At 39.9% G+C, this 72089-nt stretch overlaps 2 protein-coding genes across 2 annotated transcripts; both read right to left on the bottom strand.

Moving 5' to 3' along the window:
* Positions 1–13644: 13644 nt before the first annotated feature.
* Positions 13645–25404, bottom strand: LOC101608227 (alcohol dehydrogenase 1-like). Its single transcript, XM_012949449.2, is given in 10 exon segments — positions 13645–13766; positions 14572–14648; positions 14650–14696; positions 16079–16336; positions 16555–16768; positions 16904–16977; positions 19095–19244; positions 19458–19467; positions 25124–25175; positions 25347–25404. Coding segments are annotated over 10 exon segments (1062 nt in total).
* Positions 25405–57516: 32112 nt separating this feature from the next.
* On the bottom strand, positions 57517–70237 carry LOC101616641 (alcohol dehydrogenase 1). The gene is made up of 9 exons (XM_004661638.2): positions 70192–70237; positions 67613–67714; positions 66571–66709; positions 64050–64137; positions 63741–63960; positions 61109–61369; positions 59238–59373; positions 58556–58694; positions 57517–58037 (listed from the first exon to the last, which is right to left on the bottom strand). Exons 1-9 carry the CDS (start codon positions 70207–70209, stop codon positions 58013–58015), a joined length of 1128 nt encoding a protein of 375 aa, XP_004661695.2. The 5' UTR covers positions 70210–70237; the 3' UTR covers positions 57517–58012.
* Positions 70238–72089: the final 1852 nt, after the last annotated feature.

Below are 72089 nucleotides of genomic sequence, written 5' to 3'. Positions count from 1 at the left end.
CAGCTAGTCCAGTCCAGGCAAAGATCTTTCTCACCCTCATAAGCCAAACCTCACAGTCCATAGTTGTTTTTTTTTTTTTTTTTTTTTACTGCATTCAGGTTTTTAAGCTCTGACCAGAATACTCCATTAAGCTGTACTTACAGTACTTCAAGGCATCTCTTAGGCCAAGGTTTCAAATCCTCCCACAATCCTCTTGAAAATCAGCTCCAAAAGGCCAAAGCCACACAGTCAGGTGTCTAGCAGAAACCCCACTTCTGGTACCACTTTACTGTTGCAGTCTGGTTTGCATTGCTGGTAGAAATCACCTAACCAATAGCAGATTCTGGGAAAAAGAGGTTTATTTTGGCTTATAAGCTCGAGGGGAAGCTCCATGATGGCAGGGGAAATGATGTCATGAGCAGAGGGTGGACATCACCCCCTGGCAAACATAAGATGCACAATAGTAACAGGAGAGTGTGCCAAATACTGGCATGGGGAAACTGGCTATAACACCCATAAGCCTTCCTCTAACAATACAGTTCCTCCAAGAGGCATTAATCCCTAATCTCCATCATCTAGGAATCTATCATTCAGATGACCTAAGTTTATGGGGGACACCTGAATCAAACTACCATATTTAGTAAATTGTCATTGTGTTTTTTTTTTGTTTTTTTTTTTTTTGAGAAGCTGGTCCATTGTGCCTGTGTTGTCAATTTTATATGTGTAGAGCTAATATCCTTTTGATGTCTGTAGCAATGTATCTGTTTTGGTCTTGATATTGGCAATTTATACTTTCTGTTTCTCTTTGTCAGCCATGCAAGAGGTTTGCTACTTTTATGGTTTCAAAAACTTGCTCATTGTTTCATTGATTTTTTTTCCTGTTGCTTGCCTTTTTTCAGTTTCACTGATTTCTGCTATTATCTGCTGTGTTTCCTTCCTTCTGCTTATTGCTCTTATTTTTCTCTTCTATGTCTGGTTTGTGAAGTATATGTAGGATTAGATGGTTGATTCACAAGTTCCCCTCTTTTCTGATGTGAGCATTTAGTTCCATGGAAACCTGGCTCAGTGTAGCTTCATTTGTGACATGTGAATATTGATATATAGCTTCCCATTTTCACTCAATCCTGTGTATTTACCATTTTCCTTTGAGTCTTTGATGTGTAGATCATTTTAGAGCATGTATTTTAGCTTTCTCATGTTGGCACTTTTCCTGTTTGTCTTTTACTTCTCATTTACAGTTCAATTCCACTATGGATAGATAGCACACTCAGTGATAATACATTCTTTGAATGTAGAATTTTAACAGTTAATAATTTTAGGGAAGGTCCAGGAAAATGTCTTAAACTGGTTTCAATGCACCAATAATTAATGAAAACATTTATTGGTAGAAGGCCAAAGAATCTGGGCTCCAACAGCAGCACCAGGGTAGATGCATTCACCAGCAGGGAGTGCAGACAGGCAGCCGTAGCAGTACTTTCTCCAGGTCTCTCTCTATATATACTGGAGGTGTTCCATCTGGGTCATCTTTTCTATAGAATTTAATAAGCTAGGTGTTGTAGACAGCTCATTGTTGCTGGGACAAACAGGGTGTCAGTTGCCTTCCACCTTGTTTTGAGTCAAGGTCTCTCATTATTCACTACTATGGTCAAAAGGTCTGTGAGCTTCTAGGAAATTCTCTATCTCTTCCTTTATAAACATGCTGGGATTACAGTGGGATTACCCACTATAGTGTCCTGCTTCTTAAAATTAAAAAAAATTTTTTATGAAAGAGAAGGGAGAATTGGTGTCCCAGGGCCTCCAGCCTCTGCAATGGAACTCCAGTTGTGTGCACTACTTATGTGCCACCGTGTGCCCATGTACAACCTTGTGCACACATCATTTTGTGCATCTGGCATATGTGGGATCTGGGGAATTGAACATGGGTCCTTAGACTTTACAGGTAAATGCCTTAACCACTATACCATCTCTTCAGCCTGTGTCCTGCTTTTATTTGAGTGCTGGGGATTTGAAATCTGGTACTCACACTTACACAGCAAGGGCTTTATCCAATGAGCTGTCTCCCCAGCAGCATGATTTTTTAAAAACTTTTTTTATTGACAGCTTCCATAATTATAGACAATAAACTATGATAATTCCCTCCCCTTCCTCACTTTCCTTATCACAAGTCCAGTCTTGATTATATACCCTCCTCCTCTCAATTACTCTCTCTTTAATTTTTTTTTATTTTTAAATATTTTTTATTATTTACTTGGGAGAAAGGTAGAGAGAGAGAGACAGAGAATGAGTTTGCTAGGGCCTCCAGCCACTGCAAATGAACTCCAGACACATGTGCTACCTTGTGCATATGGCTTACATGGTTCCTGGGTGTCCCAAGCTGCAGCTGCTCTTTGACCTTGGGAACTAAGGGTGTTCTCTTATCTCTTTTTATTTATTTATTTATTTAATTAATTAACATTTTCCATGATTATAAAATATATCCCATGGTAATTCCCTCCCTCCCCACCCCAACACTTTCCCATTTGAAATTCCATTCTTCATCATATTACCTCCCCATTACAATCATTGTACTTACATATATACAATATCAACCTATTAAGTATCCTCCACCCTTCCTTTCTCTTCCCTTTATGTCTCCTTTTAAACTTACTGGCCTCTGCTACTAACTATTTTCATTCTTACACAGGAGCCCAATCATCTGTAGCTAGGATCCACATATGAGAGAGAACATGTGGTGCTTGGCTTTCTGGGCCTGGGTTACCTCACTTAGTATAATCCTTTCCAGGTCCATCCATTCTTCTGCAAATTTCATAACTTCATTTTTCTTTACCACTGAGTAGAACTCCATTGTATAAATGTGCCACATCTTCATTATCCACTCATCAGTTGAGGGACATCTAGGCTGGTTCCATTTCCCAGCTATTATAAATTGAGCAGCAATAAACATGGTTGAGCACGTACTTCTAAGGAAATGAGATGAGTCCTTTGGATATATGCCTAGGAGTGCTATAGCTGGGTCATATGATAGATCAATCTTTAGCTGTTTTAGGAACCTCCACACTGTTTTCCACAATGGCTGGACCAGATTGCATTCCCACCAGCAGTATAGAAGGGTTCCTTTTTTTCCACATTCCCGCCAACATTTATGATCATTTGTTTTCATGATGGTGGCCAATCTGACAGGAGTGAGATGGAATCTCAATGTAGTTTTAATCTGCATTTCCCTGATGACTAGTGACGTAGAACATTTTTTTAGATGCTTATATGCCATTCGTATTTCTTCCTTTGAGAATGCCCTATTTAGCTCCATAGCCCATTTTTTGATTGGCTTGTTTGATTCCTTATTATTTAACTTTTTGAGTTCTTTGTATATCCTAGATATTAATCCTCTATCAGATATATAGCTGGCGAAGATTTTTTCCCATTCTGTAGGTTGCCTCTTTGCTTTTTTCACTGTGTCCTTTGCAGAAACCTTCTATTTTTAATCCCCGTAATGAAGTATGTTTTCATTTTTGATGTTTGTGGCAGTTTCTAAGTCAGCACCATCTGTGTTCCCTTTACGCCTTCTGTCTGATCAAGATTATGAGAAGACCTGTTACTTTCCCTTACTGTTGTTGGGCAATTCTGACTCCACACCTGGCCCTCTTGTATCTTGAATCACCTGAAACCAAAACAAACACCAAGCCTCACCTTATCTTTGAGACTGTTTTTGTGCTTGCTTGAGAGCAGGCCATCTTCCTTTCATTCTGCCATAGTGCATCTTCTCCTGCCTTCCTGGTACGTGTGTTGCATCACCCATCTGCATTTGAACCAATCTGGGGGGAGAAATCCATCCCATTCCTAAGGAGTGGATGATGAAAACATGCTTCCAAGCAGCAGGTGTCAGCTATGATGACCACATAGAGGTCCTCTGTTTTGGCTTGCTAATTGGCCCTGCTTCCTGGTGGTGAATTTGAGCTGCTGCCTTTAGACTAACTCAATCTTTGAGCTAGATCTCTGCCTTCAAGTTAGCTTGTATATACTCTGGGCTGCTCACTGCTGCATTTACGGAGTCCTGTGCAGCCTCCGTTATAGATTCCAGCAGCAAGACATGGTTAAATATGAGATTCATACATGAGTATGGGAAAGAACACAACTCAGAACAACTCTAATGAGGAGATGGTCTTCATTCTGTGACTCTTAGTTGAATGAATGACCTGGTATTGGTTCCATTCTCTAGCAAACTCAGAAGAAAGATACTTTGTTCTATATTGTATAGTTACTTTCTCTGGGTGTTTTGGACTGCCACTATTTATTTATTTATTTTATTTGAGACAGAAAGAAAGAGAGAGAATTAGAGAGAAAGAGAAAGACTATTCCAGGGCCTTTAGCCACTGTGTATGAACTCTAGACACATGTGCCACCTTGTGCATTTGGTTTATGTGGGACCTGGAGAATTGAACCTGGGTCATTAGGCTTCACAGTGAAGGGCCTAACTGCTAAGCCATCAGTCCAGCCTGGACTGCCACTGTTTTTATCTGTTGTTGAAAAACTGAAAGTGCCTATTTAAAAAATTAACTTGGTTATCCAGAAAGAATGTAAGAGCCATAGGGGTGGGAAGAACTATCCAGAGACATAGCCCTCCCCACAATGACAGACTTCTGCTCTTACAACTCATTACCTACAACTACATGGTGAATACCAACATGTATCCCACTAAAATTGGTCCTCAGTGGAGAGGGGGCAGGGAGAAAGGAAATGATGGCACCAACATATAATGTATCCATGTAAAGTTTCTACTTAATAAAAAAATTAACTTGGGGTGTCTGGAGTCCTGTTGTCACCTTTCCTTTGGGTTACCTGCTTATCTCTGTACATATACACGTGGGCACAGAGATGTCATTGTATTTTGTAAACCTACACAGGCTGGGTAAAAAGCAATAACTTGGTTTTAGAATGATTCTTTTTGTTGTTGTTGTTAGAGCCAAACTGGCCAAAATAAGAATCTTGAAGACCTTGGGTTTTTTGAAAGAGGAGAGCATAGACAGACAGGCTATAGCTCTTATAACTTAATGTCATAATTCAAGTTATATTGGTGCTATCCTCTTCTTCTCACTCCAATTCTTTAAAAAAATTATTTTATTTATAATTTGAGACAGCAAGAAAGAGAGAGAGAGATAATGAGAGAGAGAGAGAGAGAGAGAGAGAGAGAGAGAGAGAGAGAGAGAGAGGCAGATATATGTAGGAAGAATGGACATACCATGGCCTTTAGCCTCTGCAAGGGAACTTCAGATGCATGCACCACCTTGTGTATCTGGATTACATGGATACTGGGGAACTGAACCTGGCTCCTTAAACTTTGCAGGTGAGTGCCTTAACTGCTAAGCCCTCCCTTCAGCCCACTCTTACTCCAATTATTGAGGATGTGTCATAGCAAGGAGTCTAATAAAACTGAATTTCCTAAGGGGAGAGACAAGAAATGAGGGACCCTCTGGTGTGGGAGGGAAACCCTTTCACTCATGTGCAGAGTCCTCAAGAAAATCTGGTGGGTGGGGATATCCCCCAATTCCATCATGTTATCAGGCATCCCTAGCAAATTGAGCATAGTGTCCAGGAAGATTAGAAACACTGGTTTGATCCCCAAACCCTTCTGGATTCACTAATGCCATGCTGGGGATTGAACCAGTCACTGATATTATCTCACTAGGAATCAAGTCTCATGATAACTTTCCTGGTACTTGGATACATGAGTCTTGCTACAGGCATACCTTCCTCCTTTCTTTCCCTCCATTACTTCCTTCTTTCCTTCCTATCTTAAAAGAAAATATTTATGAGAGGGTATCCTGTGTTCTAGCCTGATGTTGAACCTAATGATACAGAATTTTTGGGTTCAGGAGGGCTCCCCAAGCCTATGAACACCAATTTTGGGTCCTGTTCTATTTTTAACAAAGAATTGATAAAAATGAACTCAAGAAGGATAAATTATGAATTGTTAAGTTTCTTTAGGGAGAAATCACAAGTCGTGGGGTTGATTTAAGGGAAAGTGGGATTTAGGAAGAAAGCTAGAGCAGAGCCATTAGCCCGTGAGAAGTGGGAAACATGCACTCAGGTGGAAAACACTGCATAGTTCATAAGGATCATTTAAGAGAAATTGAGATTTCTAAGGAAAGAATGGAGTAGAACTACAAGCATGTGACGAATACTTCATAAGCTCATTTAAGAGAAATTGAGGCTTTCAAGTAAAAGCCTGGAGTAGAGCTACAAGCACATGGAAAATAGAACTTTGGTGTAATATGTAGGGAGATTTAGAAGAGACACATATAGCATCTGCCTTCTGCTTCACTGTGGAAAGATAGTAAGAGCGCAAATGGTGGGAGCTTAAGGTAGAATAGCAGAGGGAAAACACCAAGAAATGCAGATGAGAAGTGAGTAGTAAAGAGTGTTGTTCCCATGGCTACCCCAAGTTTAGAGAAGTTATACAGGTAACAGGCCTAGAGTTAGTGAGAGCATCAATGTGGTAGATATGGAGTGTAAGAGAAATACATAATCGGTAGATGCAGATACCAGAAGGAAACCACACATATAGTTAAAGTGAGACGTTACCCCAAACCATAAAACAGAGGCAGGTGGAAAAGTTTTTCCAGGACAGTGTGGTGCCAGATGCCTTTAATCACAGCAATTGGGAGGAAGAGGTAGGAGGATTGCCATGAGTTTGAGGCCACCTTGAGACGACATAGTGAATTCCAGGTCAGCCTGGGCTACAGCGAGACCCTACCTCAACAAAACAAAACAAAACAAAAAAAACACAAACAAACAAAACCAAAATACAAAAAGAAAAAGTTTTCTCAGGCCAAGAAACAGTCACGTATTCCTGTGGCCAGAGCAAGGAGAGGCAGAGAGAGTGACAGGAAGATGGCCACCCTTTATAGCATAGAAAATGTATTCTTTCATCAGGTTCGGGAATGTAAGGGGAAGATCTGATTGGCTTGTAGATTTGGAGGGCAGACCACAGAGCCAGCCCACCTAGGTAGTATGCTAGACTGTGGGTAGCATGGGGTGCTGTAGCCAGTTGTACGTAAGTTTGTAGAGGAGTCTTGATCCAAGCTCCATTCTTGCCAAGAGTTCCATTTGTGCCCAGGAGGGTTGGCATGTGGGGTGGCATCTCTTGGTTTTCTCTGGGCCTCAATTTCTAACTGAAACTACCTAAAAGAAGCTAGCTTTCTCCTATTGCTCCCTTACTACTATGTAGCTAAAGATGACCTTGAACTTCTAATCCTGCTGCTGCCACCACTAAGTGCAAGGACAGGTGTGTACTACCACATCCTGTTTATGAGGTGCTGGGGATCCAACTTAGGGCTTAGTGCATACTAGGCAAGCATTCTAGCAAACAAGTTATAGTCCTAGGCCCTCAGAGGCTATTTCTTTTTACCTCTGGGGAACAGTCTCTCTCTAAGACGTTCTAAAAAGGCTTGGTTAGGTCCAGAGAATACTCTTGCCAGCAAAAGTGGCTGGTGTTTCCAAACTCCCATTCACATTGAAAATGTAAGTAGGCAGTTTCTTTTTCTTTTTCTTTTTTCTTTCCCTGCCGTACCAAAGACCTCAAGGGAGTGTCTTCCTATCTGTGAGACTAAATCCATGCCCTCTGCTCTCAGAGATAGGACTGTCTACAGGAAGGACTGACCAATTGAAAAAATGAGTGTAAGGACACAAAATGGCAGTAGGGAAGCCTGGAGCAAAGTTAAGGCAGAGAATGGGCATGCCAGGGCCTCATACAACTACACCCAAACTGATGCATGCACCACCTTGTGCATCTGCTTTACACAGGCACTGGGGAATTGGACCTGAGTCTGAGAGGGGGGTACAGTTAGGGTGACTCGACTCCTGAAGGTGAAAAAGGCAGGAAAGCCTGCACTTGCTAGAAATCAATGATCTGACTGCTTATTTCTTGTCTAGTTCCCTAGACCTGTCTTTCCACAAACAACCAGGACCCCTCCTGGAAGGGAGGTCTTTCACAGGATTTAAACATTGTAGACTATCAGGTTCAGTCCCGGGAACTTGGTGTCATGGCTAACCTCTTCCTGAGACAGCTCCTAGCCCTAACCAAACAGCTGTCCCCCTGGTTCACCTGAACTGAAAGACAGCCCACCACTATAAGGTTATCAACTAAATACCTTTGCAAGGGGAGGGCAGGCTCTCTGACCACTTGGGAACTTCTAGCTGTGGGTGAGTTTGTCCCTCAGCTGAGGCTAGGCCCAGGCCCAGGCCCAGCAGGGAGGGCCCCCCAGCCCTTAATCTCCATATGGGCTCCTTTTTCTCCTCCAGCTGCCCACATGGCAGGAGCTCCTTGAACTTCCCTTTTCATTTTTCTTTCCGCAGTTTTTTCAGGCCCTCCACGTGGGATCTCTAGCCACACGGGTGCCTTTCCTTGGCTCTGTACTTCCCTCGATAGATATAATAATTTAATAATTATCCTTCTCTGTCTTTTTATTCAATTCTTTGATTAAAACTAGAAACAAACCTAAGGCTTGAGGTTCAAGGACTTCTCTGGACCCCGAGCAACCCACTATAGGCCCTTAGGCTTTGCAGGTAAGTGCTTTAACCTCGAAACCATCTCTCAAGCCTAAGCTAATCCCTTTTAATACCAATTCATTCTATTGGTTCTATTCCTCTAGAGAATCCCGATGAATACATATGGTTTTAAAGTGTGCCTCAATGCATGAACATTCTCTTGTGTCTGGCAAGACCAAACTTCCAATGTTGGCTTTGCTCAGGTTATTTTGTCATGGGAGTCTTTAGGCAGAGGGTACCATGAGCACTCTTAACTGCAAGATGTGTGCCTGCAATTTGGAGTGGGTCCTCTCAGGCAACCCTAGAGTGAGTAGAAAGTTTAAGAGATTAGAAACATAATTTTTCCCATCTGGATGGTTTATGTGTGAAATTGCACTTCTGGATGGGCTCCAGGTTCTTGTGTCCAGGAGCAAGGAATTGGACAGAGACATGTGGTTAGTCGCAGAAGCAGGGATCTGGAAAAGATACACCTCAATAGATGGAAAAGGCCTGCAGCACAGAAACAGTTCCATAATTCTAACAGCACCTGCTGTACAAAGGATGGGGCTTTCATGTCACTGAGCACTGGCTTTCTGGCTCCTTTGTATAGAGTGGGCTTTCTCAAAATGCTTGCTCTGTTCCATGCAGTTCTACATACAACTTCAGCATCTTAAATCCTCCCCCGCCCCCACCGGGGTGTGCAACCTTAGGTTGCCTTCCTACACATGGGGTGCTTCTGCACCTGAGGCTAAATTTAGCCAGGACTGGTTGGCCTCCTCAGGGAGCTTTCCAGCCTTCATTTCTCATCTGATTTGGCTCAGTATGCTAAGTTTGGAGGTTTTGAGGAAGGCCTTCCAGACTTCACTTTGCCCTATTCTCCCCACTCAGTTACTTCTTCCATTCCTGAAAAATAAAAGATCTGTACCTTTCTTGTTACTGTGACAAAACAACTGACCAGAAGCAGCTTATGGGAAGATAGGGTTCATTTTGGGGGAGAGGAGGGGAGGAAGCTTTATCATGGAGGAGGAAGCTGGCTCACTTCACACATCTGTAGCAGAGAGAGAACAGCAAGCAAGAGCAGGCTGGGCACACACAGCAGGCTAGACTCCTCCCAGTGACACACCTCCCAGGCAGGTTCCCAGCTCCTGGGGACTAAGTAGGAAGCTTCAACCCAAACACTTGAGGCTATTGGAGACATTTACATTTAAACCACCACAACTTTTATAGATTCACTAATTCATTATACGATTTTTTAAACACCTACTGGCATCTGAATTCTAATTACTGATATTTCAAAGGCAACAGAGCCACATGTTGGGTCATGATATACAGAGACATTTATCATACCAATAACTGTGGGCTAACCCCTCAATGTACAACCCATGTACCTCAACAAGGAGGGGCCAATGGGGAGGGGGTAATTCATGGATGAGCCTAATAATGGTACCAAACTGCCTGTACTTGCAGAATAGAAAACTAATAAAATAAATAAATAAATAAATAAGCCGAGTTTGCTATTTATTAAAGTTAGTTCTATAGATTTTTGGTTGGGGGCTTGTCAAATAGAAACAGACTGATAAAAGAAGGCAGTGGTTTTATTAGAAATATTTGGAAGAGAAAAAAAATAAATGAAAGATGGTAGGACTTGCATGCTGAAGTAAGGTAAAGACTTTGGGCTTACCCTACAAAGCAGGGCTAGGAAATTTGCATAAAAACATTATGATATAGCAGCTCTGTTACATTATGCAAAATATGCTTTAGTGAGTTATACTTTTTACTTTCACAGTGCTGTTCCACAGTCATTATTTGATAGTCTTGAACTGTCATTGAGATGCTTGGGAGTGTGCACTCCACATGTTGAAAACTAAGGAGTGGCATGATACAGAGCTGGCTTGGCAGGATGGTGTTGGGGAAGGAAATTGGCAGAGGTTATAGAGGAAACCTGGTGCATGTGCCTCATGGCTAAACCCGTAGTTTTTCTAGAGAATCAACCAGTGAGGCTGCTTTATCTGCAGTCTGAGTAAGCTTATTCAAAGGCAGAATGCTCAGGCTTACTTGCTTGCCAAGTATCTGCTAAGTAGTTTACCAGCTCCCCTATCAATGTACTTTTTATTGTTCCAAAATTTTATTTTCTGCAGAGTTTTTTCTTTTATCTTTCATCTGTCTCATTTTTAAATTTTTATTTATTTATTTGAGAGTGACAGAGAGAAGGGGCAGAGAGCGAGAGAAAGAGAGAGAGAGATAGATAGAAATAGAGAGAGAGAGAGAGAGAGAGAGAGAGAGAGAGAGAGAGAGAGAGAGAGAATGGGTGTGCCAGGGCTTCCAGACACTGCAAACAAACTCCAGACGTGTGTGCCCCCTTGTGCATCTGGCTGAGTCCTGGGTAATCGAGCCTTGAACCGGGGTCCTTAGGCTTCACAGGCAAGTGTTTAACTGCTGAGCCATCTCTCCATCCCTCATCTGTCTCATTTCATTTTGCTTCTGTTCATATCTCTGATCATCTGAGTCTCACAAGCAGTTAAATACTGTTTGCAAAGCTAATGTCTCTGAGTTATTCCTTCCTCATTTCTATCCAGAGGTCTATAGATGTGTTGTCTGCATAGAATTATTATAGCAGATGCATGACTGGCAAGGGGTTCTGTAATATTTCCAACCAAGATACTTTCAAACATCTCAATATCTTCTCACAATGAACAGAACCCCAGTAGTCAGAGATATTCCACACAGATTCCCAGATTTGTTTGTTTACATATGCCCAAGCAAGATATAAACCACATATGTGGTTCACAAATGACCTTATATGTTCTTTGTTTTCAAGCAATAACATATTTCATTATTTAAAAAGTAGGATATATCATTATTTAGAAAAAAAACATGTTGACAATAAGAACTGTTAGAAGTTTAGTTTGTTTCCATTTTTAACTGTTGTAATCTATTTTAATAGAACAAAAAAGAAACCTGCCCAGAAAGTTCTTCACATTCTGCTTTATTATTTCTCTAGCCTCATCCACGACCACTTCAGATATGGGCTCCATGAACCCTACCTTGAGCTTCAGCTCCGTATTCATATAGCATGCATTGTCCTGTCCTTAGGAATTTGCATGTTATTCATTCCATGTCTATAAATTACTCTTCCTAACCACTCACTGCAAGCCTCATTCTTACACCACAGACATTCTCTGGACTCTTTAGACTACTCACTGGTGTAATGATCAGGAACACCTTGACCTATTCAGGCTCCACAGTAACTGAATGTTAAGCTCAAAGTCTCTCTTACATGTACTCCATGAGAGTTGACAGTGGAGAGCTCTGCTTTCTGTTACTGTCTCCCTAGTGTGGGATTACAGGTGAGGGCCACCATGCCTATCTCCTTTCAACATGGATCCCAGAGCTCAAACTGAGGTTTTCTTCTTCTATTCAAGGAAGAAATAGAAAATGTGAGTATCAAAAACAAAGTAGGGAGCTAATGTTTGCTGCTTCACCTCTCAATCTCCCAACTCCTAATGAGGACATTTTAGTGAATTTGATCAAGGAAAAAAGGCTTGAAGGGAAGCAGTGAAGCTGACAATGTGGATGTGTCCCTCAGAAGGGATCTAGTGCTTTCACCTGGAGGCAGGTGGCAAAATTTCTCCATAAAGGAGATGGGGCTGTGCCTTATTACTTCATGGGTAAAAGCAAAGGTTATGCAGATATTCCCAGAACTGTGTTCTGAGATTGCCTCTCCTTGGTTTAGGGCTCCCCAGCATGTTGAAAAAGCAGCAAAGTCATCATGTCAGCTTGGAAATGAAATGAAAGATGCAGGGAAATCTGCAACATCCAAAGGTACCTGGAAGGTGGGAGCATGAGGGTGATGTTTCGAGACTGCTGGCACAAATTATTTCAGTTGTGGATATATCAGTATAGTCATGAACCGAATCCCATCATTTCTCTTTTTAAAGCCACAAGAGGAGCTGTATAACACCAGTTCTCACAACTTATTTTATTATCAGCCAATTCATTATTTCACCATGCACAGTCACACTGCATTCTGAACATCTCTCATGTTTCTCTATCTATGGCACTGAAATACTTAGGGAGGTGTGACGACAGGAAGGGGAGGATTTCTCCAAGGATGTCCTGGTGCCTTTTATCACTGAGATCTCAGACAAGCAGAACACAGTGGATACTGAAACATAAATGTGCGATAATGAAATGGCTGACTTGTCTGAAAAGCACAGATGTCAGTAAAGCAATTATGCACAGCATCCTGAAGCACTGTATCACCAACCTGTCCCCACCAGTGACTACCACCTGCGCTGTAATGCCCTTATATAAAACATCATAATCTGATCGGGGTTAGAGTCTAGCACCAGCCAGAAAAGAGTGGCCTCAGCTTAAAGCTCATCTTCCCTCTGGCTGCCTGACCCTGAAGAAACCCAGTGTCTCCACCAGAGCTTTCTTCCTGCCTGGAATCTTGCCCAGTATGTGGATGGGGAAGAGAAAGATGGCTCCCCTGGTTCCTAAGTCTTTCCACTGTCTGCTACATTCTTTGCCTCAATCACAATAGTTTTTCTAAAATTACAGTTTTTTTGGCTTTTCATTCATGATTCAAATGGGCTGACATACTAGGCAAAATTTGACAAGGAGTAATAGGGTGAAATGTAAAGATTTCCATATAAAAATTACTAAGCAAATATATGTAGTCAGAGTTGGGGAAAGAATATGAAAGGGAGACTTGCTGGGACTTAAAATGAGAAAGCCCGAACATTCATTACAGCTGTGTTTATTTGCTTAATGCTTGTTGCTGGCTCTACGCTGCACCTCCAGCATTTATAACAGTCCTGGAAAACCTTACTGTCAGAATCTATGCACTGACAGAGCATGTGAATAAATTAACACCTGCAGAGTAAATGCTGCGCTCCCGAAGGTGCTAGCAGAAGCAGGCTGACCACCATTCAGAAATGATGTACGACAGACTTGCGTCCTGGGCAGGAGTCTCAACCTATTTCTAGGGTTTCTAACTCCAGATATGAACTCATTTGTTTCAGATAATGTCTCTAATTTAGTCATATCTTTTTCATAAAACCGCTAGGGAATGTTTGAGTCATCATTTTCTTTGTGAGTTGTCACTGTCCAGGAGATCATCAAGCAAAATCATCACATTTATCCAGCATGGCACAACTGCAGGTCAAAAGGAAGCTCATGAGTTACTAGTGGGTCTGTATTGATCTTAGTTTTGAGGTAATAAGTCACTATTATGGGAATCCACTCTCTGGTTTTATAGTCTGTGAAACAAAAAGGAGTAAGATATAAAAATTCCAAAGAAACTAACAGAGTGAGAAAAGTCAATTTAGTCATGGAGATTGGGAAAGGTATTGCCTGAAACTTAGCCACTGAGCATAAGCGCTAACTCACTTGTTCCAGCAGAAGGAGGTGAGGGGGTGGTGGTGTGGTTACTGCTATAGACCGTTCTGTTACCTTTAGAGAAAATCTGAACTGAAAAATGACTTTTTAATCTCACCAACCCACATCCTGGGATTAACATTGCATATAAGCGTTTCCTGTCCCACACACGGACGTGGCACAGGAGCCTGCTCTGTCCACACGTTGGGGGTGGGGGGTTGGACACTCACCATCAGACGAGGGATGGAAATGGGAGTGTAACTTACTAAAACTGGACTTAATTTTGCTCAGAATTAGAATCCTCTGGGAATACAAAAACCAGTATCAAAACAATAAGTTAGTGTATAAAATGACATGAAGTCACTAAAAAGCATTGCTATTTAAAATAGCATAACAAACAGCCCACCGATGTAGAGCCCAAATTGACTAAATCTATCTAATTACTGGAAAACCCCAAATATCTGTAGGAGAAAAAAAGTCCAAACTCCAATAAGCCCACTATCCAATTCACTTATTTATAATTAATCTGAAAAATGTTGTCACTGATTAGGGAAGCAATCTCTATACACCTTTACCATGCATCCGTGATTCCCGAAGGAGAGGAGCTTTGAGAAAAGCATGTTTCTGTAATGTTGAAAAAACCTCACAAGAGCAACTGTCTGGGCCTTTCTGTATTTGCCTACCTACCTCCTAAGCACACACCCTTCGGTGTTTTTCCACTGATAATCTTTGTTGGGAAAGCTGGGAATATGCTGGAGCCTGATGATCAGACAAACACCAGAGCTGTTGTGGCAGGAGTCCCTGGCAGCCCCCTGATAATGGAAACAGCAGCCATGAGCATGCCACGTGCACAAATACCAGCTACCCGGAGGCGAGAGGACCTTTGAAGGCCCTGGACTTAGAACATGCTTTGGCTTATTTGCACTTCAACATGGAATAGGGATTCCATTAGAGAATCAATCAAGTTTAGTAGTAACAAGCAAAGATTCTGCAATTTGTGTGACCTCTTTTTGGCTCGGTTTGTTTGAGAAAAGAAGAATGCCACTTCCTAGGGTTGCTATGAAATCCAAATGTGTGTGTGTGTGTGTGTGTGTGTGTGTGTGTGTGGTTTTGAGGTAGGGTCTCACTCTGGCCCATGCTGACCTGTAATTCACTATGTAGTCTCAGGGTGGCCTCAAACTCACAGAGATCCTCCTACCTCAACCTCCTGAGGGCTGGGATTAAAGGTGTGCACCACCATGCCCAGTTTAAGAATGTGTATGTTTTATCATTTTTTTTATGATTCTAAAAATAGCGCATTTGAAAGCATTACATCAACTTTGAATCTCAATAAACAAAGCATGGCTTCATCATATGTGGAATTTGGCAGAGTACAGTCTTGCAAACAGGAATGATAAAGTATTTTAAAGTAAAAGGTTTTTGTTTTTAAAAACAAAGTAGTATGAAACTGAAGTACAATATCTTGTGGCAACTGATTTGGGTCATAGTTTCTTATCCTTTTCAAAAATACTTCAACAGCTGACTTTTTTTTGTTGTTTTCAAGGTAGGGTCTCACTTTAGCCCAGGCTGACCTGGCATTCACTATGTAGTTTCAGGGTGGCCTTGAACTCACGGTGATTCTCGCCTCTGCCTCCCGAGTGCTTTAAGTTTCTTAACCCTGTTTTATTTCCCCTTTCCTACATTTTGACCTTATTTGCCTCTTTACTGTCATCTACATCCATACTTTTATGTCCTTAAATCTTTGACCAGGTAATTAGCAATATACTTCTCTAGACTGTATGACACAGGAGGTTGATACCTATTTTGTCCATCCCCATAGCCCTCAAACTTAACACAGTGAGGCACATTGCCAAATATGTTTTCAAAGCTTCTGTTGAGGATGTGGATAAATATATATGAATCCAGACATGTTCATTCTTCAGTATAGATTATATAAGTATGAAGAACTAGGCATAGAGGAAAGAGCATACTGGTATCATGGCTTTTTGTATACTTTAAATTTAAATACCCAAACTTCATATCTCTTCACATATATTGCTTTTGTTTTTATAAAAGAAGGTTTCAGTTTAGAATGATTTACATTCCAGTTTTTATTGTTTTGGGGGGGACACACATGACTAAGAAACATTTCCAGGAGAATTATATGGGTGTGTATGTGAGGCATCACCTCTCACTTATGCCCCAGGACACACGCCATGGTGTTTGTGTGTCTGATGACTTCAAAGGAAAAGTCAACATCAACACCAGTCTTCTCCATAACCACCTCACGGACAGGCTTCTTGAGTTTCTTCAGGCTGAGACACTCAGTAACTCCTAAGCTTCTGGCCTGGGGAGACTTCTCATTGATGTCAACCCCAAAGAACCTCAAAGTGCCAGAGGCTTTGCAGCCTATGACAACAGCTAAGCCAACACCTCCAAGTCCAAACTCCACACAGGTGGAATTCAGGGTGACCTGCCAGTACATGAGGCATATTTTATTATTTTATAATATTTTTTAATATTATTATATTTTTATTAGGCACAGTTGAGATAATAAGCAAATAAATAACAACTATTTAGCCTTTGGTAATTTTTACCACTTGGATAGATTTTATATAGTGTTTAACTTTTATTTTTCTGGGCAAATAATTATGACACATGGTAACATCCAAGTTCCTTGCTCATCTTGACTGAGTTAACAGCATCCCCATAGCATGTAAGAACTCTGCAGCTGATGAGACAGACTTAGTCTATAGAAGCATTGTCATCAGTTTTCACCACCACGATCTCAAGCACAGCACAGTGCTCAGTGAAGGTGCTTGTATGGAGAGAATGATAGATCTTCTGTCCTTTGCAGGTGAATCTAGAGGTCCCATCCAGAATCAACCCAGAGCAAGGAAGAACGCCATTCCACAGTGACAGACACATGCCCAGGTACCAGCACACTCAAAGGGTGTTGCAGAGAGAAATGGTCATTGTTAGGTAGGTCCATGCTTGTTCATTGGAAGCAAGTTAATATAAGGATGAGATAAAACTACACTCTTGTTTCTCACAGAAGTTTCCTTCAGGTAATTGCACTCTACACTGTGAGATGGTAAGTGTAAGGACTTTTATCTCCTAGATAGCGAAACAGTGATAAATCAATCATTTGAAAATAGGAACAGAGTAAAATGCAATAATATATTTGCAAAAATCTCACTGGGGCTCTTGAAAATTTGCTTATGGGCAGATGATGGCTGCCAGTATAACATTCAAGGCTATTTCGTAGAACTTTACCTGGTTTCAGAAATCCTACTATTATCATCATCATTATTATTATTATTACTTTTTGGCACATGGTGAGCAGTAGTGGACAGTCTCTGTTGGATAGACAGTTCTACTTCCCCGCTTATCCCTGCTTGGAAAATAGAGTAAAAAAACCTTAAGATATCTGCTTTAACATTCTGTTCCCATGTGCAGGATTAAGTCCTGTACTGGTTGTCAGTTGATTAAAGCAGCCCAGTCCACCAGTGTGAGAGCTCTCAGTTTCCCCACCCTGCTGCTCACAGACTCACAGCAGCCCCGCTGCAGGGGCACAGATCTTTACTGGGGCCAGGCTCCAAGTTTTATTATCAGTTCCTCTGTCTTTCCACACAGCTCCCAAGACAGGGGCTGTTTATGTAGCATTTAATACAGAGGGATGTTTTTAAGCTGCAGAACTCTAGAGAGGATATTGCATTTTTTTGTGACCCATCATTAGTTTGTGACCCTAAGCACTGGAGCAACAGCTTGAGTGAAAAGAAAGTTGTCCACTAGTCATCACAGACGTCTGAAAACTTGCTCAGGACCTACAATATGGTTTCTTTATTGGTCCTTATAAATATTTGTCACATAGAACAACTCCCTTAGATGCAATAAAAATCTCTTTTAGGGCTGGAGAGATGGCTTAACAGTTAAAGCGTTTGCCTGCAAAGTCAAAGGACCCCAGTTCAATCCCCCAGGACCCACATAAGCCAGATGTACAAGGGGGCACATGCATCTGGAGTTCGTTTGTAGTGGCTGGAGGCCCTGGTGCGTTCATTCTCTCTCAATTAAAAAAATTTTTTTTTTTTTGTTTTTTAAGTCTCTTTTAGGAAGCTGGAGAGATGGCTCAGCAGTTAAGATACTAGCCTGCAAAACCTAAGGACCTGAGTTTAGTTCCCCAGTATCCACATAAAACCAGATGAAAGTGTCCCTGGTGTAGCCATCCTCTCTCTCTCTCTCTCTCTCCCACTCTCATAAATAACTGAATAAAAAATAAATAAAAATATCTTTTGAATTTAAATACAACATATTTTATCTTGATTTGTCCTAATAAATTTCCAGATAATGGATGCCGGATTCAGAATTTCTACTCTTTTATCTATTCTTTTCCTTCAAATGTTTGTCATCATTTCCCACAAAACTTCCACTAGAATTTTCTAGCAAAGAAAAGTTAAGAGAAAACACGTCTCCTATATTATATTCTTGAAGATGCAGCATTGGTCCCTCCTGCTCTGCTTGGTGTCAGATGCACAGGAGATTTGCCAGGTGAACTCACTGATGATGGCTTCATGAATGTCCTTACTCACACTTTCATAATATCTTTATGTAGCTGGCTGTAAGCCATGAGGTTCCTAAATTACCTCACTTTATATGATTGCTCTTATTTTCAGGCAGCTAGGCTTCTTTTCAATGTGCCTGGGGGAGAGAATGTAATTGCTTTTTATTGAGTCTCTGAAATGTCACCATCATCCTGTCAAGTAAAATTCAAGCTGCACATTGTAGCTGATTAGAACATTCATTCATTTGCAAACAGTCAGTTCATTTCTACTCTGAGATAGGCTCTGTGTTAAGCATTATGGGGAATTAAAATATATGTAAGGCATAGTCCCGCAGACTAAGGGATTTTCAATCAATTTAGAAGCACACTGTTCTTATATCAACCTTCATTTGGCTGAGGACATATAAACTTGGGCCAGACGTAGCCCCACCTGGATTGCCTGAGACAACCGCAGACAGGGGTGACAGTGATGGAACTTTTCCAATCACTGGCTATATTTGACACCATAATATGACATTAGTTATATTATCATAACATGACAAACCTACAGCATGTGATTAGTTAGCATAATTCAGAGCAAACCAATTTGTTTATCTGTCAATGAGTTTAGAGTTCTTCTTTTATGAGGCAGGACTGTGAGGTGTGCTGTTGTGGGAAGATTGTTGCATACCCACTTCCTACCTAATTTCACCGAGCTCACTCCATCACCAATAGACTCCATAACTTCTGCTCCTTCATGGCCTGACATTAAAGAAAATTTCATTTGGAGTTGTCCTTTCAGAACCTGTTCATCAGAGCCACAGATCCCTGAAGATACCATCTATATGGAAATTAAGTGATCAATTGGTATATTACTTTTCCTTTTGTCTGAAACTGAATATTTTTGGTTTTTCGAGGTAGGGTCTCACTCTAGCTCAGGCTGACCTGGAATTCACTATGTAGACTCAGGATGGCCTTGAACTCATGGTGATCCTCCTACCTCTGCCTCCTGAGTGCTGGGATTAAAGGCATGTGCCACCATGGCTGGCTTAACTTTTATTTTACTTGAATTGTAATCACTTGATCTGTGTAACAACACTCAGAGGACCACAGGGGAGGTCTTTTCACTCCCAACTTAGAGATGGGAGGTAGGAGATTCAGAGACTTAGAATGAGTTATCCAAACCTCACAGGGCCTCACATTCAGACCTGGTAATACACGTGTCTCCTAAAATCTTGCCTGTATATACTATTTTATTAAGAATTTTGAAACATATGGGTCTTTTTACATAATAAAATATGGGTTTGACAACTGTCAGTAGCACAGCTATCAAGAGATAAATTTAAGGCCCAGCATTGTGAAATGTTTATTCAATGCTTTGGGTAAAGTAACTTTCAAACTTTTAAACCTGCACATTGAAAATATTCTTTAAGATTTTATAAGCTTAAGTTAAATAAACTAATATTGCAAGGCTTAACTGCCACTGGGAAGTTTGGAAACTTTGTAGTTAATAGCCTAAGTTTTCTTGCCAGTTATAGGCCAACCTATTTCCATCAGGTCTTCAGAAGGAAGTGCTTCATGTGCAATAGCCAGCATGCTACCACCGGGCCTGGAACAGTGCCAGAGAGCACAGGCACTCGTTTTCCGGTACTCGTGGTGGGAGAGAGCATTTCCCAGCTATAGCTTCAGAAATGCTCATGACGGTAAGCAAGCGGGTTAAAACATATGCCAGTGGGAAATATGTATGGTTTTGGTTCTTATTGTATTTAAATGGCTTTGAGATGTTATCCAGGGTAAGAGAAAAAAAATTTAATATGTAGGAGGGTGAATCTCTTTATAGTTTGTTCTATATATCAAATGAGAATATGTGATTAGATGTAGCAGATGTTCACAAAATAAACTATGGGGCCACACACCTTGATTTTATTAAGGGTTCATGGTGATAATGCTCAGGTTCTTGCCACTACAGTCTCCAGGTTGGTGGGCTGTGATCTCTACTGGTCGGTTCCATTGTAGTACTAAGAGCAGAGAACAGTGGCAAGTAACTAGGAAACACTGGTGGGCATGGCCCAGCTCATAATAGGTCCTAACTAAATGTTCTTTGGGAAAACGATAAGTAATGGAATATTGCTTCCAAAGAGTAGTGAGTTAAAACAATGATTGAACTCCTTCCTTTGGTGTATTTTTGCCACTTTCCACTTTGTTCTTACACTTTGTCGTCAGCATAGCACTAGAGGTAGAGTTGATGATATATTGTGAGCTCCTTATTCTTTGTCTTTCATTCACTATCTTTTCCCAAGTCCCTCCTTTCCCTCATTCCCTTTCTCCTATAGCATCTTGCCAATTTTCTTTGTTTTTCAGTTTCTCTTGTAACCATCTCACTACATCTAGTTTGCTCAGCTTTTATAGGGGCTGAAAGTACATAGCTCTTTATTGTTGTATTCTGCCACATGTTGAATAGATAAATTTAGTGTACATGATAATGTGAGTATTAAATGCCCTCTAGTGGCCCATGTGGTAAGGCTTGGTCTACAGGTTGGAGTTATTGGGAGGTGGTGGAACCTTAAAGAAATGAGACCTAATGGGAGACCTTTAGGTGATTTCCTCTGAAGAGAATTTTTCTTTTTCTCTGTGGCCATGAGGCAGGTGGTTTTGCTCCACCAGGCACTTCTACCATGATATGTTGCTCCATCAAAAGTTCAAAAAAATGGGGTTAATAGGTCATGGGCTGAAACTGTCAAAACTATGAGACAAATCTTTTCTCTGTATAAGTTAACTATCTTAGCTATCTTTTTATGGTGGCAGAAAGCTGACTAATAGCAAGCATAGTAAGATTCTACTCAATATATTCTTTTAAAACTAATTTATTATTTATTTTTATTGGCATATATTCATTTTTAAAAATATTTTATTTATTTATTTGAGAGAGAGAGAGAGAAAGAGAATGAATGGGCATGCCAGGGTCTCTAGCCACTGCAAACAAACTCTAGCCACATGCACCACCATGTGCATCTAGCTCACATGGGTTCTAGGAGAATTGAATCTGGGTCCTTAGGCTTTGCAAGCAAGCAGCTTAACTGATAAGCCATCTCTCCAGCCCCAGACAATAGATTCTTAATCTTGACTACTTAATGGATTTGTAAAATTTGAGATGCCTTTGACTTGAGAGTGGTGAGGGGTTTGATACATCTATGTTTTCTGGCACTTAGTGTCAGCTCTGTGCAATAACTGTTCAACCTTTGAAATCACTCTGAGGCCACTGTGGATTCCTTTCCTAGAAGACAAAGTCTGCAACGTGGCACCACTTCTCAGATGTGTGAGTACAAAATAATAAAGTAGGGTAATTAGACTGTTACTGTCACAATGAGTTGATGGTAGTGTCTAATGCACTCATTAGTCTACTCTTGTTTTTGTGTCATAGGAGTATGGTGTGCATACTCCACCCTCTCAAAAATTTAAAGAAAACATGTAAAAACCTTCTAAGTTATGTTGTAAAATACATAGATCTATGGTACAAAATCATAGACCTAAGTATCTAAATAATTTAGAAATAATGATCACAGATAATTTGTTTGCTAACATTCTATAGCTATTAAGAATATATATTTTTTCGAGGTAGGGTCTCCTTCTAGCCCAGGCTGACCTGGAATTCACTATGAAGTCTCAGGGTGGCCTTGAACTCACGGTGATCCTCCTACCTCTGCTTCCCTAGTGCTGGGATTAAAGGTGTGCACCACCATGCCTGGCTATCAAGAATATCTTATCTGGTGTGGTGGCATATTCCTGTCATCCCACCACTTAGAAGCTTGGGGCAGGAGGATTGTAACTTTGAAACCACCCACATATCTAGATCCTGTTTCAAAAAAAGCCAAAACAAATAAATACTTCTCAAATATTCATTGTTTGAATAGCAGAGAGACTAAAAAAGCAAATTAAGGGCTACAGAGATGGCTCAGCAGTTAAAGCAATTGCCTGCAAAGCCTAATTACTGAGGTTTGATTCCCCTGTACCCACATAAAGCCAGATGCACAAAGAGGCACATGCATCTGGAGTTCATTTGCAGCAGCTGGAGGCCCTGATATCCATTCTCTGTTTGTCTCTCTTTTTCTCTATTTCTCTCTACTTGCAGATAAATAAATAAATAAATGCAGCACACAAGATCTTAAACAATCATTCAACCAATGGGATCTTATGAAGCTGAAAAGTTTCTTCACAGACAAACATACAATAAGAAGAGCCAATAGATTACCCACAGAATGGGAGAAAATATTTGCTGAATATCCAATTGAGAGAGGCCTAATTTCTAGAATCTACAAAGAACTCAAAAACCTAAACAATAAAAAGTCAAACAACCCACTCACAAAATGGGGCAAACACATACCTAAGGAAATATTCATCATCCCTAATCATCAGGGAAATGTAAATTAAAATTATTATGAGATTCTACCTTACCCCAGTAAGGATAGCAAACATCAAAAATCAAATGAAAATAAATGCTGGAGAGGATGGAGAGAAATAGGAACTCTCATTCACTGTTGGTGGGAATATAAGATGGTACAACCACTTTGTAAAGCAATATGGAGACTCCTAAAAAATATGACTTTAGAGTTACCAACAGACCCAGTTATTCCCTTACTGGACATGTACCCTAAAACCTTCAAGCCTCAGCTCAGAGAGGTTTGTTCAACCATGTTTATAGCTGCTCAATTCGTAATAGGCAAGAGCTGGAATCAACCCAGATGTCTATCCCCAGACAAATGTATAACTAAGATGTGGTATATCTACACAATGGAATTCTACACAGCAGTGAGAAAAAAATTTACACATTGAAATTTGAAGAAAAATGGTTGAGCCTGGAATAGCTTATTCTTAGTGAACTCACCCAATCACAGAAAGATAATTGCCACATAGTCTCAGTCATCTACAGCTCCTAACCTTAATCTACCCAAGTCCCTGACATACCTACCAAGCATCTCACGGATGAGACAATAGGGAGAGTGGGAAGGAAGAAGCAGGTAAGGGGGGGCACAAAACTGGACCCAAAAAGCAATGGTACCATAAAACTTTATATCCTAAAAGACAGAACAAATGGCTGAACCTCCACCAGGCCCTTAGAGGGAACATCAGATTCACAAGGCCCTGGAGAGGGTATGACAAAAACTATTCATTATGTCCTCCTATTTCTGCTCCCCCCCCCTCTTCTCTCTTATCTCACTATCTCTTTTATATCACTTATCCTGTTCTTCCTTCTCTTTTTGGCTGCTGGCCTATAACTCCCTGTACCAGCAGGTGCTAATCATCCACAATGAGGTTTTGATCACAGAGACCTACAAAGTTTCCCAAAAGAAGACAGATTTGTGTCAGAGTGCTTGAGGACCCACCATAGGTTAATGGTAAGACCCTACTGCTTCCACTCTCCAGATAGCAAGTCTAGTGCTAGAGGGTGCTACATGAGCGACTGGGGATAAAGACCAATATCTGCCCAAGCAATGCATGGTCTAACCTACTTAGCAGCAGAAAACCTGACATGATGCTCATACAAGTACAATAGTGGTACATAGCCATGATGAGAAACCAACTGCTCTCAATTTGGCTAACTGATATGCTCAGTGGAACAGAACCCATAACTGGAGCTGGGAAACAAGTCAGAACCATATCCAAAAATGAACCTGCTCTCCACTAAACTCTCTCTATAAAACAATGGTTATCACATTTACTTGGTGCTAACTTTACTCTCCATTGGAGAATCTGCTTCTCTTTTTCAGATAGACATAGATCCTAAGGAGAGAACTACCCCATCATACCTCAAAAGGGCCCTAGCTGAAACTAAGAATAATTGGAGAATCATGCAAGAATGCTATTTTCTTGGTGGGAACTAGCACAAAGGTGAAGGAGATAGATACAAAGACCAATCAACCCCCACCAAACCAGATATCCAGAGGCACAGAGGCACCCAAGATCTCAACACAGAAGCAGACCTAATAAGAACCCAACATGGCTCAGGGAAATTTGTGGAAGAGGGGGCAGAATGATTGTCAGAGCCACACGTCAGGTCATGATGTGCACAGACATTTCCTCCTACCCGAAACTAAAGTCTAACCCCACAATGCAGACCCATATACCCCAACAAGGAGGGTCCCTGTGAAGGGGCCAGTACAGGGAGGAGGCTAACAATGATACCAACTTGACTGTATTCACTAACTGCAAAAAGAAAAAAAAAAAAAGAAAAAAATTGTTTTTTAAAGGCAAATTTATATGTATCTCATTTTTATATATGTTTTTAAATGAAATAATTAATATGTATCTCATGCACACACATATTTAAATAAAATATTTTCTTTTATTTGTGTTCAAAGGTGCTGTGGCTAAAATGTCCCCCATAGGCTCCTGTGTTTGAACACTTGATTTCCAGATGGGGGTGCTGTTTGGGAAGGTTGTGAAACCTTTGGAAGGTGGTGTCTTGCTGCAGAAAGCAGGTCGCTGAGGGCAGGCCTTGAGGTTTTTGTAGTCTGCCCCTACTTCTTGTTTGCTCTCAGCTCCTGCCTGACAATGTGACCAACTGTGCTCCTATTTCTACTGCCATGCCTTCCCTGCCATTAAATTTCTCCTCACAATGTAACCTGGAGTGAACTCTTTCCTTCTGCAAGTTTATTCTAGACAGGTATTTGTTCACAAAAATACGAAAGTAACTGATTCAAAGGACAAGGCTAGAAGACATACATTTCCCCAGCCTTCAGTTGCTCAGCTTGCACTTCTTCAATTGAAAGAGGAGCTTTTTTTTTTTTTTTTTTTTTTTTCCCCAGCAATGGCTGCCCAGCATGCAATTGTTTATGGACCCATGGAAAATAAAATGACATGTAATAATTTTCTTTTGATTACTCAAATTACTACTTGCTGTTATTTTCAAAAATATAAAAGTCATAAGGAAAAGGAAAAAAATCACCTGCAATTTCAAGTACAAGCTGCATTTCCCTATCTTTCAACTTGCCTCTAACTGCCATTCTGCAGCAGATTTTATAATTTTAATAATTTTTAAATAGTTGAGCTTATGCCATGTAAGTAATTTTTCATTCTGCTATTTTGCTAGTATCAGCTACCATTGATTGAATCATTGCCGTTAACTTGTTTATAAGAATTTTCTTGTAACTTCAAAATTCTTTGTCATCATAATTTTAAAATCTTTAAAAAAATTTTTTTGTTCATTTTTATTTATTTATTTGAGAGTGACAGATAGAAAGAGGGAGAGAGAGAGAGAGAGAGAGGGAGAGATAGAGAGAGAGGGAGAGAGGGAGAGAGGGAGAGAGGGAGAGAATGGGCTTGCCAGGGCCTCCAGCCACAGCAAACGAACTCCAGACATGTGTGCCCCCTTGTGCATCTGACTAACGTGGGTCCTGGGGAATTGAGCCTCGAGCCAGGGTCCTTAGGCTTCATAGGCAAGCGCTTAACTGCTAAGCCATCTCTCCAGCCCAGTCATCATAATTTTAAATGACCACTTTACATGGCATCATTTGAATATGTCCAACCTCAAACAATAATTACTTAGATATGAAACTATTTTCATTATTTTTACTATTATGAAGGACATTGTGCTGAATACCTTTGTTCATTGTTCATTGTTGCTTGCTTGGTTTTCTTAAGTGAAAACTGCTTGGGAAAGGATAGAGTCACTCTTAGGGCTAAATTGATTTCTAAATGTCTTTACAGAAATATTTAATGATTTGGCTTACTCCCTAGAAGTATTATAGAATGCCTCTGTTAACACTTATTCTACTTTCATTAACCATTTTTGCCATTAAAAAAATACCTTCCAGGGAGAAAAAGTTCATTGTTAGTTTTCATTGGTATTTTTTTTTTCAGTGTTGTGGTTGTGGGTATTTTCTGTGTTCAAGAGCTATTTGTGGAGTGTTTGTGACATATTTTACAAGCTTATTGGCATCTTGTTGTTCTTGTTAATTCAAATGAGCTGTTTAAACATGACAGGAGTGACTTCTTGTTTATCAACTTGTTTTATACGTCTTTCCCATGGATTTTCTTTTCAAATTTACTCAGCTAAGTATGCCTTATGACTACCACTGTAGTAATTGTAACTGCAGATGGAATGTACATCAGATATAAAAACTCATATCACCAGGTACTAAGATAAATCAGAAAGTTAGCTCTTCAGACCACTGAAGAGAGACTGCAAGAATACACATAAATGTAATTTTGTGTGCAATTATGCATATATTTTGAGAGATGTTGGTTTGTTTAATATCTCTTCCTTTGTTTTTGTAATTTGAAAATTGTCTGCATAGTAATCAGTTACATACTTGCTATCCTTTTTTTAAAGCGTTTTAGTTTGATTTTAAACATAACTCAAGTTTCAGTGGAGATTATTTTGTTGTGTGATTGAAGTTAGTATCTGAATGAATTGTCTAGACTGACCTGGTGATTGTTTTTGCTTTTCTGATTCAATTAGCCCCCTGCTGTAGAACAAGCCCTTATAATTATAGGTTTCTCTTAGAGGATATTCCTACTGGACATGTGCCTTTCTGTGGATTCTTGCAGCAGCTCCACAGTGCTCTGCAGAGTTAACCTGGATTGAGTTTAGGATTGTTGATACGAGTTCTTATAGCTTCATGTAATTCCATATGCAGTTACAGTTAACTGTGCTGATAACTATAACTCTGTTCTGTCTTCAAAGACTTTAGACTTTGGTGGAGGGATAACACAGGTTTTCATAGTATAGAGTGAGAGGATAAAATTTGCTCCAGTTTACAGCTACACCTAAATTTCAGTTTCCCACAGAGGCAGGCAAGACTTCTGGGAGAAACCACAAAGGGCTGTTAACCAACAGTGACCCTGACATCTGGCTGGGGAAGATAGCCGCCTAGAGGCCTGAGTCAGTTCCTGCAATGCCTCTGGACTACGACCAAAAAGGACTTGCCTGAGACAGCAGGCTCCAGGGCTGAGTCAGTTCCTGCAAAGTCTCTAAAACTTGTCTAAACATGTCCAAGGATGGTAAAATCTGGGCCACAGCCAATCAAAGGTGTACAAATGTAACTGCTGCTGGCTTAGCCAATCACATCTGAAGAGGACATAACCCTCCTAAAATTCCCCAAGCTATGTTTAAAAGGGGCCTGTGTGCTCCTCCTACAGTCGCCATGTTGTATGAATGGTTGACCCCAGCATGCTGGCTGATTCTGCAGAATAAACGCTGTTTGCTTTTACATAGTATTTGAGTCTGGGGTCTTTCTTCAGCAATTCTCAGACCCTTACAAAAGCAAAGTGGCAAATGTTACAGGAGAAATTCCAGTTACACTACATAAAATATTACTGATATTACTTGTTTTTTAAAACACAGTAATTAGTCAAAACAAATTTGCTTCTACCTACAAAACTTATGTAAAATATTTATTTTATGAAAATATTTTCTTTATTTCAAAAATGATACACACCTAATACAAAACACTAAGAGCCTTAGACAAATAAAAGGGGTGGGGGATTGAGAAGCCAGGCACCCTCTTCCCTCTGCTAACACTGTAGGATAAATGCTTCCAAACGACATTCTTTATGCATGTGATGTATGTGTGTGTGATCACATTGAGAATGCTTTATAATAGCCTGCCATTCCACATAGTGCTATGAATATTTGCAGGTGGGTTTAAAGCACTTAGATCTCTGTTACTTAAAACTTTAACCAAACCTTGGATTTGGTTGGAGAGATCTGGTTTGTCTACCTTGAAACCTGATAAAAAGAATGTTCTTGGAAAAAGCCGGGCGTGGTGGCACATACCTTTAATCCCAGCACTTGGGAGGCAGAGGTAGGAGGATTGCCATGAGTTCGAGGCCACCCTGAGACTCCATAGTGAATTCCAGGTCAGCCTGAGCTACAGTGAGACCCTATCTCAAAAAAATCAAAAAAAAAAAAAAAAAAAAGAATGTTCTTGGGAAGTATTCCTGGTAACTATGCTTGCAATGGGGAAGTATCGCCTTCGTGGGTAAGATGGTATAAGAAGGGAGGTGCTGGGACAGGGCCGAAGTGGCTGACACCTACCTGTTCATTAAGCAACCTTGTGATACAGTATTTTATGATTTCTGTGTCCATGTATCTGTTCTTACAATCCATGTATTTTTTTGATCAGGAAGGTTTGATGCTGTGGCTAGCCATCTGACACGAAAGGCCGTGAGAGGAAGAAATGTTTGGGTGTGAACTATTTACTCTAGAAGGGCCACTTTGAGCATTCTCTTACTGGAACATTTTGTTACAGCCTGTAACAAGTCTTTTCTTTTTCTGCCAAATTTCCTAAACTGAGAGCTTTAGTGGGCCCATAGTCCAAATTCTAAGAAATGACAAGGATTAACTGATGAATTTATTTCTAATAAGAAAGGCTGTGGCTTGAAGGAATATTTGGATATGATTTGCTACAAGCATCTAAGGTCTTGTGAAATCATTATGGCTCCATAACCCATGTCACTCAGTGTGTTTTGTGTCAGATGGATGTCAGTGAACCATAAAACTTCTAGGACTCAAAACTTGTTTTGGTCAGAGCTCTTGTTTCCAAGTTATAAAAACCCAACAAGATAAGCTTAGGGAAAAGGGACAGATAGTTGACTCACAGAAACCAAGAAAAAGACTGAACAAACAGAATAAAGGCTGGGAGTAAACTGGGAACAAAATCTGGGAAAATTCAACTTCAAAAGGACTCCCCTCCTCTCTTTCTTTTTCTTTTTCTTTTCTTTTTTTTTTTCAAGGTAGGGTCTTACTCTGGCCCAGGCTGACCTGGAATTCACTATGTGGTCTCAAGGTGGCCTCAAACTCACGGTGATCCTCCTACCTCTGTCTACTGAGTGCTGGGATTAAAGGCATGTGCTACCACACCCGGCCCCTCTCTGTTATGTGAGGCAGCAGTGCACACACAATATACAAGGGTATGATGACAGAAAGAACAGACCTTGTTTCACATCTTACCTTTACCTCTTACATGCTATGGCCTAAGGAAGAAATTCAGTCTTTCAGGGCCTCAGTTTCCCTGTCAATAAGGCAATGTTGTTAGTTCGCACTTACCTCATAGATTTGTATTAATTAACACTAAAAGATAATATAACAAACACTTAAAACCTTGCTTAGCACATACTGGAGCCCATATGCAATTGTTTACCATTACTATTATGGTGTCTCTCAGGACATTCTCTTTTTTTCAGTACTGACTTGTTTGTGCCATATGGTAGGAAACAATGATATAAAGAAAATGATTGATTCTTAAATTTCACAAGTGCAATGAGAGCATTGTGTTCTCTTTTCTTAAGCTCCAAAATGTAAGGAAGGCTGTCCTTGCTTGGTCTGGGTCAGGTCTTCCTCCTGGACCAAGGAAGTCTGATCAAATCTGTGGGGTTGTGTAAGACAACCTTTATGACAGTCATGTGGATGCCCTTGAGCAACTGAAGGCGAATGGAAAAGTTCTAGGTCAGATTGGTTCCACTATAAGTTCTTGATCACTAAAGCAAATGAAGCATCAACATTGATTAGAAATCCAACATCATTTTCCTAGTCAAGTTGTGGTCTGATTTCCTGATCCCAATCTTTTAACATTGTTGTCAAACCTCTAACCATCATTTGCTTCCTCAGTCCCCTTTCTTTCCTCTGGAGACAAACTTTCTGTACACAAGAGCTTCACTCAGCTGCTCTAGGCTGAGCCTTTGCTTTTCCACATTTAGTACATCAGCAAGCCAGTGTCAGCTCTGCAACCACCACGTGTCACATTGCTTAGTGTTTAATGTCTGATTCTTTCTTATGGAATTCAATTTTTGAGGGTGTAAGAACCTTGAATCTCTTGTTATTTTTCTTTACCTCAAGTGCTTGAATCATAGAAGGATGTTGTAAAGTGGTGATTCTATGAGGTATAAAAGATATGCATGTTGTACCAAGACCCCTGACCAGGAGCCAAGACCCCCAGCCACCCAGGAATCACCCAGAGGACTGCCACAGAAGCCGAGAAACTTGAATGTAAAGCAACAGGTTTCTTTTAATGTCAAGCTTAAGCAGGGTCTCTATCCACACAGACCGATGCAGCAGGAGTGGGAGAGAGCCCCGACCTTCTAAAAGTAGGGGTTTCTAAAGGAAAAAAAATGGGAAAGGGGGAAAGGGGTAACATCACATTGCATCTTTTGAAATGATTGGTTCCAAGAAGGCATGTGCAGGAACATTTCTAGTTGCTTATCTCTGGTCAGGAGACTGCTTGCAGAACCTATCTATTGCAAGAGGCCGGAGGCCCCCACATTTAAGTATTTCTGGAATGTCCTGTTGAGCAAGCGAGCATGAGTTACAGAAGTAAAGGTCAGCGTGTTAGTCAGCTAGTTCCTGATCTGAGCCGAGCCTGGGCTCCTCTTTTTGTTCACAATGATTTGTCCTACAATACCAGTGCCATTGTTTAATTATTTACGCATTATTTCTTTTTGGTCTCTCAATGCACAGATAGGGTCTCCCTTAGGATCCCATCAACAGTCACTACTGTGTAACTGACAGCCACATTCATCCTGTCCACCTTGGCCATCATTGGTGTCTACTCAGGGGATTCCTTGCTATAATTTCCTGTATGTACCTACAACACTGAGAGGCAGACCCAACAGAATCTGAAGCCCAGGCACCAGCTAGACTGGAGTTTGTTTGTAGCAGCAAGAGTTCCTGCTTCAAAGATGGAAGAAAAGTACAGACACCATGAGGTTTTCCTCAAGCCTCCATATGTCTGTTTTGGTACATGACTGTTGGCCACCACACAAGTAAACAAAAATAAATAAATAAATACCAATAAAATTCTTTTAAAAATCAATTCTGTTAACTCAGAAGAAAGTAAGGAGCATGGCACAGAAAGCGTTCTCTTAGAGAGTACATATGTCAAGATTAGTATAGAAATATTAATGTTAAAGTGCTTCTGGTAAGGTCTCAGAAGAAAGTGAAAATTGTGTTATTGGGTACTGAAGAGAAAGGTGACTTTTGCTGGGCATGGTGGCAGACATCTTTAATCCCACCACTCAGGAGGCAGAGGTACGAGGATTGCTGCTAGTCTGAGGGCACCCTAAGACTACACAGGTCATCCATATCAGGCTGGGCTAGAGTGAGACCCAACTGGAAACAATAACAACAACAGAAAAAAAAAGCTACTTGTTAAAATGTGCCAGAAAACTTTGTTGGATTGTGTTCTAGTGTTGCATGGCATGCAGAACTAGTTAATAGTGAACCTGAGGAGGTCTTCAAGTAAATTTTGAAAAATCAGGTCTCATTTCTCAGTATGGCTAGAGTAAATGTATGAAGAAAAAGGTGAAGTAAGGAAGGAACTGTTAAAACAAAAAAGGAACCAGTACTTGATAATACAGGTAATGTAGCATTGAAACGGGGCTGAAATATGTCCCATAAATCTTACAGAAATGAGTTGCATGACTGGTATACATAGTCAATGATCTAAGCCAAGAAGGTAGAGAACCTTATGCACAATGGTATATGCCTTTGACATCCACAATAATGTTTTTGGGAACATGTGTTAGCAGAAGAAACATTAGCAGCTTGCTCTGAATGGGCTGGACAGAGGATGAAATGAGGGAAGTCCACCAGCTTCCTGAGATTCTATGGATAGAAAAGGAGCTGATAGAAAATGCTTAGCTACTAATGAGATAAAAGAGGCATTTCTTTAGAGGTTGGGCTATGGAGGAAAAGGGCAGAGATACAAGCTCAGACAGAGGAGCCTCTTTGGGGCTAGAGAGGGGGTTGAGTCACAGAAAATTAATTTTCAGTACTTAAAATATAATGGAGCTTGCCCTGCTGGGCTAGGAACTTTCTTTGGATCAGAGATTTTCTGAATCTTTCTATTTCTGTGTGTGTGTGTGTGTGTGTGTGTGTGTGTGTGTGTGTGTGTGTGTATCTATTCCATACATGCCTCCAATTGTATTTTAAAAGCACACAACTTATTTCAAGTTTTATAGGTCCACCTGAAAAGGAGTTCTTACTCAAGAGTGATCTTCCTCAGTCTTAGACCCATCCCTAACTTAGATGGCAAGATTTGAAAATTTTTGGAGGGGAGGTATAGAGAAATTTTTATTCAATAAGCCACTAAAAACACTAATCAAAAGGGAAAATGGGGCTGGAGAGATGGCTTAGCGGTTAAATGCTTGCCTGTGAAGCCTAAGGACCCCGGTTCGAGGCTCGGTTCCCCAGGTCCCACGTTAGCCAGATGCACAAGGGGGCGCACGCGTCTGGAGTTCGTTTGCAGAGGCTGGAAGCCCTGGCGCGCCCATTCTCTCTCTCTCTCTCCCTCTATCTGTCTTTCTCTCTGTCTCTGTCGCTCTCAAATAAATAAATAAAATATTTTTTTTAAAAAAAAAGGGAAAATGTTGATAAGTCGTATACGTAAAGATAATATGCTTTTGTTTTTCCATCAAAGGTACTTTAAGAGAATGAAAGGACAACCTATCTAGTGGATAAAACATTTGTAACATATAACTGACAATTTATAATATGTCAGCCAAAATTTTAAAAAATAACAATCTAATTAAAACTAGGCATAGGTTTGGGGAGATGGTTAAGCAGTTAAGGCACTTTTCTGAAAGCGTAGTGACCCAGGTTTGATTCCCCTGTACCCACGTAAAACCAGATGCATAAAGTGGCACATGCCTCTGGAGTTTGTTCTCAATGACTAGAGGCCCTGGAGCACTCATTTGCTCTGTATATCTCTCTTCTCTCTATCTCTCCCTGCTTGGAAATAAATAACTAAAATATTTTTTAAACTGGACATAGAGGAATTTATCTAAAATGTCTATAAGGATTTAGAAGTTTTGAGGGGAAGATCTTTATATGAGATTTGGAATTTAGAAGTAATGCTGGAGCCCATTAAGACTTTTTGGTGGGGTTTGTTGGGATGTGGTGACTGTACTTGACATATAGAATTGGATGTGAATTTTGAACATCCAAAGGAAAGATTTTAGTGACTCAAAACAGTGTTCCTCCAAAGTTCATGTTGACCTGGAATCTTGGATTATGGCCTTACTTGGAAATAAGCTTCTTGCCAATGTAATTAGTTAATATGAGATCATGTCAGACTAGGCTGGACCCCACATCCATATAAATGATGTCCTTATAAAAGTAAAGAATGCACCAGGACACAGAGAAGGCTATATGAAGAGGCACATTTGTAGAGGTAACATGTTGTACAATCTTAAAAAATTACTAGAATAATTACTGGTTTAAGAAAATAATTAATTATGTAAAAAGAAATGCTATAAAATGTATAGACTTAAAACACATGATACTAAGGCTAGGTTGAATTTCAGGCTGTTCTTATAATTTATTTTTTCCCCAGAGATCATGTTGCAGTCAGGTTTGCATTGCTGGTAGAAATTACCCAACTAAGAGCAGCTTGTGGGAAAGAGGTTTATTTTGGCTTACAGGCTTGAGGGGAAGCTCCACGATGGCAGGGGAAAATGATGGCATGAGCAGAGGGTGGACATTACCCCCTGACCAACATCAGGTGGACAACAAGAATGAGAGAGTGTGCCAAACACTGGCTATAATACCCATAAGCCCGCCTGCCACAATACACTCTTTCCAGGAGGCATGAATTCCCAAATCTCCATCAGCTAGGAACCTAGCATTCAGAACACCTAAATTTATGGGAGACACTTGAATCAAACCACCACATTCCGTCCCTGGCCCCCATAAACTGATAACCATACATGATGTAACATGCAATGCATTCAGTCCAACTTTAAAAGTTCCCATAGTTTTTATCAGTTCTAATGATGTTCACACATCCCCATAATCCAAGATCTTTTAACTGAGCCATAATATTAAAAAATTCCCCCAAAAGTCACAGTGGCAAAGAATAAATATTCACACTGTAAAAGATGGTGTTGGGCATAACAAAAAAATATTCAACCAATACAAGATTTAGAAAACCAAGGCAAACATTAAACTCTATAGCTCCAAGACCAACAACTCTAGTCAGTGACAAGTCTCTAAGTCCTATAAACCTAACCAGCAATGAATCTCTGGAGTTCTAATTCTGCCGCTCCAGCTAGGCTACTTACAGTCCTGGAAAATTTCACTGGGGCCAGCAGATCTCCTCAGCAGCCATCTCATGGTCACAGCATCTTGACTGGGTTTCCTCTGCAAGCCACAGTCCATCCTCACTGTTCCACTGGTCTCCATGTAGGCATCTAGCAAACCTGCTTCACACTGCCCCATGGCCATTTCCAAAACACAAGACAGTGTTGCAAACTCAATGACCCTCTCTTTCCTGCATTTCTTATACTCCACAATACCAGGTGGGGTGCCAATTTGTTAATCCAGGGGAGAAATAAGGCAGACTTTGAAGAATAGGTCACTCCTTGAGCACTCAGGCACCTTCAAAAGAGTCGACATTCTTTCTGTTGCCCCAGTGCAGGTCAGCTGGCCTAATCTCAAAGGTTGTAATCTCTCATATAATTTCAGCTGAAAGGGCAGGAGTTTCAGCCAAATATTTCATTTGTGTGCCATATCCCTCTGAATATACAAGTCTGTTTCTATGCAATGCAACCCTACACAACTTCTCAGGGCATGGCCAAAACAGCAAGTCTCTCACACAAACTGTCTCTAGCCCAGTCCAGAAAAAGCTCTTTTTCACCCCCAGAAGCCAAACCTCACAGTCCATAGTTCTTACTATATTCAGGTCTTTCAACTCTGACCAGAATAGTTTATCAAGCTGTACTTACAGCCCAGCAAGGCATCTCTTAGGCCAAGGTTTCAAATTCTTCTACATTCCTCTTGAAAATCAGCTCCAAAAGGCCAAAGCCACACAATCAGGTGCCTAGCAGCAACCCCATTCCTCGGTATCAATATTACTGTTGTTGTCAGGTTCACATTGCTGGTAGAAATCACCCAACCAAGAGCAGCTAATGGAAAAAAAATGGTTTATTTTGGCTTACAGGCTTGAGGGGGGAGCTCCATGATGGTAGGGAAAACAATGGCATGAGCACAGGGTGGTCATCACCCCCTCACCAAAATCAGGTAGACAACAGGAACAGAAGAGTGTGCCAAACACTGGCAAGGGGACACTGGCTGTAATACCTACAAACCTGCCCCCAACAATACACTGCCTCCAGGATGCAGTAATTTCCAAATCTCCATCAGCTGGAAACTTAGCATTCAGAACACCTAAGTTTATGGGGGACTCCTGAATCAAACCACCACAGATATCTACTGCTAGTATTTTCTAATTGTAGCCCTGGAGATAGTTGTCTACTCACAATTCTGGGTTGGTGCATGAGGCTCTAGCTTCCCAACATAAGGTTGAAAGAAGATACAAATGTGAATCGGCATGCCCGGTCTTCCAGCCAGTGCAATTGACCTCCAGACTCGTGCTCTGCTTTTTGCACATGTGCAGCCTTGCATGCTTGTGTCACTTTGTGTGTATGGCTTACGTGGGACCTGGAGAGCCGAACATGGGCCCTTAAGCTTTGCAGCAAGTGCCTTAACCAATAAACCATCTCTCCAGCCCACACACCCTGTTTTGTGTCTGCTTTATAGGTTAAGTTTAAATAAGAAATGCAAAAGTTAGAACTAAAGAGCACAGGTTTATTCACTCATCCTTTTCTCTCTTTTTCCCTTTAGACTAAAAAACTGGGATTGAATCTCTCTGCAGGGCAGTTTAATAAGTTTTTCTTAGTAGTTAAATTGAATTAGATATTTTTAGTCTTTAATTTCAATATTTAACTAATTGATGTTCCTTCATATCATTACTGTTTCACTGTCACAAAGCTACTACTAATCAAAACATTTCTATAGCAAGCTTGACACTCACTGAAATATGTCAAGAAATAATGAAGCTTTTGTTAATTTTTTTTCATAATGTAACTTCCAGGTATTCTTCATGTCATATGTTTTGGAAATAAAAAAAAAATTATGATCCTTATTTCATAGATAAAAAGACTGAAGTGTAGAGTAATCTAGTGATCTCCCCATGATTGCATAGCTGAGAATCTGTATGTCTGAGGTAGGATCCAGCCTTACCTGCCTCCAAAGTTCTATCCTATGGGGTCTTTAAATATCTTATTCAAAAGTTAGGTAATAGCTAATGTGCCACCCCTGGAATACTGTAGTCAATGGGACAATTCAACCCTCATAAGAATGCTGTGAGTCATGCTCACCTGTTGAAGGACTCTGAGTGTCAGCCATCAGCTGGGAGGGTGTCAAACTAGGACTGCTGCTGCCTGAGATGGTGAGGTATAGGCATGGTGTAGCTCCAACATTGTCAGCTTTTCCCTTCCTCCGTTTATTTATTGGCTTATTTTTTTCCTTTTTCAGTTCTCCATTGATATTTTGTTTAGCCAAGATTTGGGATGTTTAATTTTCCTTTATGTCAATAATTTTTCTACCTCACTTGGAATTCGCTGGTCAATTACAAGGGCTTTTTATATTTACATCATATGGTTTTTCTAATGCTTGACCTGATGTGTTTCATTGATGTTGCATGGAATTTCACAGAAATGGTCCAATATCCTTGGATTCCAAATAGTTATTATGTAAAACCATTTGTTAGTTTGAACTTTAAGGCCTACATGATTCCAAAGTATAATTTTCATACATTTTGACTTCTTTAAATAAAGATAACTTCAGAATTAAATACTTTAAGAGTCATACATTTACTAATCCATTAATATTCTATTTGGAATAGACACTCATTAAAATCATTTTCATGGATTCATATGCCATCCAATTTGAGCTATTTTCACTATAAACCAAAACAGTATTATTATTACTAACTTAGTAATAAATACTGGGCTCTTCTTTAACCCTGCATTGCTTTCTCTAGTACACTTGTTTCTGAGGAACTACTTTATGCACTTTTCCTAGTTCATGTGTGTATGTCTGTCCATGTGCTCCTAGAGATTGTGAAACAGAAAGACAATGCAGTTTGAAGCATGCAATCTGGAATCCTTAGACCACAATACTGATATATTTTACTTTTAGCCAGTATCATTGCACTATGAGAAGGGCACTAAATTATTAGCCATTGAAACCTTGTTGTTTTCAACAGACCAATTTTAGGTCACATCTTGATTTATTTACTTCTTGGACTTCATGTTCCTCCTTCAGGCTCACTCAGGTCATTCAGAGCTGCTTTCCTCTGTCTGTGCTCCAACTGTGAATCTATTTGATGCAGGCTAGAGGAAGTAGAGCAGACAAGGTTCAGGCAAAGGATTGTGATTGATCCAACTCTTCCCTCCTCTTCATAGTAGAGAAGCAGACCCTGCGGTGTTGCAGTTCCCTTCATGCTGTTGGCACAAAGCACCTGAACAAAATCAGCTTGGGGGAGGAAAGAGTTTATGTTGGCTTACAGACTCAAGGGGAAGCTTCATAATGGCAGGGGAAAGTGTGGCATGAGCAGAAGCTGGGCATCACCTCTGTCATAGCAGGTGGAACACTGCAGTAAGTAGGATTCAACCAAGATTCTAAGTTTCACCCATTCAATACTATTCATTGTTGTTCAATTGGCATTTTATTTTGACTTGAGGGAGCTAGATGCTTGCTGACTTGCCTGTGGCTTTGGAGCTGGAACCTTGAAGAACATGTGTGAAGAAATGTAATGTTTGTTGACTTTTTTCCTGCAAAGGGTCTTGAGAAATAATCTAAGTTAAATCCAAAACCACAAAGCTGTTCATGCCAATCTTCTCTAAGAGCCAAAGTACAATCAGAATGTCCCACAAAGCAACCATTTGTGATTATGCTTGAAAGGGCACTTAAAGCATGTGGAAAAACCAAATGTTTAAGAAATATATTTTTAATACAGAGAGAGAGTGAGTATGGGTATGTACGGGCCTCTAGCCTCTGCAAATGAACTCTAGACATATGTGCCACTTTGTGCATCTGGCTTTACGTGGGTACCAGATAATTGAACCTAGGCCAAATGTTTATGCCTTAAAATGTATACCTCATACATGCCATGGTTGCTAAAATATAAAAAATCTAAACTCTAAAACTTTAAAAAATTTTAGTTTTTGTGAGGGGAGGGAGAGAGAGAAAGAGAAGGAGGAAGAGGGAGAGAGAGGAGAGATTTGGTCTTCAGAGTGGCACTATTGAGAGATAATAGGAGCTTTGCTAGTGGGGCATTAGGGGAAGTCACCAAGATCATGTTCTTAAAGGGGAGTGTAGGACCTGGGCCCTTTTACTCTCTTCTACATTCACACCATGAGGTAAGTGGATTTGCTGCATTTACTCATTCCTTGCCTTGAAATTCTGTCTCATCTAAAGCAATGGGGCCAACCCATTATGAACTAAAACCTTTACAACTGTGAGCCCACATAAACTTTCTATATAGAGTACTTCATCTGTGTGCCATGATGACAAAAGGCTGATTGACACATGACAAATTAGCGGCGAGAGCTGCCAGCCATGTCACTCTCAGTACCCGTCAGGAAGTTTTCAAGCAGCTTCCATTTATCAGTTCACTTAAACCTCACAAAGCTTTGAGATAGGGTCTACTGTCCTTTCCATTTTACCAAGGCTTCCGCCAACTTCACAGCCACCTTTTGAGTTTTATAGTACATTTTCCCAGAACATGTCAAGTTTACTGGTGTTTGGTTGTTTGGACACAAGATAGAGTGTGGCTGTGGAATTGGCTGTAAGGGCATCTGATGGGCCTTTCTGATGGAAGAACATTTTGGTCTTTTCCCTTGTGCTGGCCAAACTGTTCCTTAGGAGACTGTCATAATTTCTGTAATGAATATTCCTGCCCCAGCATTGGGAAGTGCAAAGGGACAACTGAGATCTAAATGCAAGTCATTTTGGAGAAAAAGGCAGAATACAAGACCACCCAGAAAGTTTGTTCACATGATTCTTGCAAAAATATAAGCCCTAAAATATTAGACCTTCTATAATCTCATGTTTAATAAATACATGTTTTTGCTTAAATCCTGTGAGAAAATATTATGTATATTGCTATGTATGTTTAATGTATATCTATAGTATATATATGCACATAAGTTTTCTACTTTTCTTTTTACTTTAAAATTTGTGTGTGCATGTGTGTGTGTGTCTGTGCGCACACGCACACACATGTGTGTGTGTATGTGTGTATGTATGTATGTATGGGTGTACTAGGGGCTATTGCTTCAGCAAGAGAATGCCCATCTGGCTTTCCATGGGTGGCTGGGGAATTGAACTCTAGCTGGCAGGATTTTCAAGCAAACACCTTTAACCACTTTGAAATCTCCTTAGTCCTGATACACACATATGCTTTTAGATAATTTAAGATTTCCAAGAAAAAAAAATTTCTATGACTCTATGAGGATTATAGCACATGGACAAAGTGTTTTTTAAAGTTTATTTATTGAAAGATGGAGAGAAAATAGGCATGCCAGGGCCTTCAGCCATTGCAAATGAACTCCAGCTGCATGTGCCCCCTTGTGCATCTGGCTTACATGGGTCCTGGGGAATAGAATCTGGGTCCCTTGGCTTTTCAGGCAAATGCCTTAATCACTAAGCCATCTCTCCAGCCTGGAAAAGTGTTTTTGACAAGCTTTCCAAGATGTAGAGACAGCTGGAAACAATTTATATTATTTTGACAATTATTTGGCCAGAATATTTTTAAAAATAATGAAAACATCAATTATAACACCTCTAATTTATTTTTCAATTACATATGAATGTTGGCATTTGGGATCTTAACTTTTTGTTGTTTCTTTGAAAAGTAGTAAAGCAACAAAATAACAAATTTCATAGTTGATTAGCCCAAACATTTATAGTTAAGTTAACATTAGTTCTTTAACTCTTTCAAAGCCAATGTTTCTGTGGCCATCAGTCTGTTGTTTTGTATGTGTGTATGTGTGTGTGTGTGTCTATATACATATATATATATACATACACATATACATACACCCATATATATATGGTGCTTTTTCTGAGGTAGGGTCTCGCTCTAGCCCAGGGGGACCTGGAATTCACTCTATAGTCTCAGGGTGGCCTTGAACTCATGGTGATCCTCCTACCTCTGCCTCCCAAGTGCTGGGATTAAAGGCATGTGCCACCACACCCAGCTTATATTTATATTTTTTAATCTTCAGTCAAGCAAACATACAGAATAATTAATAGGAATGCTTATTTGCTGTTTTGTCTCTCACAAAAATTGAATCATACAATGCACATTACTCTGTCCTTTGCTTTTTACATTAAGAGAGTCATCATAGCGACCCGTCAGAGTTTGAGGTATGATTTTTTTTTCTTTCTAAAGATTTATTGAATATTCCAAATAGCAAGTTATAATTCTTAATTTTTTCAATTAAACTGTTCAAAGATCATTTTTCTTATAAACAAGGCTGTGGTTAATAATCTTGCCTTTACATGTTTATGCACAGGTATTTTTATTTGAATGAAGTTGATTGCCAAGTGTAATATTGCTGGAGGAAAGGATAGGTGCTTTTAAATTTTAGCAAATATTACTAGTTGTTTGTCAGAAATCTGTAACAATTCACATTTCTATCAGCAGTGTAAGCTAGTAATGTAGCAATATCTTCTTTTATTTTGTAGTCTTCTGATATGCCAAGGCTCTGTGCCATTTCATATTCTTTCAGTGACTTTAATTTCCTCTTTTATGAACTTCCATTATTGTTCAATTTCCTATTGAGTTGCTTTTTTTTTTTTTTTTTTTTTTTTTTTTTGAGTTAGGGTCTCACTCTATCTATCCCAGGCTGACCTGAAATTCACTATGTAGTCTCAGGGTTGCCTTGAACTCCAGCGATCCTTCTTCCTCTGCTTCCTGAGTGCTGGGATTAAAGGCCTGTCCCACCACACTCGGCTTGAGTTGTATTTTTTATAAATAAAATAAAAAGCATGTTGATATTAGAGATAGCAATTTCTTGCCAGTCATATATGTTGCAAATATATTCATTCCTTCCCTCATTCCTTTCATATTTCTCTTCTTGTTCTCCTCCTTCCCTTCCCCATCTTCCTCCTCCCTCTTTTTCCTCTTTTTTTCTTCTCCTCCAACTACCTTTTCCTTCTCTCTTCCTTTCTCTCATCCTCCTCCCTTTCTCCTTTTTTTTTTTTTTTAAATAGGATATTATTATATAATCCAGACTGACCTCAAACTTGTGATCTTCCTATTTCCCTCTCCTGAGTCCTGGGGTTACAGATGTATGCTACCCAATCCAGTTGATTTTATTTCTTTATAACAAAATTTGAAAATTTTCCATGATTATCATTTTAATTTGACTAGTGGCATTATTTATAAAAGAGGAAATTTGTGAAATCATTGTAGGAAACCTCCTACATTGAACTTATATAATATTGAGATATCAAAGACTCAAAGCAATATATTCTTATACTCTATCAACATTTGCTTGTCCTTGTCCTCATCACTCCCTAAGTCTGTTATCTTATAATTCTATTTTCTCCATCCATGAAACCACCTTTACATCATATTCTCTTAAAGAACTGAAAGGGAGACCGGATAGCCAGTTGCTGTACGACATATTCTCTATACATTTGTAAGAACTTGAGATACAAGATTTCTTCACGAATTCTGTTGTCATAAGCTGAGTAGACTGTGACAACATGTATTTGTATCTTGCCCAAATTCATACACTGAAGCTTAATCCTCAGAATTTGGAGCTGGGTCTTTGGGAGATAGTCCAGCCCTCATGAATGCCCTTAAAAGAAAATTCATGAGGATGACTAAGGTGGGCTAGGCCAGGAAAAGAGACAGAGGGGGCATTTATGTGTGGGTCAAAAAGCTTCTCCTTGCCAGACATTGCCTCTGATGGCATCTTGACCTGGGAATTCTCTTAGTCAGCCTGAGCTGATTAAGCAATTTCAGCAGATCAAATTCTAAGATGGAATTTGTGATTCATACTCCCCTAGTGTACATATCCTATATTATCTGTCCCACTTGAGCAGGGGCAGGATCTTTAAGCATGATGGTATTATCTCCTCTGTGATTAGGTTGGGTTATAGGGAAAGTGCTGAAGGCATTAACACGCCCATGATTATGGTACAACATTTAAGACTTGTTGCTACAGACTAGAGGGGCATTGGAAGCCAGGAGACGGCAGCCTGAGAGGACACAAGGGGACCATGGTGAGGTTTTCTTTCATGGTTGGTTGCTAGAAAGAACATGGAATCCTCAGGGCTATAGCCACAGGGAATAAACTCTGCTCATAGTAATGTAAATGTGAAAAAGGGCTCAAAACTGGGTGGGAAGAAGGGGTACAGCAGGCACCAAAGGTGGCAAGAAACGGTAATGAATGGTGAATGTGGTCAAAATGAACTATGTACATGTATAAAATTGTCAAAAATAAATTAATATTTTTAGGCAAGCCCAATGGATTGGCTTGATACTCTCTCTCTCTCTTTCTCTCTCTCTCTCTCTCTCTCTCTCTCTCTCTCTCTCTGTGTGTGTGTGTGTGTGTAAGAGAGAAAGAGAGAGAGAGAGAGAGAGAGAAAGAGAAAGAGAGGATTGGCAAGCCAGGGCCTCTAGCCACTGTAATCAAGCTCCAGATGCATGTGTGACCTTTGCACACTTACATCACCTTGTCCATCTGGCTTACGTGGGATCTGAAGAGTGGAACATGGGACCTTAGACTTTGCAGGCAAGCACCTTAACTACTAAGCCATTTCTCCAGACCTAAACAGTATATTTTTAATAAATAAATAAATAATTATTATTTTGTTTTTTCAAGGTAGGGTCTTGCTCTAGCCCAGGCTGACCTGGAATTCACTACGAAGTCTCAGGGTGGCCTCAAACTTACAGCAATCTTCCTATCTCTGCCTCCCAAATGCTGGGATTAAAGGAATGTGCCACCATGCCTGGATTATTTATTGTTATTTTCATTAACAACTTCCATGATTGAAAACATTATCCCATGGTAAAGCCCTCCCTCCCCCCTTCTTTCCCCCTTGAAACTCCATTCTCCATCATATCCCCTCCCCCTCTCAATCTCTCTTTTATTTTGATGTCATGATCTTTTCCTCCTATTATGATGGTCATGTGTAGGTAGTGTCAGGCACTGTGAGGTCATGGATATCCAGGCCATTTTGTGTCTGGAGGAGCACATTGTAAGGAGTCCTACCCTTCCTTTAGCTCTTACATTCTTTCCACCACCTCTTCCACAATGGACCCTGAGCCTTGGAAGGTGGGATAGAGATATTGCAGGCTGAGCACTCCTCTGTCACTTCTCAGCACCATGTTGCCTTCTGAGTCATCCCAAGGTCACTGCCACCTGAAGAGAGAATGTTCTCTACCAAAAGCAAGAGTAGAATTAATATATGGGTATGAACACTAAGAGAACTGCTTACTGGGCAGTTTTATGAACATAGTATATACATTTAGCCAGACAGCTGCAGACATTATACCCCTAGGACTCATGACTACCCCTGTTTTATGTTTTCAGTATCAGGGATGTATTTCCTCCCATGGAGCAGACCTCTAGTCCAATTAGAGGGCAGTTGTAGTCCATCATGACAGATGTGCCACTATTGCACCTGTTGGCTCATTTGGCCTGGCTGGCAAAATATAAGGCTTGCAGTGTCCACTATTGAGTATCTTCACTGGTGATTTCTCTTTTTCCCATTGAACTGCATGCAGAATGGCTTCTTCCAGCTTTCTGTCAGCTGGTCTACATGGAGGAAGTTATCAGCTCAGTTCCAGTAGGATTTCTCAGTGGCCTTGTAGCCCAAGTATGTGGAGTCTTCAGCAATAGGGTCTTACCTTCTATTCTTGATGGGAAACTAAGGGACCTGGCAATGTCCTGTAATGTTTTGGGGAAATCAGGGACCTCCTTGGCCAACAACTCACTGGAAGGTATCCCATCTTTGGCACTGAAAATTTTCTAGTAACAATCTGTGGCTCCTGAGTGTTCCATTGTCCAAAAAATATGATTTATTTATATCCTCTAGATTTTGATTAGCCCTCCCTCCACCTTTCCTTTACTCAATCTCTTCCCCTTTCACCCTCATTAATCTAGTCTTCTAAATATATATATATATATATGTATTTCTACTTACTGGTTTTTGCTACTGAGTTTTTTTCTTGCTCACACAGGAGTCCAGTCATCTATAGCTAGGATCCACATATGAGAAAGAACATGTGATGCTTGGCTTTCTGGGCCTGGGTTACCTCACTTAGTATAATCCTTTTGAGATCCATCAATTTTCCTGCATATTTCATAACTTCATTTTTCTTTACCGCTTAGTAGAACTCCATTGTATAAATGTGCCATATCTTCATTATCCACTCATCACTGAGGGGCATCTAGGCTGGTTCCATTTCCCAGCTATTGTGAATTGTGCAGCAATAAACATGGTTGAGCAAGTATCTGTAAGGTAATGAAATGAGTTCTTAGGATATATGCCTAGGAGTGTTATAGCTGGGTCATATGGTAGATATATTTTTAGCTGCCTTAGGAACCTTCACACTGACTTCCACAATTCCTGGACCAGATTGCACTCCTACCAACAGTGTAGAAGTGTTCCTCTTTTTCTGCATTCTCACCAGAATTTATGGTCATTTGCTTTCACGATGATAGCCAATCTGACAGGAGTGAGATGGAATTTCAATGTAGTTTTAATCTACATTTCCTTGATGACTAGTGATGTAGAACATTTTTTAAGATGCTTATATGCCATCCATATTTCTTCTTTTTAGAACTGTCTATTTAGTTCCATAGCCCATTTTTTAATTGGGTAGTTTGTTTTTTTTATTATTTAATTTTTAAGTTCTTTATATATCCTAGATATTAATCTTCTCCCAGATGGATAGCTGGCAAAGATTTTTTCCCATTATGTAGTTGCCTCTTTGCTTTATTCATAGTGTCCTTTGCCATACAGAATCTTTAATTTCATGAGATCCCAGCAGTTATCTGTGGTTTTGTTGCCTGAGCAATTGGGGTTATATTCAGAAAGTCTTTGCCAAGACCAGTTTGTTGAAGGGTTTTCCCTACCTTTTCCTCTAGCAGTTTCAGAGTTTCAGGTCTGATGTTAAGGTCTTTAAACCATTTGACTTAATTCTTGTGCATAGAGAGTGAGAAGAATCTATTTTCATCCTTCTACAGATACATATCCAGTTTTCCTAGCACCATTTGCTGAAGAGGCTGTCTTTTTTCCAATGAGTATTTTTGGCATTTTGGTCAAATATCAGGTGACTCTAGCTACCTGGACTTACATCTGTGTCCTTTATTCTGTTCCATTGATATACATGTCTGCTTTTGTGCCAGTACCAGGCTGTTTTTGTTACTGTGGCTCTGTAGCATAGGTTAAAATCAGTTATGGTGATACCACCAGCCTTATTTTTGTTGCCCAAAATTGTTTTAGATACTTGAGATTTGTTGTGCTTCCAAATGAATTTTTGGATTGTTTTTTTCTAGTTCCTTCAAGAATGCCACTGGAATTTTGATGGAGATCACATTAAATGTGTACATTGCTTTTGGTAAAATTGCCATTTTCACAATATTGATTCTTCCAATCCAAGAATAAGGATGTGTTTCCATTTCCTAGTGCCTTCTGCAATTTCTTTCTTTCTTTTTTTTTTTTTTCTGAGGTAGGGTCTCACTCTAGCTCAGGCTGACCTGGAATTCACTATGGAGTCTCAGGGTGGCCTCGACCTCACGGTGATCCTCCTACCTCTGCCTCCCGAGTGCTGGGATTAAAGGCATGTGCCACCATGCCCTGCTAACTTCTGCAATTTCTCGTTTGAGTGTTTTAAAGGTTTCATTTTAGAGATCCTTCACTTCCTTGGTTAGGTTTATTCCAAGGTATTTTATTTTCTTTGGTGCAATTGTGAATGGGAGTGATTCTCTGATTTCATCCTCTGTGTGTTTGTTCTTAGCATATAGGAAAGCTACCGATTTCTGTGTGTTTATTTTGTATCCTGTTGTTGCAGTCCGGTTTGCATTGCTGGTAGAAATCACCCAACCAAGAGCAGCTTCTGGGAAAAAGAGGTTTATTTGGCTTACAGGCTCGAGGGGAAGCTCCACGATGGCAGGGGAAAATGATGGCATGAGCAGAGGGTGGACATCACCCCCTGGCCAACAGAAGATGGACCACAGCAACAGGAGGGTGTGCCAAACACTGGGATGGGGAAACTGGCTATAAAGCCCATAAGCCCACCCCCAACAATACACTCCCTCCAGGAGGCATTAATTCCCAAATATCCATCAGCTGGGAACCTAGCATTCAGAACACCTAAGTTTATGGGGGACACCTGAATCAAACCACCACACCTGTTCCATGACTATAGGTGTTTATCAGCTCTAACAGTTTGCTGGTAGAGTCTTTAGGGTTCTTTATGTGTAGAATCATGTCATTTACAAATAATAATAACTTGGTCTCTTCCAATTTGTGTCCCTTTTATGTGTGCCTCTTGCCTTATTGCTATTGCTCAGACTTCTAGTACTATATTAAATAAAAGTTGGGACAGTGGACACCCTTGTCTTATTCCTGATTTTAGTGGAAAAGCTTCCAGTTTTTCCCCATTTAGTAATATGTTGGCTGTCGGCTTGTCATAAATAGCCTTTATTGTGTTGAGATATGTTCCTTCTATTCCCAGTCTCTATAGGACTTTTATCATGAAAGGATGTTGGATTTTGTCAAATGCTTTCTCTGCACCCAATGAGATGATCATGTGATTTTTGTCCTTCAGTCCATTTATATAATGCATTACATTTATCAATTTGCATATGTTGAACCATCTCTGCATCTCTGGGATAAAGCCTAGTTGGTCGGGTTGAATGATCTTTCTGATATATTCTTATATTCTGTTTGTCAATATTTTGTTGAGAATTTTGTATCTGTGTTCATGAGGGAGATTGGCCTGTAATTTTTTTTTGTTGTTGTTGTTCAATCTTTGCCTGGTTTTGGTATCAAGGTGAAGGAGTTTGGTAGGATTCCTTCTTTTTCTATTTTATGGAAAAGTTTAAGAAGCAGTGGTGTTAGTTCTTTTCTGAAGGTCTGGTAAAATTCACCAGTGAATCTATCTTAGGCTGAACTTTTTTTAGTTGGGAGATTTTTGATAACTGCATGGATCTCCACACATTTTATAGGTCTATTTAAGTGATTAATCTCATCTTGATTTAATTTAGGTAGGTCATATAAATCAGGGAAATCATCCACTTCTTTCAGATTTTCATAGTCAGTTGAGTATATGTTTTTATAGTATGTCCCTATGATTTTTTTGAATTTCTCTGTTGTGATACTGCCTTTTTCATCTCTAACTTTGTTAAATTGTTTCTCTTCTCTCTTTCTTTTGGTCAGATTTGCTAAGGGTTTATCAATCCTCTTTATCCTTTTAAAGAACCAACTCTTTGTTTCAGTGATTCTTTGGATTGGCTTTTTTTGTTTGTTTGTTTGTTTGGTTGGTTGGTTGGTTGATTTCTATTTCATTAATTTCTGTCCTAATATTTATTATTTCTTCCCATCTACTGATATTTGGTTTGCCTTATTCTTCTTTTTCCAAGAGATTAAGGTGAAGCATTAAGTCGTTTACTTGAAACCTTTATAATTTCTTAACATAGGCACTTAAAGCTATAAATTTCCATCTTAGGACTGCTTTCATTGTATCCTAAATGTTTTGGTATGTTGTGTTCTCATGATTATTTGACTCTACGAATTTTTTTATTTCCCTTATGATTTCTTCCTTGACCCATTCATCACTTAGTAGTGTATTGTTTAGTTTCCATGATTTTTTTGTATGCTCTATAGCTTTTCTTGCTATTGATTTGTAGTTTGATTCCATTGTGGTCAGATAGAATGCAAGAAATTACATTAATTTTCCTGTATTTGTTAAGATTTGCTGTGTTTTAATATATAGTCTATTTTAGAGATGTTCCATGTGCTGCTGAAAAGAATATACATTCTGCAGCATTTGGATGAAATGTCCTGTAGATAGCTGTTAGGTCCATTTTTTCTATGACCTCATTTAATCTAGATGCCTCTCTGTTTATTTTTTCTGGGATAACCTATCAATGATGAGATTACAACTGTGTTTGGTTTTATCTGTGACCAATGGCATTTGTTTGATGAATCTGGGAGTCCCCATATTAGGTGCATATATGTTTAGGATTGTAATGTCTTCCTGTTGGAGTGTGCCTTTAATCAATATAAAGTGACCTTCCTTATCTCTCTTAACTAATGTTGGACTGAAGTCTACCTTGTCAGATATTAGGATAGCAACCCTTTCTTTTTTTTTTTTTTAATGTCCATTTGCTTGAAACACCGTTTTCCAACCTTTCACCCTACGATAGTGTCCATCCTTTTTAGATAAGTGAGTTTTTTGGAGGCAACAAATTGAAGGATCTGCTTTTTAATCCAGTCTGCAAACCTATGTCTTTTGGTTGGGGCATTGAAGCCATTGATATTAAGAGATATTATTGAAAGGTGTGCATTTATTTTTGCCATTTTCTGTAGTTCTTCTGGTTTTACCTTTGCTCTCTTGTTTTAACTAGTGTTTGAGTATGGCTTATTTTTTCAGGTTCCTTATATGTGTGCTTTTCTTTCTCTTCAGCATGGAGGATTCTTTCAAGTATTTCTTTTTTTTTTTTAGTAAAAGGCGAAAGATTTATTCGATTTGAAGAGAAACCAGAGTATATTCAAGTATTTTTTGTAGAGTTGGTTTTGTCTTCAAATATTCCTTTAGCCTGCTTTTGTTGTGGAATATCCTTATTTTTCTGTCTATTTGAATGGGTAGCTTTGCAAGATAAAATAACTGTGGTTGACAGTTGTTATCTTTCAGAACTTGGAATACATCACTCCAAGTCCTTCTGGCTTTTTTTTTTTTTTAATTTTTATTTATTTATTTATTTGAGAGCGACAGACACAGAGAGAAAGACAGATACAGGGAGAGAGAGAGAATGGGCGCGCCAGGGCTTCCAGCCTCTGCAAACGAACTCCAGATGCGTGCGCCCCCTTGTGCATCTGGCTAACGTGGGACCTGGGGAACCGAGCCTCGAACCGGGGTCCTTAGGCTTCACAGGCAAGCGCTTAACCGCTAAGCCATCTCTCCAGCCCTCCTTCTGGCTTTTAAAGTTTGTGTTGTGTAATCTGATGTGAGCCTGATGGACTTGCCTTTGTAGGTATCTTGATTTTTCTCTCTGACTGCTTTCAATATTTTTTTCTTTGGTTTGTGCGTTTGGTAGTTTGATTATAATATGGTGAGGAGAAGTTCTTTCCACGTTTGTCTGATTGGTTTTCAAAAGGCTTCCTGTATCTGCATTGGTATTTCTTTCCTGATTTGGTGGAAGTTTTCTGCTATGATTTTGTTGAAAATGCCTACTATGCCTTTGGAGTGAAATTCTTCTCCTTGTACTATACCCTGAATTCTTATGTTTGATCTTTTCATAGTGTCTGAATATCTTGAAATTCCCACTCATACTTTTCTATTAGTTTGTCTTTCTCTTTGTTGGACTGTATTAGATCTGTCACCTGGCCTTCTAGTTTAGATATTCTGTTCTCTCCTTCATCCATTCTACTGGTGAGATTTTCTACAGTTTTTAAATTTCATTAACTGTGTTCCTCATTGCTAGTAATTCTGACTGGTTTTTCTTTATTACTTCTATTTCCTTATTTATGTCTTGTATTGACCTCTTTATTTCATTAAATTGGTTTCTTGTGTCTTCTTTGATTCCTTTGATTTCCTTTTTGACTTCTTTGTGCATGTTTATTATCATTCTTTTGAAATCTTTCTCAGGCATTTCCTCTAACTCATTCTCACTGGATGTCATTTCTGATACATTAATACTTTCTGATGGATTTATATTGTCTTGAGTTTTGGTGTTTCTTGTGTTATAATGTACATATTTTTGCATCTTGAATTAATTTAATGCTTGGATTTTCTAGTTAGCTGCAGAATTATTAGATGTATCCATCAATCTGATGTTATATATCTTCAGGGTAGGAGCTTAAGTTGGTAGGTGTGGCTCTTAAGACTCTCAGAGTATCCACAATAGTGACCCTTGATGTTGGGTTTGCCTGCTTTGGGGATGATTTTTGTCTCATTTATGGTGTGGTCCTGCTTGGGTCCCTCTTTGGTGTGCTGAGGGTTCAAATAGGCTGGCTGGGCCACTGGATTGCTACTGTGGTCACTGGTGGTGGGTGCTGTGATCTCCCTTCCCCAGGCCTCTGGTGCTTGCTGGGGTTTGCACTGATGGTGGGGGAGGGGAGGCTGTGGATGGTGGCTCTAGTTCTCCTGCTGGTCTACATGATCCTCTACCTTGTGATCTGCTCCTCCATTGGTCGCTGTGGTCCTACCTTCTTCACCTTTCTTGGGTTTGTGAGGAGCTGTGGTGTGACTGGAAAATCCCCTCACCTGGCTTTTGCTGTGGCTCAAGCCGAGCTTTGCAGCTGTGGCCCCGTGGACCTGGTGCCACTGCTGCTGGAGCCGCTTCTGCCTGCCTATGTGGGCTCTAGATGCCTTGGATCTCTCCTACTTCTCTGCTACAGGTGGTAATTTCTTATACACCTCACTTTTTAGTAGAAGAGTGTATTTTGCTGTTTTTTTTTTTTGGCTTTTTCTCCCCCAGGCTGCTTTGGTGTGGTTCCTTCCACCATCTTAACCAGAAGTTCTCACTGTGGTCTAATTAATATTTTTTTAAAAGAGGGCCCAGTCTCCAGAAAGAGATGTGATGTAGGCTGAGACCAGTAAGAGAAACCAATTCAGCTGTCCTAAAGAAAGTGTTAGTAAGTGGGTGTTCTTCACAGCACTTACTGTTGGTAATGTTTTACTCAGAAGCACAAAACCAACATGCATTAAAAAGTATTTCAATATGATCAAACATCTACAACTGTGTTTATTTTTTAAATTATTTATTTATTTATTTATTTATTTGAGAGCGACAGACACAGAGAGAAAGACAGATACAGGGAGAGAGAGAGAATGGGTGCGCCAGGGCTTCCAGCCTCTGCAAACGAACTCCAGGCGCGTGCACCCCCTTGTGCATCTGGCTAACGTGGGACCTGGGGAACCGAGCCTCTAACCGGGGTCCTTAGGCTTCACTGGCAAGCGTTTAACCGCTAAGCCATCTCTCTAGCCCTACAACTGTGTTTATTTTTAAGTGCATTTTTGCAAATTAACTTTATGTGTATCTGATTATGTCTAGAAATGGATTATTTTTAATTAATAAGAAAATATTCAGGAGGAGCGAGGAAGAAAGTTTGGAGCTTTTAAGTTATGCAAGGGAGACTGCTGAATAGAGATAGCAATGTTAGTTGGGATGATGTGCTTGACTTATGGAATGGCATAGAAAAAATTTGAAAATGCAATACTAATTCTCTTTAAACCAGAAAAGATCTTATGAATAGAAACAAGCACTAACATAATTTAGAAAGTTCTATATTCTGCCAGATAAAAGAATATTTCTATTTCTGATATTCATATAAAGGAATTTTCAAACAGGAATAACCTAACAATTTTTAGTCATAAAAAAGTAGTCAAAGGGACAATAAGGACTCCATTTCAACTGGTTCCAGAGATTCTATCTCCAAAGATGATTAAAAGTAGCCTTGCAATCACTGATTTTCTCATTCTTAATTTTGGACTTGGCATAGACAATTATATTCAAAATTTCTATGTATATTTCAAATTTGTCAAGGTCATTACCAAAGTTAATTCTTTCTATACTTGAATGTTTGACCTCTCCAAACCTCCTGTTGAAATTTAGTTGCCTTTGCAGTATAGAGATAGAAATTTTCAGAGGTTTTCAAGGCTGAGGGCTCTGTTCCCATGGGATATAGAAGGCTAAGGCCATTTTAAGGTTGGGTTTTGGCCCCTTTTGCTCTCTCCTGCCCTCATGCTGTAACATAGTAAGAAGGCTTTTGCCAGATATGGTACCTTGGTTTTGGCCTCCCAGCTTCCAGAACTGTGAGTGTATTTATATTCATTATAAATTACTGTTTCAAGCTTTTTACATGAGCTTGTGAGTCATGGAGAGAATGGTCTGGTGTTCACGGATGCTGAGGAGTTGGCGGCTCAGCTGCAGACGCTTTTCTCAAAGTTTCCTGACCATGCTGGCAAACTAAGCCAGTTCCGCAGGAACCTCGGGGAGTCAGAGGAGCTGAGATGGGATGAGAGCTGGGAGAGGACAGTGCTCCCATTGCTAATGGACTGGTGACTCTGCGGGCTTGAGATGAGGACTCTGAAGTGGACCATGAAGACAGGGCCCTAGCTTGCCCTGTGCCCTCCCTTCAGCTTACTGCTCCTCCATCCTGGTGGTCAGAAGCTGGAAGGACTTGCAGTGTGAGCTGCCTGGGGAAAAGATCTGGGACCCTTCATCCTGTGGGCTCCCCTTGGAGAATGATCTGGAAAGTGCTCAATTTTGGTTCTTTGAGGCTCTGAGGTACTCTTCTCTCCTGTGATGAGCACATTGCTATTACAGCGACTTGGTCTACTTCTCTTCCTGGGTTTTTGTCACCTGTGCCTCTCATATTCTAGTTCTGCCTGGAAACAGACCTGCTGCCCTGTGAACTCAGCAGGATGCCATATGTGCACTGGGCTCCCAGCTGAACACCAGCTGGGCCACTGTTTCTCTGTATGTGAAGGAAGCACTTGTCTCTGAACAGTGCCCACCCCATGCTGATCTGTTAGGACAGGGATGCTGAGGTTGGGTGCCTCACAGTGTGTTGATTAGAAAGTATGTGGTTTGTTATTTGTAAATTAACTCACACATCATAAGATTTCCATGAAGAACTCTTGGGTAGTAATTTTCACTATAACCTCAGGAATCACAGTGACCCTGCAGCTTGAGTTTCAGCATTTCTAGCGCAGAACACTCTTCATAGGGGAAGAGCTTCCTGGTGAGAGGGGCACCTCTTCCCAGTAGATCTCTCCTGGTCTAGAAACAGAACACAGGGCCTTAGGGTGGTGTGTGGAGAAAGAGTGGCCAAGCTTTGGGCATCAGTTCCAACTAAGAGTTGGCCATGGATAAGAACTATGCAGATGCAGACAGGTCACCTGTTTGCCTTCACTTTATTGACTGTCTGGCAAATGACAAGGCAGTTGCCTATTGCATTTGAATTCAAAGAATGTTTTCTCATTAGTGTTTTGGACTACCTATGCAAGCTGTTTATTCAGAATAGTGAACAGCAGAGAGAAAAAGGATAATATTCCTAAAAGGACTGCTTCACTGTGGTTTTACATGGCCAGCTGGAAGACTTCACAAATCCTCTCTATGGGAGCTACTGCACTCATGTACTTTATCCAGTAGCCAGCTTGTGCCACCTAGAGCTCTGGGTGGGATAGTATTTAAGGTGGAACCTATGGATGAAGTCACAGGAACCAATTCACAGCAGATATTTTCAAAATGATGCCTTATATATGTGCTTGGAAGGATAAAGGGACCATCATCCAGGAGTTTGAAGTACATTCCGTACTTTTCAGATTAGTTTCCATTTCTCCAATGACCAGAAGCAACATGGAAGATGATTTTGAAAAGTCATTTACTTTATTTTATGCTAATTTTAAGCCAGTATTTTAAAACCTTGAAATACTGACCTGACCTTTTCTGTATAGCTTATAGATACTATGTTCAGATTTTATATATCTTCTTTTCTAATTCTGTAATTCCACTAAGTGATTAAGTCCACCAAATAATACACTGCACGTAACGATGAATTACAATCTCAGTGTTAGTAGACAAAGTCTTGCTTCTGTTCACTTGAGTTGGGTGCAGATAAGAACATTTGACTCCCTGATGTCTATTTTCCTCTATAAAAGAACCATATGTAATGTACTGTAACAAAGGGGCTTCTTGTCCCTTGGTCTTTTAATTAAAAGAAGTTTCAATTGATTTAAAAAAAATAAATTACTGTTGCAGCAGCACCAAATAGACAAAAACCAGTGTCTTCAACACAAAGCCTGATGCTAGTGTGTGTGTGTGTACAGATGCATGTGCATGTCAATCTCAGGTTTTGTCCTCAGGAGTCCACCTTTATTAAATTTTCTAAAATTTATTTTAAAGGGGAGAGAGAGAGAGAGAGAGAGAGACAGAGAGAGAGAAGGGGGGAGGGAGGGAGAGAGAAACATAGGAAGAGAGAGAGAGAAGAGAAGAGAAAAAGACAGAGAGAATAGGCATTCCAGGGCCTGCAGCCTTGTAAACAACTCCAGATCCATGTGTCACTTTGTGCATCTGTCTTTACATGGGGACTGGGGAATCGAACCTGGATTATTAGCCTTTGCAGGCAAGCACTTTAACCTCTGAGCCATCTCTCCAGCCCCTCCACCTTTTAAAAAAATATTTAATTTAATTACTTTATTTATTTTTGAGAGATCAAAGCAGATATATAGAAAGAATGGGTGTGCCAGGACCTTTAGCCACTGCAAATGAACTCCAGATGCATGTGCCATCTTATGTATCTGGCTTATGTGGGCAATGGAGAGTCGAACCTGGGTCATTAGGCTTTCTAGGCAAGCACTTTAACCACTAAGAAAACTGTCCAGCCCCTCTACCTTTTGAAAATATTTTATATTTATTTATTTATTTGAGAGACTGAGGAGCAGATATGGAGAGAGAATGGGTGCACCCAGGCCTCTAGCCACTACAAATGAACTCCAGACTCATGTGCCACTTTGTGCATCTGGTTTACATCACACCTGGGTCCTTAGAATTGCAAGCAAGTGCTTTAACCACTAAGCCATCTCTCAAGCCTTCCTCCCTCTTCTTGAGACAGCATCTCTTATTGTCTTAGAACTTACCCATCAGGCTAGCCTGGCTGGCCATGAGCCCCAGGGGTCCTCCTCTTTTCACTTCCTCAACTACAAAGTATGCACTGCAACTCCGTTCCCTGAGGCTAGTTTCAGTACAACGGTGACAGGACCTGTAGGGAAAACTGAGATGTCAGGCCAGACACTGTGGAAGCAGAGCTCGCTCAGCCTTGTTCCCGTGCTCCCTGGGTCTTGACAGTGCTGCGCCAAAGCTTGCTCAGCACGTCTCCTTCCTCTGGTGCTGCTCTAAACAGACGCCCTTCTCTCTAGCCTGAGCATCACCAAAGCCCCACTCACTCACTCTCGCTGTCCCCTCTCCTCATCCCTGAGGCCCCCTTGTTAGCATTGTAAGAATGAGTTTCTAATGTGACCATCTGATCTTATCCCTGACCTGCCCAGAAACATTTAACAAAAATTCCATTCCCCAAAGGGGAAAAAAAAATCTATTTTATTATTTTTTTGGCAAAGAACTCAGGAATCATTGTTACATGGCTCTAGAAATTCTTCAAGGCAAAGTTCACAATTAATAGAACTGCCTGAATTTCCTACAGTGCTCTGTGATTTCAGTTAAATCCCTGGTCTGGTGTGTGCCTCCCATCACCGCCCCCCCCCCCCACCCTCCAAGCTTTCCCTTCAAATTCCTCCCCACACACCATGGAGGCAGAGGGCCTCATGAGACCTCACTTCACTCTGAGGAGCTATTGACAATTTGGTTGCTGGGGGAGTCATTCTGTTCAGTGACATAGCCACTGCTAAGTTGTAGGAAGAAGCGGGTTAGTGGCCGTGGGAGGAGGAGAAGAGAGAGTAATGGGAGTGCATATGGTTAAAATACAATATGCACATGTATGAAATTGTCAAGGAACAAGTGAAAAATATCTCACACCAAATAAAGATGGAAATTCAAGAAAATGAAATAAATCCCCATCTTTTAAATTTAGGAGGATCTGCATAAAGTAGCAATCGACATCATCGCAGAAGGGAACTCATACTTTAACATCATCACAGCATGGACTCTTTCTCCACTAGGTGGTAGTTTTGGTTAAAGTTTGTAATTGTCCTGCCCTCCCTGTTTTGACTTTTCCTCTCTTTCTTCAGCCCTGCATAGGAGATGGAGAAGAGGCCAATCACAGGGGGCCTTAGGTCTCTGTGGTGCTCATAAGGCAAGCAGTGAGTTCTCTGAGTCTCCCTGAGGGAGGTGAGAGAGCAACTGTGAAGTAACTGGTCTCTGGCTCCTCCAAACTGCTTGCTGGTCATTGTTTAAAGCTTGTGGAAAACCAAAGCCAGAAGCCTTTGAATTCCTTTCTGTTGATGAAGGCAAGTAAGAAGAGCTACCTTCCATCTACCTTTTGGTTTTTTTCACATTTCCAGAGGCTTGAATTCAGATTCAGAAGGAATCCTTAGCCTGTGTTTCCTGCTGTCTTCCTCCCATCTACCCTACAACATGGCACTGCTTAGGTGGCGTGTATAGTTTACATTTCCACTCAACGAAAAATCTATGTTTCATCACTTCTCAGCCTTTTGGCTAATATCAAATGTAAAAATCTATGTTTCAAAACTATAGTTTTATTTCCTTAAGGTAACTAACTAGGTGTTAATTGCTAATTTCTGGGTGAGAATATCATATTAGATAGGAATTATCTAGGGAGATATCTGTCTGACATGCTTTTGCAGAATAATAAAGCTATGACATTGTTTGCTGACATGTTGGATGCTTGAAGGAGCAAGCTGAGGCACAGAATCCAGTACCCCCCCCCCCCAATTGTTCTGCATTAGCTTGTGAGCTATTGAGCCATCTCTGGTTTCTCTTGGTAATTGTCACAGTGCTGTGCAGATCATTTTCTGGTCCTTGGAATGAAATGAACAATCCAAATCTACATATATGACCTTCCTCTAGTCAAGACTATTGACCCCAGCTATACTGCACCTATTCGACTCTTATTGCTGCTGCCCATTCAAATTTTATTCTTTCCCATTGTTTTTTATTTCTTTTCATGCAATGATCTACTTCTTGAATATTGTTAGGTATTTGACAGGCAAATAGAATTTAATGTACTTTGATAAAATTGTTCCATTTTTAGCATTCAACAGAGGTTACAACAGAATGTTTGAGGTGAGACAAGCATTTGCTAGCAGCATGACTACTCAGGTGTGGAAGTGTGGAATTGTCACACAGACTTTCTTTTACATCAGCTTTGGAGTACTGTTCTAGGAATTGTGTCACAGCAATGGTCTAGACCTAGAGAAGATTCCATGACTTGGTAAGTGTCATAGGGATAATCCAGAGCTCTCTGTGTCATTCTTTTTTATTCATGTTCTAATTTTGGAAGTGTTAAGTTAGCATTTCAGAGTTACCGCTCATTACACACAACATAGCATAATAGCAGTAAGGGCACGCCACTATGAGAAAATCTGCCACATTTCCTTTGAGTTACTAAGAAATTCCTTGGGGAGTTCTCTGATTTATATGTTCTCTAGTGTAAACACAACTCTATCCAAATGCTAAGAAAACACAGTGGACAGAGAGGTAGAGGAGGAAGACTTTGCACACAAGAGCTATCATATGTATGTTAAGGGAAGAAGATCTCTCCACTGAGTTTCAGTGACTAAAGTTTCAGAAGATAGAAAACACGTCACAGAAGACATTTTTCTATAGTGGGACAGATGACCTATGTCAAAGGACTAGGAAAGACAGCTGAGTACTCCCAAGTTCCCCAGCTGGGCCTCAAGAGTCTCACTTTGATTTTAAACATTTGCTTAAAAAATGATTTCATCGGAATGTCAGTTTCTTTTGGAAAGCTTGCATAAGAATTTTATTGATTATGTTTCCAAAGCTCAGGATCATTGATGCTTTCCAGCCAGTGCTCTGGATTCTGTGCTCTGGAGGAGGCAGAAGTCTGCTTCAAGGAAAGGCAGCTGGACAGTCTCAGAAGGTCAGAATGGTACGGATACTGGAATAGAAAATAAAAGATTGTTTTCACATTTTCATAATTCACACTCACCATGTGAGTGAACAAAACACATGATGTACACCACAGAAAATGCATCTGTGTTCCCAGCCACTCCACTCCCTTCCCTGTGCATGAAGGCCAAGTGAGGAGAAAAGCAATCCATTCTGATCAGCTCTCTCTTATGTTTCCTCCAGTCCTGCCCCACTACCCCCCCCACATGTGCACAAACAAAAGAATTGTAACAATGGGTAATACAACATGTAATAGGCTCTTGCTATTTGTCATGCCTTTAGTAGAAGCTTTTCAAGTATTATCTCACTTAAAACTCAACCTGAACAACAACACTATGAGGCAGGCTCTCATATCATTCCCATTGCAGAGGTCATAAAAATGGAGACTTCGTTTTGTAACTTGTCCTGGGTCACATACACCTACATGCAAGGAACTCTGAGTTTTTCTGATCCCTTCTGTTTTCCTGTTAGCCGATCCTCTAACCACAAAAGAAAACTAAAGTTTACCTCTTTCCAGAGCGAAGCAAGTCAAATCCTTCGTTTATTTTTTCAAAAGGTAAAACATGGGTTATTAATGGTTCCAATGGAAACTTCTTGGCTAAAAAGTCAGCCACAAGTTTGGGAACAGAATCTTTACTCTTAAAGCCTGAAAGGCAAATAATCATTATTTGAGTCGAGCAGTGTAAGTGGGAATATTAGGAGAATGAAAAGAGCTCATAGCAATGCTTGTATTCCAAACAGGTACATAACAGACATAGTGCTTCAAATGTCCTTTGCATGACTTTACATTTTCACAACACACTGCCCTGATAAACTAAAGTCCTTCCCTTGCGTGAGCTCCCTTACTGATTCTTTCCTAGATAGCACAGATACTCACACCCAAAGCCAATTTCCAAATTAAGCAGATATCCATATTTGGGCAATGTCTGAATTGTTGTTTAGATTTCTGTGTCCTGTGAGGAATTCTGAGGTCTTATGTAGTCACCAGTATGAAAAGAGCCAGTGCTGAAAGGTGCTACTTCTTGTAGACTCTGGAGAAAACTGTCTTGGGATTTTCTATATTTATTTGTTTTGGTGGCTACAGATAAAACAGGGACTTTAATTTGTTTTCACCACATTGCCTTTCAAAACCTGACCTTATGGGAAGTGGGTGTTAACAATAACCTGATGCACACAGGTAACTTCTTACCACCAAATATTGCTCCTTTCCAGGTGCGTCCAGTTAGCAGCTGCATAGGACTTATTGATAGAGTCTGTGTACCAGGAGGCACCCCCACAATGACACTTACACCACATGACTCTTGACAGCATAACAGCGCAGAAGTCTGAAATAAAAACCAATATTTAGCATTCTTACTCACTGTACAGTTTCATGTACTATGGACATAGTTGGATGGAGACTGTGTGGAGGGAAGAAATTATATCTTTCATTGCTACATTCCTCATTGTGCCTGGGATGTTTCAAAAATGCTTAAAAATTATTTTTTGAATGAAGGAGTAGATGGATGAATTTATGTATATTTAATTCTTATAATCAATAAAAAGTAAATATCCATGGTGGCTCACACCTTTATTCCCAGCACTCAGAAGGTAGAGGTAGGAGGATTGCCATGAGTTCAAGACCACCCTGAGAATACAACTTGAATTCCAGGTCAACCTAGACTAGAGTGAAACCCTACCTTGAAAAACCAAAAAAAAAAAAAAAAAAAAGGTAAATACCATTACAAAAATGAGTAAAACTTGTGACCTCTAAAAAGGATACTGTTTGATCATCACATAATCCCAAGACAATCTTTGGGTTGGTTCATTGAGTTTTCACTTATTCATTAAGTAGGTGTTTTGAACCTAGTACTCTGAGCTGGGTATTTTGGTGGTAAGCAAGATACAATGATCACATGATCAAAAATTGCCTCTTGAGCTGGGCGTGGTGGTGCATAATTTTAATCCTAGCACTCTGTAGGCAGAGGTAGGAGGATCACTGTGAGTTCAAGGCCACCCTGAGACTACATAGTGAATTTCAGGTCAGCCTGGACTAGAGTGAGACCCTACTTCAAAAAACCAAAAAAACAGAACTGTTCCAAAAGTTGCCTCTTGTCCACTTAGCCATCTCTATCCTACAGTTCATACCCACAATGGACACATGTTAGATGCTTTTTTTCAAGTCTTTAATGTTGTATGGGCTTTAACAAAGTATTTATGTCTTTAGGTATTTATTTACTTATTTATTTACACAGATGTGTGTGGTGTGGTGCTTGTGTAGAGGTCAGAACTCAAATTCCAGGAGATGTGTTACACCTTCTTTGAGACAGGGCCTCTTGCCATCGCTAACAATATTTGACACAAAGTTGCTCATTATTCTGTTTGGCTCATGATGACAATTGGAAAAAAAACAACCAGACTGCTTAGTTTAAAATATTGAATAATATTTGAGACAAATGTGGAAGAAAATAAAATTTGCCAGCTTAAGATCAGAACTTGTATGTATGTATATATACATACACATATACATATACATATATACATATATACATACATACATACATACATACATATATATATGTATGTATGTATGTGTATATATATGTATGTATGTATATATGTTTGTTTTTTGAGGTAGGGGTAGGGTCTCACTCTGGTCCAGGCTGACCTGAAATTAATTATGTAGTCTCAGAGTGGCTTCGAGCTCACGGCAATCCTCCTACCTCTGCCTCCCGAGTGCTGGTATTTTGTATTTATATTTGCTTGGTGAATGGTTGTTACTAAAAATCAAAGTTAATTTGCAATGACTCAAGAAACAAACTGTTCCTCATTATGGGAGAATTATAACTTGAAATAAATGTTCTTAGCTGACAGAAGGATTTCTGTTTAAGTACCGTATGTGAACCAATTGTGCCACTGGAGCTTCACAGAATGATTTCTCAGAACAATAAATTATACAACCCAAGCAACAAGCAGAGGATGGAAAAATCATCATTGTGAACATATATTTACATGTAATATTTATATTCTGCTGCCAGAAGCTTTCTCTAGAAGGCAGAAGTAGCAACCTCAAGTACATACCATGGTGTCCAGCCGACCAATGACTTCGAATGAAAAGTCCACACCCCCATCAGTCATTTCCTGAAGCACCTCCTGGATAGGTTTGTTGTAGTCTTGAGGGTTGATGCACTCAGTGGCACCTAGCTCCTTGGCCTTTGCAAATTTGTCTTTGTTGATGTCCACTGCGATGATCCTGGCTGCGCCCGCAGCTTTACAGCCTATGATGACAGACAGGCCAACTCCACCCAGGCCGAACACAGCACAACTGGAGCCTTTTGTGACCTGTTTCCAGAAAATATAAAAACAAAATAGTCATTCTTAGGAAGTACCCAAACTGTATAAAGTGTCATGCTTTATCTGATATCATGAGGTACTCAGACTTCATTCCCACTTGCTATCAAGCCTCTTTTTGGCTATAGTTACTTCATGTTTGAATTGAAAGGGTTGAACCAGGTAAGTGGGTCTCAAACCTTGCTACATATTAGACTTATCTGGAGAGGTGTGTTATACAGATCACAGCTCATACCAATCAAATGAGAATCTGTGAGGTGGAATTTCTAGGTCATCCCAATGTGGAACCCAAGTTGGGACCCAGTGGAATGAATGATTTTCAAGCTCTAAATATCAATGACTCTAATCTTCAAGAGACTCTCAATAGCATAAATCCATTGAAAGTATCTTATACATACACAGAAGCAATTTAGGATAAATAAAATGAGTAGTCAGTGTTACTCTAGGAAACTAAAAAATAATCCAATCAGAATCATTAACTCTGTTCATGGTTCATTAATTCTTAGTCACATCAAGGTAATGAGAGCAGAAGTTAGCTGTGAAAAATAAGAGTCATCCTCCACTTACAGCAAAACCTAAACAGAGAATGACAGGTCATGTTAAGAAAACATAGCTTGTAGCCTGGCATGGTGGTGCACGCCTTTAATCATAGCACTCGGGAGGCAGAGGTAGGAGGATTGCCATGAGTTCGAGGCCACCCTGAGAGCACATTGTGAGTTCCATGTCAGCCTGAGCTAGAGTGAGACACTACCTCAAAAAACCAAAAAAAAAAAACAAGGAAAGAAAGAAAGAAAATATAGCTTGAGACCAATGTAATTTTTGTGGGTCTTTATCCCTGATCTTTAAAATGAATAAATGAATAATACTGTAACAAAAAGCTGATCTATATTTTAATAATGAATGAAACCCACTAATATGAGAATTCTTGGTGTCTGCTTGTAGGTAGGCTCATTTTAGACCAACTGCTAAAACAGATGAGGCAATCACACACAAGACTTAATTGTATTTGGGGCTAAAATTACAGAAATTGGGAAGTGATAGGCTCTATGCTGCTTTAATTATGTAAAGACTATTTAATAAACCTAATCTCCTGTCCTAAGAAAGCTCATTGTTATTTTCCCTGAGGGGTGTGCATTTCCTTATGCATTCTCCAAATATCATTAAATGCTATGAGTATAATCTTTCTACCTTACTTAGAAAGCCTCACAGCTCATGATTATGATTAACAATGATAACTACTATGTACTATGGTTTCAGATTCAATGGCAAAATTGAGAAATATGTTCTAGTCTCTGCTTTCATAGTAAAAATTTAGGGCAAATAGCCTTTGAGGTTTCTAGATCTTAGTTTCATAAAATGCAAAATAATGGGCTGAAGAGATAGCTTAGTAAAGTACTTGCCTCACAAACATGAGGGCCTGAATTTGCTTGCCAATATCCATGTAATATGTTAGGTAGTGGTACACACACATGCCTGCACTCCCAGTGTTGGGGAGATAAAAACAGGTGGATCCATGGAGCTTAATGGCCAGCTAGTGTAGCCTAAGTATTGGCCTCCAGGTCCATAAGAGACCCTATCTCTAAAGGAAGTGGACAATATACCTAAAGAATAATGCATTCAAGCCTCCACACACACGCATGGGCACCTCCCCGCACCCTACACATATGAACAGTAAATTTGAATACACACAAAAATGAAAGACATACTAGATTTTCACTCTTTGGGAGAGACAAGGTTTTCAAAAACGACTGTCTGAACTGTATACAAAGTATGGGTGATTGTGTATGTGTGCCCATGTGTGTGTGTTCATGGTGGGGGAGAAGATATGCAGGTAGATCTCATGACCAGTGGAATCAGCGTGTTTCTAAAGAAGCATTGCTTTCTTCCTGGGATCCACAGAGTGGTGACCCTGGATTGAGAGGTGTATCAGGAAAGGCTTCATGACACGCTTGAAATCCTGGGAGTAAAAGCCAACCTTCACTGCATTTATTTTGTCTGTGTCAGAACCCAACAGAACATACACTGATTAGTTTCAGATTAGTTTCTCTCTAATTATAGAATGATCATCTAAATGAGTTCCTGATCCTAAAATGTAGTCAATACATAAAGAAGAAAATAGAGTAACTATTGAAGGGAAATTATTTTTCTTAGCTAAGTAGCAATAGCATGTTTACCTGTAATAAACAGATGAAATTTCTAAAACATCCTTTCAAATTTCTCCTGGAATTACTTCTCTATTAATAATTGAATCAACACCGCAAACCTCTGAACATGCTGTATTCTTTGGTGCCTGTGAGCAATTGCTTCCCACGAGGCTCCTGACTGTGAGGGTAGTTGCGTTGGGGGCCACGGTCCATCTTACCTTGGCAACTTGGACTGCGGAGCCGTAACCAGTGGAGAACCCACAGCCGATGAGGCAGACTTTCTCCAGGGGCGAAGCTGCGTCGATTTTGGCTACTGCGATCTCATCTACCACGGTGTACTGCGCAAAGGTGCTGGTGCTGATGAAGTGGTTGATGGGCTTCCCCCTGCAGGTGAATCTGCTGGTGCCATCCAACAAGGTCCCCCGTGGGTTTTTCAAACTGGTTAGACACAGACACGTGATGGATATGAAACCCGAGCACAACCAATGCGCAAGCTTAGAAACTGCAGGAAACTGCTAGAAACCTACTTGCTTTTTGCACAGTAGTTGCTTTCCGGGTGCTTGCACAGTCTGCATTTTCCACACTGGGGGCTGAAGAGCGGGATGACTTTATCACCTGGAGGAGGACAGAACAAAATTTACTTAACTTTCTATCCAGGAATTAATAACACAAGAAGGTAAAACTTACATGTAGAGGAATGGAATGGGTCTTTGGGAAAAGTCTCCAAGAGATAGGGTCCAATCATACTTACGTCGTTGGTCACTGCCTGCCAACTGCTGTTATACGTGTGGGTTCATATACATTCAAGAGTAGCAAAGAGGCAAGGAAAATGTAGGAAACAACATGAACCAAAATGTTGAATTTCCTCTGGATTAACAATTAGGTGTGTGCCTTGGTTTTTCCTGGTGGCTTTGCCACATCTTCTTGTTCACTCCCCAATTAATCAAACCTTGAACACTCTCACTGTGCATATAAATATAAATTATAGTGCTGGATGTTGGGAGAGCTGATATTTTGTATAGTAGTTTAAACTAAAATACACAGAAAATAATAAAGAATATAATACATATTTTTACATAAAAACATACTTTTATGTAAAAGTTTATGGTTTAAACTTTTATGTAAAAGGTTATGGTTTAAAATGAAAAAGAATTCTGATAAAGTGCTCTTTTTTGTTTTTTGAAATAAATCAAATATACTTATTATGAAGTGAGCACTTTTTAAATCATCCTGTTTTTTTTTTTTTTTGAGGAAAACTAATAAAAATGTGATAAGATTCTAGAAATTGCTTTGAAAACATTCAACTCTTAACAGTGAATTGGTATTTTCCTTTTTGTTTTGGTGTGTGCACACACATGCAGTATGTGATGTCTGTGTGTATATTGCATGTGCATGTGTGCAAATGTGTGTGCCATGTCCACATGCATGTGAAGGACTCCTCTATTGCTCTTCCACCTTATTTTCCTGACACACAGTCTATCACTGAACCTAGAAATCTCCATTTTTTTTAAGTTGGATTGGCTGAGCAGAGAGCCTCCAGTGATCTTCTTGTCTTTGCGCCCTCAGCATTGGGATTATAGAGATGTGTGGCCATGCCTGCCCATTTAAGTGGGTGCTAGGCATCAAACTCAGGTCTACATGCTTCCATGGTAAGTGCTCTTCCACACTGAGCCATCTCTGTAGCCCCAACATATTTTCTTTTAGAGTAAAAACTGACTCCCAGTTGTTTTTATATAATAATGTACGCATTATCTATTTTTCCTGCTGTAGGGAGCATAGGAGTGCAATGTAAGGTGACATTTTATTATTTCTTTCAACTAAAGGAAATACGAACTTCAACTAAATTATTTATTCTCTAATTTTCTATTCACAGTTTAATTATTTGGAAGCAAGCAGAGTGGATATACTGGGTAAAGTGATCTTTTTAGAATTATACGTATTTTTCATTTTTTATTTATGTTACCTATCAGAAAATGGCTGACCTACTGTTTTATGACTTTTATGTGGGGATGCTAGCATGGAAGTTTTTTTATTCATCTTTTACCTTTGCAAATATATTAACAATTAAATTAACTTAAATTAACTCATGGGTAATAAAATAATTAGTAATTTATAGCAACGACTTTTAATCATGTGGAAAGTTAATGAAAATGCCACTGTGGCTGGCTACTTTCTGCTGTCATTTCTTCTTATCTAGTCTGTGCTGTTTGCTCTGTGGTCAAGAAAGAAAGCCCCACAGGAAGAAGGAATGAATGAATGAGGAAGCTCCACTTTTCACCCAAGAACAGGCCATGCTGACCCAGTCAGCCTCACAGCCTTCACTCTGTAAGCTTAGCCCCGTTTCCAAACAGTGGTCTAAAGACCTACAGTTTACACTTGCATTTTGTTCCTGGTCCCATTTGTAGTTCTGATTGGTTCTAGAAAAAAGACAGGGTTTGGCAACACTTGCATGGATGCTGTTAGCGTATGAACTCCTTCCTGACAGCCACTGTATCTCTAGACCTCAGTCCCGAGGCTCTAATCTGACCCCTGGCATCAATGACTAGGTGAAGGCAGTATGACTGAGTCAGGCAGGAAGATGGGAAGCGGGAGCCTGTGATGGTTTGATTCAGGTGTCCCCCATAAACTTCGGTGTTCTGAATGCTAGGTCTCCAGCTGACAGCAATTTGGGAATTTAATCCTCCTGGAGGCAGTGTATTGTTGGGGGTGGGCTTATGGGTGCTATAATCAGCTTCCCCTTGCTAGTGTTTGGCACACTCTCCTGTTGCTGTTGTCCATCTGATTTTGGCCAGGAGATGATGTCTACCCCCTGCTCATGCCATTGTTTTCCCCTGCCATCATGGAGCTTCCCCTCCATTCTGTAAGCCAAAATAAGCCCTTTTTGTCCCACAATCTGCTCTTGGTCAGGTGTTTTCTGACAGCAATGCGATCCTGACTTCAAAGAGCTAGTCTAGAGCCTGATCCAACTTTTACAGTTCTCACAGCTTCAGTTTCCTCATATCCTGGGATACTGAACCCAAACACAAGCCCTGACAGTGACTTCTGTACCTGGTTTGACTGTAGTTACTCCCTCTCCAATGCTCTCCACAATGCCAGCTCCCTCATGGCCTATAATTGCAGGAAGAGGGGTGAGGAAGTTTCCAACAATCGCATGGTCATCTGAGCGACAGATTCCTGTGGCTACCATCTACAGACCAGAGAGAAGATGATTAGATCTACCAAAGATCATGGTGCTCAGAGGATTGAACAAACACTATTATTTATTTATTTATTTATTTTTGTTTTTTTGAGGTAGGGTCTTGCTCTAGCCTAGGCTGACGTGGAATTCACTATGTAGTCTCAGGTTGCCTTGAACTCACAGCCATCCTCCTACCTCTGCCTCCCGAGTGCTGGGATTAAAGGCGTATGCCACCACACCAGGCTGAACAGACACATTTTTATGACATTGTGCTTAAAATGGAGCATGGAGGGGTCTTGCTAATAATTCTTACTCTTTCCAAAGGAAAATATTCACTTTATTTTCAAGATTCTCATATGCTTTCATCTATCTTCTTTTCCCAAATTAAGCAACTTAGGATAATTGATCCCATGAAATTATTTATCCTATATTTGTTGTTTTATAATATATAAAGTGAATGCTATTTTATGAAAGTGGAAATTGGAAATTAACACCAGGAAAATATCTAATATTAACTGATTTTGAAATCATTTTGCTTTTATACAAGCTCATGAATATTTTTTAAAGTTTTATTAGGATTATGATACATATTTTCCTTAGTCACTTCAAAAAGTTAAACATATATATATCTATCTATCTATCTATCGGGGAGCTGACCTAGGATTTACTATGTAGTCTCATGCTGAACTCAAACTCACAACAATCCTCTTAGTTCTGCCTCCTGAGTGCTGGGATTAAAGGCATGCATCACCACACCTAGCTAACGATTTATATTTATAGCTAGCTTTACAGAAACTGTAATTCATTGTCTGGATAATCATGTAAAAGGACTATTAATGATTTCTGGTTGTTTCCATTTTGAATAGCTTTTTTAAAACTTAAATTTAAATAGAAGTTGGAAAAGAGTTTCACCTTAATGCGAACTTCATGAGCCTTGGGAGGTGCAACTTCTATATCTTCGATGGAGAGGGGCTTCCCTGTCTCCCACAGTATAGCTGCCTTGCATTTAATTACCTGGAAAAGAAGAATGGTGATGCTCGTGAAGTCATGGGTTATGCCTTTTCTACTTTATACATGCAATATCAATCCCCAGGTCTGGCACCCAAAAGATGTTACATAGAAATGAACACTTATGTATTACAAGAATGAAAATAAATTTGTAATAAATATTTCATTTATTAATTTGAGAGAGAGAGAAGGAGAGAATGGAAGAGGCAAATAGAGATAGAGTGGGTACACGAGAGCCTCCAGCCACTGCAAACAAGCTCCAGATGCATGTGCCCCCTTGTGCATCTGGCTTTACATGGGTACTGGGGAATGGAACCTGGGTCCCTAGGCTTTGCAGGCAAGTGGCTTAATGTCTAAAACATCTCCTCAGCCCTGAAAATGCCTTTTAAAAACATGTGAAACCTTAACACAAGGACAAAAAAATGTAATTGAATGTCATGCACTGAGATGAAGTGGAATATATAGTTTTTGAAGCCATCTTTTACAAAAACTTGGGCATGGGTTGTGCATGTTTGTATGCATGTGCACATGTGTGGATGTCAGAAGGCAACTTTTGGGTGTTGGTCCTTGCTTTCTACCTCACTTTTTGAGGCAAGGTCTGTTTCTGTCATTATTGCTCATTGCTGCTTTTGCTCAGTAGTCTGCAAGCTTTCAGGAAATACTGTCTTCTGTTACCATCAGCTAGCTGGAATGACAGAAGTAGGCCATGGCAAGCTGGGCATAGTGGTGCACGCCTTTAATCCCAGCCCTTCGGAGGCAGAGGTAGGAGGATTGTCATGAGTTCAAGGCCACCCTGAGACTCCATAGTGAACTCCAAGTCAGCCTGGGCTAGAGTGAGACCCTACCTCAAAACAAACAAACAAACAAACGAACAGGCCTGCCATGGCTTCCAGCTTTTACATGAAACCTGGGATCTAATAGTACTCTGACTTCAGTGGCAAGTATTTTATCTGCTGACCCATCTGCCCAGCACCACATTGAGGTCATTTTTATGTATTTGTTGTTTTGCCTCCAAAGGTGTTTATTCCAAATTCCCAATAATATTCTGAAATTGCTTATTTAGCCACAACTTGTGGCTTGTAAATTTAATTCTAAATTACAATCATGAGTATATTTTTTAGTGCTGGGTACTGAACCCGGAACCTTATTTATACTAGACAAGTGCTGCATCACTGAACTGCATCCCCAAGCCTTGGTTCTTGTGGGAGGGTCTGAACCTTGATCCTTCTTTTTAACTTCCCTGGTCCTGAGATTTCAGGAACGCAGTGCCATGCCTGACAAACATTATCATTACTTTCCTGTGTAAACACAAACCAAAAATAATCACAGAGCTGTAACTGACCATTGCATCTAAGAGCATTGATTACCTATTATATAATTTTGTTTTATGAATTCACTATTTCTTCTAAGCTAAATTTAGTTTCTGCTTCTTTTTACTATTCTTATTTTGAAATGAAATATGGCTTTCTAAAGACTAACCAGTAATGAATGAGTGAATCTAATAGAATATTGGTAACTGGCAATTTATGTTTCCAGGGAATCTTAGCATCATAGGATTGCTATGTCACACAGTGTATATAGAAATCTCAGAAATTCTCAACATTGTTATTGTGAGCTGTGGTACTGTTTGACTCACTCCTAAGATAGCCCATGTACTGGCAGAAATGCAGGCTTAACAATTAATTAAACCATAATTGCACAGTTGGATTAATTGCACTGCATGACTGCATGTGCTTCTCTGCCTTAAGCAGATTAAACAAATAAGTATAAATCTATGGAAAACTTAGAACCAAATATTCATATTCTCATAGCTAACAAGTGATTTAATTTTTATAATTAATGTTTTTTGTAAAATTAGGAGATTTTCAACAGACAAAACACTGTTCTATAGAATTTCTATAGAAATTTCAAGAGTTGCTCAATGAACTTCTCTTAACTTCGCAATTTGCATATTGACAGTCTTTCTTACCTTTGGTGAATCTAATACTTTGAAATCGGCATGCCTTTTGTCAAAAATTTTGTAGAAAGGTTAGAAAGATATTTCAAAGTTCTCTAAATCAAATTCCTCTCATAAAACTCTTGTCAGACTTAACTTTCTTGTTTCATAAAAAGACTATGATTACAAAGTATCACAGTTTAAATTATTTGTATCTTAATATAACTAAAGGTTTTTGATTAAATACCTTTTTAACTTTAAACGTTAGTCACAATTGGCTTGGAATAAATTCTCACTGCACTGCAAATTTAACATAGGAAAAAAAACTTCAACAGACCCAGATTCTTATGTTTTGTTAAATATTTTAGTAATGCTTTATTTCCATTTTAGTTCAATATACATCATACATGATAGAATATATCATACTTTGTATTTCATTGCATATCACTTCTAATTTAGGTATCAGTTTGAGCTGATCCATCAAAATCATGTCTTTTGTATGCTAATAAGAATATATTTTCAACAGTAAGATCTTTTTTTTGCTTACTTTTCCTGCTGTGCTCATGTTGCTGTATCCTCTCTGCAGACCAGGAGACAGATGGATCTCTGTGGACTTCTCAGCACAAGTACACATATTTTGTTTGCTAGAGTGTCAGCTGGTCCCACATGTGATCTAGATTTTTAAGCCACACCCATCAGATTCATAAGGCACTGAACTCTTATGCAAAACTTGATTTTGCAATGTGACAATTTTACACATTTTGTTTTCATTAGGTTAAATATTTTCTTACACAGCTTTTCTCCCCCTCTTTCAGTCCACTTTCCCACTCTCACTTGCACTGAGGTCAGAGTTCTGCTTTTCTCTTTTTGTTTATTTTCACTTATTTATTTGACAGCAACAGACAGACAGGGAGGAAGGGAGAGAGACAGAGAAAAAGAGAGAGAGAGGGAGAGAGAGAGAGAGAGAGAGAGAGAGAGAGAGAGAGAGCGCACTAGGGCTTCAGCCACTGCAAACAAACTCCAGATGCCTGTGCCCCCTTGTGCATCTGGCTTACGTGGGTCCTAGGGAATCGAGCCTCGAACCAGGGCCCCTAGGCTTTGCAGACAAGTGCTTAACCACTAAGCCATCTCCAACTCCAGCCCAGAGTTCTGTTTTTCTTGTCAGCTGAAAGCTGTAACATTCAATACATGTGGTGGGTGCAGTTAGAAAGGAGGAGGAGTGAGGAGGCAGAATAAATAATAAAGAATAAAGGAGGGTAGACAGCGCTTTGGGCAGAGGATTGTGTTCTCCTTCTCTTCATAGTGTGGCAGAGAGGCAGACACCCAGTCATTTCCAGTAAAGGTGCTCACTCCCCAGGCCTTTCTGCTGATCAGCAGCAGTCATTATGCACTCGTGTTAGTCATGGTCCAGGGGTGGCAGTCATGAGGAAAAGATGGCCTCTGTGCCTGCCAAGAGGCCATGGTTATAGTGTGCCCCTTAGGATTGTTCTTGGTGTAATTTCCTTATCTGTAGGATGAAGATGAATAACGGTATCATGTTAAAACTAATGTAAATACGATCCATGTAAAATACCTCTCATGTAGCCTGGTAGATAGAATCCTCAATGAGTAATAGCTACAATTGATGAAAACAGGCTTATAATATATTTGGGGAGAGAGGCTGCAGGTAAGCAAGGCAGCCTGCATACTGAGTCTATATCAAGGGGTCATTGTGACAGACTCAGAAGAGGCTTTGTATAGAACAGACACTTGAGTTAGAAGCTAAAGAATGACTGTTCTATAAATTGGACAAAAAATTCAATTGGACATTTCTGTTGTCCTTTATTTAATGTCATGAACTCAGGAAAGAGAATTTGAGTTTGAATTTTATTTTCTTGAGTTTTCTACTAGTTCTCAGGGGCCACACTGCTTATAACGTCTTAATTAGATATAGTCTATTAATACACATTGTATATTTCTGTAGAGTTGTCAAGGAAACAATCGTGTCTAACTTTAATTATGCGAGTTTAGAGTCATATAAGAATCACATGTTCATGGAACAGGCATCTCCTCTATAGAATAGTCACCAGGATCTCCCATCTACCTTTATTTGTGGTAGTCTAGAGGGTAGTTAGGATTTCATTAGACCCAACACACTTGAAAGATTCACTGGATCTTTGTGCATAGAGAATAGTAGGTGGACATGGTAGAGTATCAGAAATAATTTGAAATCTTAATATTTGGTAGCTAATTCTTAATTTCATTGGAAATTATTGAAACCTATAACATTTCTAGAACTTTATTGGGTGTTTTCCTACATCAGCAAATATAACCCTAATAGTAACATGACAAGGAGAGTTAGCTCACCCATTTTACAGATGAGGTAAGAGAAGCTCAGAGATTCTATACCCCTAGATACCATAAGACAGACATATTGGCTTCTAGAATTGAACTGTATGTAGGCTG

This window comes from Jaculus jaculus, chromosome 2 (assembly GCF_020740685.1).
Source record: "Jaculus jaculus isolate mJacJac1 chromosome 2, mJacJac1.mat.Y.cur, whole genome shotgun sequence".
In the NCBI taxonomy this organism is placed as follows: Eukaryota; Metazoa; Chordata; class Mammalia; order Rodentia; family Dipodidae; genus Jaculus; species Jaculus jaculus.
This window is presented reverse-complemented; position numbering and strand designations above follow the sequence as displayed.

Coding starts and splice junctions, on each gene's coding strand:
- LOC101616641 (XM_004661638.2), bottom strand. Junction 59,374..61,108: donor TTGGTCGGCTGGACACCATG/GTATGTACTTGA, acceptor TTTTTATTTCAG/ACTTCTGCGCTGTTATGCTG. Junction 58,038..58,555: donor TTGCTTCGCTCTGGAAAGAG/GTAAACTTTAGT, acceptor TTTCTATTCCAG/TATCCGTACCATTCTGACCT.